General features: G+C 51.0%; 2 protein-coding genes across 2 annotated transcripts; one reads left to right on the plus strand and one right to left on the minus strand.

Moving 5' to 3' along the window:
• The first annotated feature begins 11362 nt into the window (after positions 1–11362).
• On the plus strand, positions 11363–45152 carry VCP (valosin containing protein). The gene is made up of 17 exons (XM_087715198.1): positions 11363–11520; positions 18299–18410; positions 20026–20198; positions 22868–23010; positions 25530–25660; positions 29679–29810; positions 30097–30199; positions 32237–32370; positions 34144–34279; positions 37480–37592; positions 39266–39430; positions 39538–39660; positions 40577–40789; positions 42234–42542; positions 43361–43516; positions 43620–43774; positions 44686–45152. The coding sequence occupies exons 1-17, from the start codon at positions 11504–11506 to the stop codon at positions 44789–44791; spliced, it is 2421 nt and encodes an 806-aa protein (XP_087571324.1). The 5' UTR covers positions 11363–11503; the 3' UTR covers positions 44792–45152.
• A 5592-nt stretch (positions 45153–50744) lies between these two features.
• Positions 50745–55943, minus strand: LOC148045245 (protein huluwa-like). Its single transcript, XM_087717055.1, has 3 exons — positions 55483–55943; positions 54822–55035; positions 50745–51140 (listed from the first exon to the last, which is right to left on the minus strand). Exons 1-3 carry the CDS (start codon positions 55918–55920, stop codon positions 50968–50970), a joined length of 825 nt encoding a protein of 274 aa, XP_087573181.1. The 5' UTR covers positions 55921–55943; the 3' UTR covers positions 50745–50967.
• Positions 55944–57000: the final 1057 nt, after the last annotated feature.

The raw sequence follows: 57000 nt of genomic DNA on the forward strand, positions 1-57000 counted from the left end.
CCAAGCAGAAATTAGGTGTACAATTCAGCCGTCCCACTCTATGGAGATGTCACACTATCAGCCCCATCTACTGCAAAGATCCCGCAGGAGAAGAGCAGTCTGAACAACCGTGGGATCTGGCAGGGTGAGAGCTGTGAACCATAAACACAAAGCTTTTGCTGTGACCCAGCATAACGGATATAGCGCCCTTGCTGACCTTAATGGGGACACTAAAGTGACAGGTCAAGGAAGTTGTGATAATGATGAATCAAATAAGCAGGGGATCGTGGTCCAAAATGAAGAACTTTCTTTGGAAAGGCGAAATGGGGACCCAGGTATCACACGTTGGTCGCCCAAGAAGATCAAGGTATGTAAAAAGAGAAGTCACCTTCTGGTTGGTGATTCAATCGTAAGGGATGTAAATTTAGGAAAGGATATGGAGGTTTTGAAAGAGGTCAGGTGTCTGCCAGGTGCTACTGCCAGCAGAGACAAGAGGCGTATTCTTAGGATAGTCAAGAATGCAAGTAAGGACTGTGACATTGATGCTATTATACATCTTGGCACAAATGATCTGTCCCGTGTATTTTCTGTGCAGAATGATTTCCAGAGCTTGGGGTATGAACTTAGTAGTATCAGTTGTAGGCTTACTTTTCAGAGGTTTTACCAGTATATAAGGAACAAAAAGGGAAGGGCCAGAGTGTAGCAGAGTTTAATGTGTAGCTAAAGGAGTGGTGTAAAAGGGAAGGCTTTGGTTTTATTAGTCATGATGCCTGCAGCTGGTCCAATGAAAAACTGTACAAAAGAGATGGTTTGCACCCATCCAAGAAAGGGACTGAGTTACTTGGCATTACATTCACAGATTTTCTGGATAAACATTTAAACTGAACAGCGGGGACAGAGAATTAATTGATACAGAACATTTCTGTCCCCAGCAATCTAAAACTCATAGAGTTATCAGTGCATGTAACAGATGTTTGTGCGGGTAAGATTATCACTCCTGCTGTCAAGCAAAACCAAGCATTTAATAGTGAGTGCCATTTCATGTGCATGAATCATACAAGTGGCAAGAAAACAGGGGCAGTCAGGCATAACACTGGTTATGTAGACAGTAAAAGAGGGTCAATCAAAATGGACTCAAATGTCTATACACCAATGCCCAGAGTATGGGGAATAAACAGGGTGAATTAGGGTAAATGAGGGCAGATATGATATTGTTGCCATTACAGAAACTTGTTGGGATGAAACCCACAAATGGAACATACAGCTAGAAGGATTTAAATTATTTAAAAGAAATAGACCAAATAAAAGAGGAGGTGGAATTGCACTATACAGGTGAAACTTGAAAAATTAGAATATCATGCAGAAAAGTTCATTTATTTCAGTAATGCAACTTAAAAGGTGAAATTAATATATGAGATAGACTCATTACATGCCAAGCAAGATAGTTCAGGCCGTGATTTGTCATAATTGTGATGATTATGGCTTACAGCTCATGAAAACTCCAAATCCACAATCTCAGAAAATCAGAATATTGTGAAAAGGTATTGTACCTTTTCTAGGCTCAAAATGTCCCACTCTAATCAGCTGATTAAGCCATAACACCTGCAAAGGGTTCCTGAGCCTTTAAATGGTCTCTCAGCCTGGTTCAGTAGGAGTCACAATAATAGGAAAGACTGCTGACCTGACAGTTGTGCAGGAAACCATCATTGACACCCTCCATAACGAGGGAAAGCCTCAAAAGGTAATTGCAAAAGAACGACCGTTGACTTACCTGAACGGTCCTTCTTTGTGTGCTGCGAGGGGAATCCAAGCATGGGTTAACTTTGTCCATTAGCCTAGAGACTGAGTTATGTAAATTGGTGACCACGCCTCCTCTGACTGGATGGGTCAGTTTTGTATGAAGTCAGCCGGTTAAAGAAGTATATCAATGTCAATGATGGCCGTAGCCCAAACAAGTTGAAGTAGTCGCGTCCAGAGCAAAGTCAAGTCAGTAAATCAAGACATTAAACATAAGAACCAGACATAAGTCAGAGTCACGAATAGCCCTGGCCAGCCGGAGCTGTGGGCGGGTTTGGATTCCCCTAGAAGGACCGTTCAGGTAAGTCAACGGTCGTTCTCCTGTGTGCTGCTTGGGGAATCCAAGCATGGGACATGCCAAAGCAATTAAGAGTCAGGGCGGGAGCTAGGCTGGCCAGGGTCCCCAGTAGAAGGGAGCACCCGTTGCAATACTCGCCGCCCAAAGGAAGCCTCGGCCGAGGCATACACGTCAACCTTGTAGTGTCGGATGAATGGTGATGGTGACGACCAGGTAGCCGCTCTGCAGATCTCTTCCACTGAGGCTCGTGTGGCCCAGGCCGCCGTGGTGGCCACACTCCTGGTAGGGGTGATGCGCCTGGGAACTGGTCGGATTGGCTGTCATAAGCAAGAGCAATGCACGCCTTCAACCATCGGCCGATGGGAGGACACCTTCTGCCCCATGGAGGATGGCTGAAAGGAAACAAAATGCTTTTGATCGCCTGAGGGACGCAGTGCACTTCACGTAGCGTTAAAGAGTCCTATGCACATCCAGGTGATGCCACTGGCATTCCTGCGGATGAGAAGGACTGGGGCAAAAGTCCGGAAGGATGAGCTCCTGAGCCCTGTGGAACAACGTGTTGATTTTTGGTAGGAAGGCCGGTTCCAAACGAAGGACGACTCTGTTGGAATGGAATATGCAGAGATCCGCTCGAACTGACAGCACTGCCAATTCGGACACCCTTCTGGCCAATGTAATCGCTACCAAAAACACAGTCTTAAGAGTCAGCAATCGAAGGCTGATAGATGTAATAGGCTCGAATGGAGAGGCCATAAGAGCCCTGAGCACTAACGTCAAGTCCCAGGTAGGGTAACGATGCACGGTCTGAGGTTAGCAGCCCCTTTTAAGAAGGATTTGACCCGTGAATGTTGAGACAATGAACGACCCTGGCCGCCCCCAATCACCGTGGCCAAGGCTGCGAGTTGTCTGCGAAGCGTGTTGGGCGCTAGACCCTTGTCAAGTCCCGTTTGCAAAAAGTCCAAAACTCGGGGCACCGAGGCTTGTGTGGGATCAGCCCCGGTGCAGCGGCACCACCTGCAGAAGGCTTGCCAGGTGGCCTCGTAAATACGAGTAGTGGATGGGCGACGATCCGCTTGGATAGTGTCAGTGACCTCACTAGAGTAGTGAAATCCGGTTAGAATAGCCCGCTCACGTGCCACACGGCTAACTGGAGCAGCTGGGGGTTCGGGTGGATGAGAGCCCCCTGATTGAGTTGGATCTGGTCGTCCGGAATCCTCCATGGACAGGAGATCGACAGGTGCACAAGCTCGGCATACCAGGGGCGCCGGGACCACATCGGGGCCACCAAGAGGACCTCTGCTTGCTCCGTCAGTATCTTCTGGATGACGGTCGGGAGTATCGGTAGCAGTGGAAAGGTGTAAAGGAGGCCGGCCGGCCACAGGCTGCTCAGGGCATCCACCCTCTCCACCCCAGGGGTCACGTACCTGGGGTAGAAACATGGTAGTTGCGCATTGTGAGGTTGCGCGAACAAGTCCACCTCGGGATAGCCGAACCGGCGAGAAGAGCTGTTGAGGTGGAGTTGCCACTCCGCTTGGTCCACTGTGGCTCTGCTCAGCCAATCTGCCTGGATGTTGGAATCGCCTAATATGTGCTCCGCCCGAAGGGACAGCAGTCTGGCCTCCACCCAATGGTGCAGCTTCTCCGCCTCCAGCATCAGGGCCCTGGAGTGTGTGCCCCCTTGGCGATTGACGTGCACCTTGGAGGCCACATTGTCGGTTAGAACCAATACGTGGTTGTGAGTTACAATGTCCTGGAATTCTCGCAGGGCCAGCCGGATGGCCCGGAGCTCCAACCAATTGATGCTGTTGGTCAGCTCCTGACTCGACCAGCGGCCCTGTGCAAAACGGTTCAGAGCATGGGCCCCGCATCCGAAGAGGCTGGCATCCATCGTAATTTGGATGCGCTCTGGCTCCTTGAACGGGCACCCTTGGAGGAGCTTGGATGATGTCCACCACCGAAGGGACCTGAGAGGTGGGCGGGAGCCGAACCTTGAGCTGAGAATGGCTGGTGTGGGCCCTCTGATAGGGAAGCAGGAACCATTGCAGCAGATGCGCGTGGAACCTGGCCCAGGGAAGGATGTTGATGCAGGAAATCATCTTTCCAAGTAGCTGGGACAGTATTGACAAGGGCACAAGCCTCAGAGATGACACCTGGGCCGCCAGTCGATGGATGCTCCGACGCCTCTCCAGGGACAGGGAGACCTCGCATGTGACGGAATTGATGATGGTCCCTAGGTGGAGCAATGCCGTGGTCGGCTGCAGATGACTCTTGGGGAGGTTTAGGACGAAGCCGTGGCTCCGCAGGGAGTCCATTGTTACTTGTAGATCCCATAGGGCCTGTTCCCGAGACGGCGACAGGACCAAGATGTCGTCTAAGTAACAATTCACTCTCACCGGGACTGAGCGAAGCGAAGCCGCCACAACCACACTCAATGTATAGTCCTCAATGGAACTGCGTCTATATGGAGGGAAATATGCAGTGGAGTACCCCAAGGCTCTGTTTTAGGCCCAGGACTCTTCAACATCTTCATCAATGATTTGGATGAGGGAATAAATGGGGAACTCATCAAATTTGCAGAGGACACCAAGCTGGCAGGAATAGCCAACACTCCAGAAGACAGGCTTAAGATACAGAAGGATCTGGACAAACTTGAACATTGGGCACTATCTAATAAAATGAAATTCAATGGTGAAAAGAGTCAGGTTCTACATTTAGGCAACAAAAACGAAATGCACAGGTATAGTATAGGTGGTACCTTGCTCAACAGTAGTAACTGTGAGAGGGATCTTGGAGTCCTAGTGGACAACCATTTAAATAGGAGCCAGCCGTGTGCAGCAGCTGCCAAAAAAGTCAACACAGTTCTAGGCTACATAGAATCAAGATCAGGTGAAGTGTTGATACCACTTTATAATGCCTTGGTAAGACCACACTTGGAATCCTGCATTCAGTTTTGGTCACCACGATGTAGAAAAGATGTGGAGACTCTAGAAAGAGTGCAGAGAAGAGCAACAAAGAGGATTAGGGGACTGGAGACTAAAACATATGCACAATGGTTGCAGGAACTGGGTATGTCTAGTTTAATGAAAAGAAGGACCAGGGGAGACGTGATAGTATCTTCCAGTATCTCAGGGGCTGCCACAAAGAAGAGGGAGTCAAACTCTTCTCCAAGGCACCTGAGGGTAGAACAAGAAGCAATGGGTGGAAACTAATCAAGGAGAGAAGCAATTTAGAACTGAAGAGAAGTTTCCTGACAGTTAGAACAATTAATCAGTGGAACGACTTGCCTCCAGAAGTTGTGAATGCCCCAACAAGAAGATGTTGGATAGCCATTTGTCTGAAACGGTATAGGGTTTCCTGCCTAGGCAGGGGGTTGGACTAGAAGACCTCCAAGGTCCCTTCCAACTATTGTATTGTATTAAAACGCAGAAAGTCCAGTTGCCTCTTGGAAAAAGCCCCTTTGAGACAACCAGGACCCAGGTGATGGAGAATCTCCCTAGATAGATACAACAGTTACAACAACTTGCAACACTTTGTATTTTGATCATTTGAAGTTAACAACAACACTGAAAAAAGTCACTACCGTTTTTCACACGACGGTTGCTGGATCCCCATGGTCACGTGATCAAAATTCTGAGGGTCGGCAACTGACTCATATTTATGACGGTTGCAGTATCCCGGGTCATGTGATAACTTTTTGTGACCTTCTGACAAGCAAAATCCATGGGGAAGCCAGATTCACTTGAGGACTGTCACTAACTTAACAACCGCAGTAATTCACTTAACTGGCAAGAAAAGTTGTAAAAAGGGGGCAAAATTAACTTAACAAATGCCTCACATAACACCAGAAATACTGGGCTCGATTGTGGTCGTAAGTCGAGGACTCCCTGTGTTTCTTTATTAAGCAACAATTTGCACCCATCCCCCTCTTGGAGTCCAGAGCTGGTTCTCAGTGCTGGTGTTCGTCATATTTGAAGGAGAGAAGATGGAGGCTGCTCAAGCCCCCTGTTGGTCTCTGCTGCTCTTAGGGAGTGGGGAGAAGAGAGGCACCAGGATCCATTAAACCCACAGCAGGCCAGGTGAGGGGCAGGCGTGGGGCAGACCCTTCCCTTCCTCTCTTTCTCACCATTGGCTGCCAGGCTGGTGAGGGCACAGAGGTGGGGCAGCTTCCCCTCTTTCAGGGAGAAAGGGCTGGCCGAAGCCACCTGGCCACTTTCATTTGGCAGTCTTTGAGCAAAAGCCCCACAGAAGGGAGAGGATAGAAACGGAGAGGGTTTGGCTGACATCCTGGCTGATGAAATGACTCGCAGGGGAATTCCAGGCAGTGGCAAAGCAAGAGAGGGAAAGCGGAAGGCATCCCCTTTCTTTGCCTACAGCCAGAGGCGGCTTCTCTTTCTGCCTTTCTCTTTAATCCTCTGTGACTTGGCATTTAAATTAGAGGCAACAGAGAGAGTTTAGAATGGAGGAGTCCAAACTTGTGGGTTTTGACTCTTCCAACACTTTTGCTGGCTGGAGAATTCTGGGAATTGGAAGTCCGTGGGTCTTAAAAGTTGCTGCGGTTAGACAACCCTGGTTAAAAAGACCCCTGTAGGTCCCCTTGGTGCTAACTAAAACAGCCAAAACCAAACAAGACAGTAGTTACAAAAAGATCGAGCCAGGGACATACAGAAGGGGAAACCTGAAGGACGTGTTTTGGAGTCCTTCCTATTCTTAATGTACTTCATGGAGTGGAGAGCAGGCTTTCTCAACTGCCAAATAATAATAGTGGAAATGCGAAGCCGGATACAAAGGTGACTCAGGGCCCTTGCCTGGCAACCGGCCTGTGAAGAGCAAAACAAAGTGGCCAGCTTAAACCGGACCCAGTAAAGGTGCTGGTTGGGAAATTGACATCCACGCCTCTTTAAATTGCTGGGGCTGAGAAACGCTGCAGTAGGTCAGGCACTCCGGCCAGGGGAAGGAAAAGAATATATTGGATGAAGGGCAACAGCACTATTATGGAATTGCATGTAGCAATTGAGGGTTCCACCACAAAACCGCGGTAGACTAAAGTGCGCTCGACGAAAGCGCGTACGTGACGTCATCACAGCGCGACGAAAACAGCACGCTGTGATCGGTAAACTTAAAATTAATGCGTAAATCTAAACCTAACCCCCCCAAACCTAACCCTAAACCTAACCCTTAACCTAACGCTAAACCTAATGCTAACCCTAAACCTAACCCTAAACCTAACCCTAACGCTTAACGTAACCCTAAACCTAACCCTTACCTTTATGTGAATCGGCTTGCTTTAAAAGCGCTTTTTAAAGCGCCCTTTTTTTTCCGCAGTTGTATTTGTCGCGCTGCTGATGACGTCAGGTACGCGCTTTAATCGGGCGCACTTTAGTGGACCACGGTTTTGACGGGTCACGCAATTGGGGGGATACTTTGGCATTAATCCAGGTAGTCCTTGACTTCATTTAGTCACCACTTGGAAGTTGCAACGCCATTGAAAAAGTGACTTATGACTCAGTGGTGGGTTTCAAAAATTGTTGGAACCTACTCTGTGGGTGTGGCCTCCTTTGTGGGAGTGGCTTGCCGCCCATGTGACTGGATGGGAGTGGCTTGCTGCCCATGTGACCGGATATGAAATTATGAATTAGTACTTAGGTCGGTCCAAGTAGCTGTTCAGAAACTCTGGCATTGAAGCATGCAAGTCTTAAAGCTATCAAGTTACAAGATCCTTGCCAGTGGTGGGTTTCAAAAATTTTTGGAACCTCTTCTGTAGGTGTGGCCTGCTTTCCGGGTCCACTGGTGGAACCTCTTCTAACCGGTTTGGTAGATTTGACGAACCGGTTCTACCGAATAGGTGCAAACTGGTAGGAACCCATCTCTGTTATGACCACTGAAGCCTTGTGATCAAAATTCAGACTCCTGACAGGCGGTGTGTATTTATGTTGCGGTCGCCATTTGTGACCTTTGACAAACAACGTCAGTGGAGAAGCCAGATTCACTTAACAACTGTTTTTACTAACTTAACCATTGCAGCAATTGAATTTGAATTTTGAATTGAATTGAATTTTAATAGATTTGTATGCCGCCCAATCCTGAAGGACTCTGGGCAGCTTACATAAAAGCAATCAAAAGATTAAAAACACAAAACAATACAATTTAAAACAGGAAAACACAACACACACTCAGTTATAATGGGGCTGGAGTTCAGTCAATCAACACTTAACTATGGCAAGAAAGGTTGTAAAATGGAGCAAAACTCAGTTAACAACTGTCTTGCTTAACAATAGAAATTTTGGACTCCATTGTGATTGTAAGTTGAGTACCTGCAAAAGGGGGTGGGGGAGGGTGGGGATCATTCTAGGCACCCAGGAAAGAGGACTGACAAATTACAGTAATTCCCCCAAATCCAAATTTGTTAGATGTTGTGTTGTTAGGCTGTCTTCTCTTTGTACAAAAATACTTTTGTAGAACAACATCCTTCTGGATGTACTTTACTTAACCACCAAGAACTGTTGATTAAGGCTCATAAAAGATGCTTCAGGCCTACATTTATTAAAGGGAAATAAAAAGAATTTGGAATGGTCTCAGGTCATCTGTGTCTCCCGGCTAAATGTTGCATAGGGACTCAAAAGAGCGATTCAGCAACAAAGGCAGGCTGAATGTTGCTCTTTCAGGAGAATGCAAATGGGCACAATAAGTTCACTGAATTATTTTAATACAAGAAGCAAATTTGGGAAGAAAACTACAGCTCAGTTCAGCATCTTTTATCAAACTGCCTCCCTTTCCACATTTCTCTTACTCATCACTGTTATTAGTGTCCAGATAGAGATGCTGAATTAGAGGAACCTTGTATCCATGAAAGTACTAAGTAGACCTAAAATGTTTCCCTTGGGATAGACACAATGGGAGCTTTCAAAAGCCACATATCAGCCATTATACTGAGCAAAATCAGAAAATACCTTTATTATTAAACAGGCTAAGCATGTGGCGCGAACACAGTGAAATTCTAGTCACTTGTCTGGTGATCTCACCTCTACCTATGGGAACAATTATATTTTTTTCCAGGCAGGAACCCTGGAGGAATTGCAGTCGTTTCACAAATGACACTCAGAAATGTTGGTAGGTGGAAAGAAGCTTTAGTTTCACTTGTCCTTTTGAAAAAGTTAATGGATGACTTAGGGCAGGAGTTCTTCCCCTCTTCTGTACCTTAAACCCTTTCCTGCTAAACACCAGAAGTTCTTGTTTTCTGAAAACATGTATACCTTTACAGGCATCCTATTCCAATTTCAAAGCACCTTAAAGATTATTATTTATTATTATTATTAAGATCAGGTTGATGCCCATTTTTTGTTATGCCCTCTGCCTCATTGTCCCTGTGCCTTCTGCTTAATTTTTTGCATTTTTTTTACTGTTTATAGCCATTGTAAATTGCCCAGAAACGTTGAGAGTTGGGGGGGGGCATATAAATTTAATAAATTATTACTGTATTATTGTTGATTATTACAGTCCAAATTCACTGGGGTTGAGTAGCCAATAAATTTAGTTATATTTGCCTAATCCAAGTCCTTTGGAAGGATTTCATACATGGGTTAAAAAGAATTTAGCTGACCGGGTGACCAGCCCTAGTAAATAGTAACAATAATAAAAGCAATCTTCTTCATTATTCGAAGAGTTTCAACATGTTCCTTCAACTGAATAGTTTGCAGGGAAAACATTCAGATTCAGCCTCAAGGGTGCTTGATGGCCTGTAAAGCAGTTCCAGCTGTTGTAAAATGTTGCCCACCTCCCTCTGGTCACATGACTGCATTTTGGCTGCTTGGTAATCAGATCACATTTACAACAGGTTGCCTTGTCCTGTGTGTCACCTGACCCTGATTTGTGACAGAATAGTTTCAGATTGTATAAAAATGGTAATAAAATCAGATCTGGCCATGTGCGTGCTTCAATTTACAACCCTCATCCCTCGCAACTTAAAATTCTGGTTGTGGTTGTTGTATGTCAAGGATACACAGCTCACCATCTCCCCTGCTGAGTTCCTGCAATGATATAAGAACACAGAATCCAGGTCTCTTCCTGGTGGCCAAGAGTCCCTTTATCTATTTCCAGTTAGCATAACTTTGTATCTAAAAACAGGCCTACATCCTTTGTGCTCCAGAACCCCCTTTCCTTACAAAAGAGAACAAATTCTCAACCACCTAAGGAGATGACAATGATTGTTTTTTTTAAAGAATAGAATACGTTGGAAGGGACCTTGGAGGTCTTCTAGTCCAGCCCCCTGCTCAAGCAGGAAAACCTATGCCTATACATCTAATCTTAGCCGTTCGAGGTCATAGGGAAGCCAGAATGCAGTGTTTCTCAGCGGGGCCATTGGAAGACGGGTGGACTTCAACTCCCAGCATTCTCCTAACCCTAAGGCTGGCTGGGGAATTCTGGGGGTTGAAGTTCACCCATCTTCCAATGGCCCAGGCGGAGAAATATTGACTGGGGGCCCATTAGCGCAGTGTTTCTCAACCTTGGCAACTTGAAGATGTCCGGACTTCAACTCCCAGAATTCCCCAGCCAGCATTCGCTGGCTGGGGAATTCTGGGAGTTGAAGTCCGGACATCTTCAAGTTGCCAAGGTTGAGAAACACTGCATTAGCGGCTCGTTGTCCTCACGAGGAAGTTCCATTCAGGTCAGGAAGCCACAACGTGGGCAGAAGGCGCCGAAAGACGCCGCCTGGCTCCAGGTGGGTGAAGGCCGCCGCCCTGCCAGCCTCCTCCCCTCGGCGCACCCGCGACGGCGATCCCCACGGCGGGCCCTCCCCGCGCAGCCCGGCCCTTCCGCCGCCCTCAGAGGCTGGCGACTACAAGGCCCATCCTCCCAGCGCCACATGCTCAGAAACAGGTCCTCAAATCCCCAACGTCATGCGGCCCAGGGCGGCCACGCCGGCAGACTACTTCCGGGGTCGTCTACGGCACAGCTCGGGCGCCGAGGCTTATTTCCATAGGACTACCGTCGTGCCAATCAATATCTCCGTTTTTCGATTCGCCGCGAGTTCTTTCGACGTAACCCCAATCACCGTTGCGTCGCTAGCCCGAAAGGGCCTTCGAATTGGCCTTTCGCCTGAATTCTCCCAAGCTCCGCCTCGGACGTCAGCCTATTTTTCCGATTGGCCCGCCCGGTCGCCGGGTGGTTCTGCCTTCCCGGAGGAGCTCGCTTCCTCATTAAGGGAGGGCGGGAAGCCGTTCCGGCTCGGGGCTGTGATTGGCCGCGCGCGGCCGCCTCTATTTTTCGGATTGGTCACCGCGCCACCTGTTGCTAGGCAGAGTGCGGCCTAGCGCGCCGGGCGGAGCGTCACCCCCGATGAGTCGGCGCTGATCGCTGAGGGGAAAAACCCAGCGCGGAGCAGGCAGAGCCGAAGCGACCCTCGCCGCCACCGCGCCAGCCCACATCGCCGCCATGGCCTCGGGACCCGAGTGAGTGCCTTGCCCCGACCCCCGTCTCGCCCGAACGGCTCCCTCCCTCGCTCCCTCCCTCAGGGAGAGCCGCGTCCGGCCGGGCGGCGACGTTGGCCCCGCGGCCCTGGTGCCCCCCTGGGGCCGCGCGGATCTCCCTGGCCGGCTTAGGGAACGAGAGGGGCGGCGGGGCCCGTCTGGGCGAGGCGCCGCGCCGCCTTTGTCTGCCGCCCGCGGGGCTCCTCCGAAACGGCTCGGCGGGGCCTGGCAGGCGGTGGCCGGGAGACCCGCCCCGCTGGGGGAGCCGGAGGGCCGCTGGTGCCCCCCTCCCGCGAAAGGCCCTTGGGGGCCCCGGGAGCTCGGGCGCGGCCTCCTTTCTCCCTCCCTCCCTCTCGGCCTGGCCGCCCGGCGTCCCTCCAGAGGCCTCGCTGGCCTGGCGGGCACCCGGCGTGGCCTCCGAACCCCGAAAGCGGCTCCATTGTGGAGCCGCCTGAAGGAAGCCGTGTGAAAGCCGTGTGAACGTGGGAGGCCGTTGGGTTGAATTGGACGGGGGCTCCCTTGTTGTTCTGCCCCCGGCATCCCTCGGGCGGAGGAGGCCGGGGATTTCTGGCTTCCTTCCCTTGGAGACGTTTCGCTTCTCCGCCAAGGGGCTTCTAGAACCGGGGGGGAGCGAAAGGTTTCCAGGGAAGCCCAGCTGCCTTTTGGAAAAGGCCCCTTCCTTCTCCCCCCCCCCACCGCCTCCCCCGGCCAGAGAAGGGACTTCAACTCCCAGAATCCCACGGGCTGCTCAATCACGGCGGGTGGGGGGGGGGTTGGGAGGATGGGCTCAGGGCAGCCGGTGATAAGACGAGCGAGGGAGACCCTCCTGGCTTCGCCTTCCCTGCCCCGTGGGCTGTATGGTTGCTTTGGGCCCTTAGAAAGAGAAGAGGCTCTGACCTCGGGGGGGGGGTCCTTTGGGGGAGCCCCTGGTGCTGCACTTTGGCCCCCACTCACTTACACCGAGCTTCCTCCAGAGCACCAGGACTCCCTCCTCCACACTTCAGCCCTGGGCTACCTGCATCCTCTTCCACTGAAGTGGGGTTCCTCGGCTTGAATTAGCAGAGGGTGGGACTTGAAGATGTGGGTGATTAGGGGAAGGTGGCCAGTGGCAAGCTGCTTGGACTCCTGTCCATCTTGGCTTGTGAAAGTTGCTAGAAAAGGACTAGCCAAGCATACAGTGGAAATTGTAAATGCCTCCTTTGAACAGGTTCTCTTCTATTTAAGGTAAGTGGCACAAGGGATTTGTTAAGAGAAGTTGTCTCGACACCAGAGTAAGCCGAGGTCCATTTTAGTTTTATTTCAGTTTTTAAACAGAAATTATTCCTAGTTGCTTAGGTAAATCACTGCAGTTAAAAAATAATAGGAGGAAGGTATCTTTCACCAACGTTGCTTTTTGATCTCTTGGTTGAATGACTCTCTCTCTCTCTCTCTCTCTCTCTCTCACACACACACACACACACACACACACACACACACACACACACACTTATTGTGAAAATTACTTTTTTAAAGTAGCTCCAGTCATCTGTGTCTGCATGAGATTAAGACCATTTCCCCCAACTTAGCAAAGGGTCTAGGCTTGGAAAGGGATTGAAGTGCATTTGTTGTGGTTCGGTTGGATGGCTCAGAAGGTTTGCATACCAATTGGCCATCATTCTTTGGAAAGGTTAGGTGGTTCCGGACTGTCCTGAAAACAAATCTCAGTAAATAGAACTAAGGGATGTCTAGCTAGCCCGTGGCCAGGAGAGCTTGCCAAAAGCTCCAGAATTCTGTTCTGCGACAGACACGGGCTTGTTCAGCTTTCTTTTGAAACTGCTGGGGAAGGTGATTCAATATCTGTGGAGTTTCATCAGTCAGCAGCTGCCACCCGTTTCTATAGCTCCCCTCAGTGGCATCTCATGGAAGCTGGTAAGGTTCGGAGCCATGGGCCAGAGCAGTGTTTCTCAAGCCCCCGGAGTTTTAAAATGCGGGGGCTTCATTTCCCACAATTTGGCAGCAAGCATGCTGGGGGAGGGGGGGCTCTTAAAGTTGTCAGAGTTGGAGAACAGTGAGAGGGGCACCAGCTAAGTGGAATCCTGACCCGGCTTGATCAGTAGAGCTGATGAGTCAGAAGTTGAGGCCTGACTGCTCTGGAGTGAGAGGCTTTCCCTCTGAAAGGCCTGGCGTGTCATTTAGGGCAGTGTTTCTCAACCTTGGCAACTTGAAGATGTCCGGACTTCAACCCCCAGAATTCCCCAGCCAGCATCCAGAATTCTGGAAGTTGAAGTCCGGACATCTTCAAGTTGCCAAGGTTGAGAAACACTGATTTAGGGGACTCTTCATAGAATCTTTGGTGGGCCAGCTCCACCTTGAGAAGTGGGCTAAAATGGCACATCGTGTCTCTCTCTGATGGCCATGAATTCTTCACTGAGCTGCTCTTGAAGATTATTCAGAAACTAATATGGAATAGGAAATTTGATAACAGAAGCTGGGCAGCGGAGAACAGAATACTGAGGGTGACTTTCAGAGCTCTAAATGGTTTGGAATCGGGACATGTGAAGGCCGTTGCCTCCTTCACACATCAGTCTAAATATGGAGACCTATTTCTTAAAAGATCACTTGCTTCAAAGGTCACTCTCGGGATCTTCAAAGCAGCCCCATGTAAAGTTGGCCATTAGGTGATGATTGGTTGAATGACTGGCTGCAAAGTTTTCTGAGCCACAGATGGCGCACAAGATGCGTTTGTGCAAAGACCATCCTGGCCATGACTTCCAACTGCACTATGTCAGGTGCAGCTCTCCTAAACTGCCAGCAAACTCCACGGGGTGCTGCGTGACCTCGTCAGTTAAATCAGGACTTGCTGTAGGATTTTGACTCTGCAACTTACTATGATTCAAGCTATGCCCATTTTCCCCATCCAGACACTGAATCGGGACTCCTGCGTCTTCGGTTCAGGCAGAGTCTATAACAAGTGTCACCTGTACATTAGTGATACCTTGTTGGATGCCCGCTAATATCTCCATAGCTCCATGAAGATATTAACGGGTGAGGATTGTGCAACTCCATATTGAAGTTCCCATAGACTTGGCTCTTTGCCCTCACGGCTTGAAACCCACCCAAAAGGAGGACCCTTGTAAAACGATGCCTCTCCAATCCCAGCCAACAGAGCCAGTCCAGAAGGACAGGCTGGTTAGTGGCATTGAAAGCCCCCAGGATGTCTAGAGAGGTTCTGGTTATCCCAGAGGTGCTTTTCCAAAAGGCAACTGGGCTTTCTTGGTGTTTTCTCCTTGAAAATGTTTGAACTTCAGAACTGAAGAAGCTTCTTAGATGAGAAACCAAACATTTTCAAGGGGGAAAAAACCAAAGGAAAAGCACCTTTGGGACAACTACCAAGATGCATTGCAAGACCAAGACACTCCTTACCCCATTCTCATCCCACCACAGGGAATTTGTCCAAAGCCCATGTCTTAAATCACAACTAGGTTAGATCAGATCTTTCAGGATTCTCCAGCTGCTGGCCAAGCATCTTGCAAACAAGCTTAGCTGAAAAGGGAAGACTCCCAGGAACCGTGCAGACCAGCTTCCTGTTGCCTCCCCTGCAAGCTTTCACTGGCCAGGTATCAGGTTCCTAGGTGGCTCCACTAATGGCTTGGACTACCCTGTCCAGTTCCTCAGGATCCCTTGGTTCCAACTGATCTCGGATAACTAGGCAAGATGGACGCCTCATCCTCTCAGCAGGGGCTGCTCAGCTGTCCTCCAGCTGTGAGCAGATGCAAGGGATTTGATCACCCAGATGCCCCACGGATGCTCCTAGCATCCATTATCGGTCTTGTCTTCAAAGCAGCCAGGTAGCCACCAGAGAATTGACTTGCTTCATCATGCTTACTTGCCATGATGCAAATTCAGCTTTGAGATCTTACCTATGGTTTGCATTCGTTCTTTGTTTTAGGCCAGGGGTCTCTAACCCTGCAATTTAAGATTGGTGGACTTCAACTCCCAGAATTCAATTGGCTGGCTGAGAGTTGAAGTCCACAAGTCTTAAAGCTGCCAAGGCTAAAGACTGTTATTTTATAGCAACAGCACTTAGATTTATATGTTGCTTCAGAGTCCTTTACAACCATCTCTAAGCAGTTTGCAGAGTCAGCATATGGCCTCCAACAATGCTGATTTTACCCGATGGAAGGCCGAGTCAACCTTGAGTCTGTCAGGATCAAACTCTAGATTGTGGACAGAATTTGCCTGCAATACTGCACTCTAAGCCCCAGGGCTCCTGGTGTCATCATCTCTCTGGGCATCTGGGCTGCTTCGTCTCCCAGAGCTCCCTGGGTTGGTGGGGAGGGACAGGCCACTTAATTCTATCAAGGGTTGTCCTTGGCTGCTTCTGTAGTCAGAAGACACTTTGAAATTGCAGTTGGAGCAGGTGCTGCAATGGGGGAGAGCCCAGGCAGGTGTTTCTCCTCTTAGTCTGGCAATTGAATTATTTGTCTGCCCTGACTGCCAGCGGGGAGCCAGCCTTAAGCTTTCCCAGCTGTGGGTGGAGATAGGAGGGGGGAAGTGAGCCTTTCACAAGGCCACTGTTATGCTGTATCACCTCTGAAAATCTGCTTCTGTCTTTCAGTTCTGATTTCCGTAGAAATCCTGCCTCTTTCTTTCTCTATGTCTCCCTGTGCCCCTGAAACTGCTTGGCTAATCCGTACTGTAAATGCCTCTGTGCTGCCAGGTGCTCCAGATGGTCATTTGGCAGCTGTAAGCTGGCAGATTGGCATCACATAAGAAGTCAGAGCCTGCTCAACAAGTTCCATTACTCTTTCAAAATGGAATAACTTGAAATTAGGGAGGGCAGATATGGATGGGAGAGGGTAGGATGGGAGAGGGTAGCTCAAGGTTCATCTGAAAGAGCACCAAGGATCTCGGAGGAGGAAGGTAGCTATCAGCAGGTATTTAACATCATTCTGAAGGGTGGGTGGGTGGCTCATCCTTGGAAAAAAGGAGCTCTTCACTCATAACCTGAGGTTTATGTTCTCAGAGCCTCAGTATAAATGCACAAAAGTGGTTTCTGCCCATGATTTAGTAGTCAGCAGGCAGCCCAAAGACTCTGCCTGTATCAGCTTCACCTGCCTTGGAGAAAAGCCCAGCTCCAGGAGGCAGCTTTCGTACCGTGTTAGCCCAGAAAGAAGGGCAGGTGCCCCCTTGAATCGGGCGTCTGCTGCCCCCTGGGCTTCTGCCTTCCCTTCAGGTGCCCTGGGGGCTCCAAGGGAAGCTTTCTGAGCAGCTTCAGGTCAACAAATGCCTCTGACCTGGCCGCTTAATGCTGCTGTCATCAGGGCTGGAACCAGGGAGCAGCTTCTCTGTTGCTTGCCAGAAGCCCTGAAAGGATGGTTGGGAAAGGAAAGTGGCCTCTGGGTCAGTCTGTATCGATTCTCAGGGTGCCCTTCCTGCATCGGCTTTATTTCCCTTTTATTGCCTCAATTTGGCTGATGTTTTGATGCAGTCAACATCTCATCCATGTGGCTCTAAGCACCCTCGTTTGGCTCAGCTGGCCGAATTGGGGGAATTCTGTCCTCAGCACTTCTGCTTTGTGGCAATGGAAGAGTTGCAAGAGAGCCTTTTAGGAAACGCCCCCACTCCCCCCCTTAATCTCCCTGGAGCAGCTGGTGAGGGAGGGGCTGCTCTTGGGACCTTCTTCCTGGGCTCCAGCTCGCCTTGGTCTGTAGTCTTTAACCTTCCTGGGATGGCCAAAGGGGACTTCACAGAAGCTGTTTGGAGTTCGGCATCCCGGAGTCTGCAGGTGGAGTAAATGTCTGTGGAGATTCTCTGCCATCCAAGCCCTGGTGGTTCCCAAAGTGCTTTTTCAAGAGGCCACTGGACCTTCTGGCTTGTCTTTGAAGACGTTTCACTTTTCATCCAAGAAGCTTCTAGGATAAGAAGTGAAACATTTTCAAAGTCTAAAAAGCACCTTTGGGAAATGCAGGTGGAATGGTGCTTGATGGGGCATGTGCCAGAGGAAGGCCCATCCTCCCCAAGGTGTCAGCCTCACGTGGTTTCTGGGAGCTTTTGTGTCTGCAGTGGGGAGAAGTGTCTCCTTTTGTGAGAGCAAAGGTGGTAGCTGTATGCAGACTCACGCTCAGGAGTTGACTTGCACACCAGAAGAGTTAGTTGCACTTTCACTTCCAGAGCAAAGGTTAGGCTCTTTATTAGTCACACCCTTTAAGGAGTTTGAAAAGTGCCCAGGTGGATAAATGAAACTCTCCTTCCTTGGCCTGGTGATCCCTGAGCGAAAGGCAAGCTAGGAGAGGCAGGAGGGACTCCACAGAGCTGGGACCTGAAGGGCCTTTGGGGAATTCTAGAAACCTTTTTCTTCTAATGAGGTCACTTCTTTCTTCCGACTTCCGTGCAGCGAGAGGTGTAAAGAAAAAGTTCTGTCCTTGTTTGAAATTGGCCAGAAATCCCCATATTGAGAATCAAATAAAAATTCACCACAAAAGGCAGCTACAAACCTTTTATTTTCATGGAGCAAAATTGCTAGTCATTTTTGCAGCGCATATTTCAGATCTCTTTTAAGTACTGTAGTCAGTGATTCGTGGACACTTCTGATCAATAACTGCTTAGCAGAAACCCAATTGAGGAACCTTTTAAAATACTTTTAGTCTTTGGGTTGCATTATGGGGCACGTGACATGCTGGTTTTTTCAAAGAAGGCCGGTGGGTGGGGGGGAAAAAAAGTCAGAATGGGGCGTGGTTCTGTTTCCAAAGCTACCAGCAACTCCTTTCTCTGATTACAGTTCCAAAGCTGATGACTTATCAACTGCAATTCTGAAGCAGAAGAACCGGCCCAATCGGTTAATTGTGGATGAAGCAATCAATGAGGACAACAGTGTGGTGTCACTGTCACAGGTGTGTGTGCTACATAAATTGTAGGGAGCGATTTAGCAGCCGAACGGAAATGTTTCCCAGAAGGAAGCAAGGCGGCTTCTCCAGGCTATTCATGGGGGAGTTTATTGGCAAGCTGCTCCGCTGTTGTCTGTTCCTTTTCTTTCTCAACAAAACTTTGGCTCCCCGCAATTGGTCCCCACAACAGTATTTTTTCCCCCCATCCCTATTTTATAGTGTGGCAGTTCTTCCCTGTTGCAGAGGAGGGCAGCGTGCATCCCTCAGGGATCGTTAAAAAGACTAAGAAGGCTGAATGATCCTTGAACAACTGCTAGTTTTTTTTCTCCCCAGCACGAAAACCCGAGAGATTTCCAGAAGCCTCTGTGTGGTTCGGCTCCTGGGGTTTTTCTTGGTCAAAATCCTGTTTTACCCAGGATGCAACATGGATGCATATTTGAAAAGCCTGCCATGAGCCCAAGGAGTCCCCCTCCTATAAAGGGGCTCGTCTTTCTTTGGGGGGCTTCTATCGAGCTAATGCAGCTATTCAACCTTGACTTACAATCGTTTGTTTAGCGACCAAAGTTACAACGGCACTGAAAATTTGTATTTTGTATTTGTATTTGGTTTATTTGTATGCCGCCCTTCTCCAGGAGGGACTCAGGGTGGCGAACAACTCAAAGGGGAAGGGGAACATAAACAACAGTACACATAATTAAAATACACGAGAATCACACAGCCATACCAGTCGAGAAGGGGGGGGAACTCATCACCCCCAGGCCTGCCGGCACAGCCAGGTTTTGACGGCTTTCCGGAAGGCCTGGAGAGAGGTGAGGGTCCGAATCTCCGCGGGGAGTTCATGCCAGAGGGCCGGAGCTGCTACAGAGAAGGCCCTCCCCCGGGTCGTAGCCAGATGGCATTGGCTGGTAGACGGAACCCGGAGGAGGCCGACCCTGTGAGATCTGACGGGTCTTTGGGAGGTAATTGGCAGCAAAAAAGTTACTTATAACCATTTTTCACATTTATGAGCAACTGGCCATACTTAAGATGATCCCCTTTTGCGACCACCTGACAAGCAGAAAAGTCAGCGGGGAAGCCAGATTCACTTAGCAACCAGGTTACTAACTTAACTGCAGTGATTGACTTCACAACTATGGCCAGAAAAGTCGTAAAATGGAGCAAAACTCACTTTAACAAATTAGTTACTTAGCAACGTACGTGTTGGGCTCAATCGTGGTTGTAACTTGAGGACTACCTGTACAGTTGAATAGTTGCATTAACCGAACCTGTTCAGGACTTCTTGGGAGCAGGTTCCCTAATCGGCAGCCAGAACACCCAAAGAAGGAGGGGGGGTGGGCGTAACCCCTGCCCCTCTAGAGCAGTGGTCTCCAACCTTGGCAACTTTAAGACCTGTGGACTTCAACTCCCAGAGTTCCTCAGCCAGCTTTGCTGGCTGAGGAACTCTGGGAGTTGAAGTCCACAGGTCTTAAAGTTGCCAAGGTTGGAGACCACTGCTCTAGAGGAACCCCCGGACCTCCTGCCTGCCGGATTGCCCTACTTAAGTTGAAGGGACAGCCAGTTCCAAGCCAGCGAAGCCCATTCCCCGGTTCCCCGGTTCCGAGTGCTTGTCTTTCTCTGCCAGGCCAAGATGGATGAACTGCAGCTCTTCCGGGGAGACACAGTGCTGCTCAAAGGCAAGAAGAGGCGAGAGGCCGTCTGCATCGTGCTCTCCGATGACTCCTGCTCGGATGAGAAGATCCGCATGAACCGGGTGGTCCGCAACAACCTGCGGGTGCGACTTGGAGACGTCATCAGGTGAGGCCGCAAGGCAGACTCGGATATTGGGAGCATTTAAAGGAGGGGTGTAAAACTCAAGGCCCACGGGTTGAATCTGGCCTGCGGGGCTGCCCTGGAAACAGCCAAGGACTGGCCCGTATTTCCTCTGCCAGTGAAAACGACGGAGTCTGTTTTCGGCCATGACGGCCTCCTGCAACCCTCTGCCACAGAAAACAGAGCCCGGGGGGAAGTCCAGGAGGCCCTTGCAGCCAGAAATTATGCCTGGGGGGGGCGGTGGGGGAGTCGCATGCAGCTCCCCTGGGCTCTGTTTTTGCTGGCAGAGGGCATGCAAGAAGGGACAGGAAAGGAGAAAGGAAAAGGGGAAAGACAAAGAAAAAGAAGGAAAGATGGAAAGAGAGCAAGGAAGGAAAAATAAGGAAAGGGGGGAAGGAAGGAAGACTATAATGAGATGGAAGGAAGTCCTGCCTAAGCACTTGGCCACCACAAGTGCCCATGACACGCGTGATCATGAGCTGGCCACGCCTACCCCAGCCACGGCCCCCTCCCCCCTGAGTTCAAACACAACCCTCAATGAAACCGAGTTTAACACCCCTGGTTTCAAGGGTTTATGAAGCTGACGGACACAAAGGCGTCTGGTGGAGCTTTAATTTTTGTGGAAACTACTGATGTAGCCGGACGGACTTTGCCAAATGCCCCTCTTGCTTGTAAATCAATCTGCACTTAATGGCTCTGCTCTAATGGGACCTTCAAAGAACTCCCACCCCTCCCTCTGGCGGTGGCCACTCCATTTCCAGGCTGTTTTCAGGAAAAGTACATCAAGATGCACCATGAAGTTGCCAGGAATTGATAGTTTTGCTTACCCTGCAGAGTTATTGGACTGATGAGTAGCTGGAAACTAATATTCTGTTCACAGACAAAGACCTTCTTTCCAATGGCAGAATCCCCCCCCTCCCCCCGTATCTCACGCATAGCCTCAAAATCTGCTGTGGAAAAACTTAGTGCAATGCTTCTCTGTGCTTCTCAAAGCTTCTCAACCATAGCCACGTTACACGATGTGGATGTCAACACTTGGGAATTCTGGGAGTTGAAGTCCACATCACTTCAAGTGGCCAAGAAACACTGGCTTGGTGGATTATGAACTGGGCAGAGGGTGAGGTTGTGCCCCTAGGATGACACGCTCATCTCTGTTCCAAGAGCTGCATTGGCTGCCGGTGTGTTCCAGGGTGCAACTCCAGAGGTTGGTTTAACCTTTAAAGCACCCCAAACATATGAAGTAGCCTGCCTGAGGGAGCCCCTCCTCCCAGTCACAGCCCCCCATCCCCTCAGGCTTCCCCCTTAGCAGTAGACTTATATACCGCTTCATAGGCCTTTCAGCCCTCTCTAAGCGGTTTACAGAGAGTCAGCATATTGCCCCCAACAATCTGGGTCCTCATTTTACCCACCTCAGAAGGATGGAAGGCTGAGTCAATCCTGAGCCGGTGAGATTTGAACCGCTGAACTGCTGATCTAGCAGTAGCCTGCAGTGCTGCATTTAACCACTGCGCCACCTTGGCTCTTCCCGTCCCTTTGCCTTTGTGTGAATTAGGGAAGGTTTTTCTGAAACGGGTGATATTACGTTCCTGACCTTTGTCTTGGCTCTCTTCATCCTGTTCCTCTATCCTCTACAAGAGCCGAGGTGGCGCAGTGGTTAAATGCAGCACTGCAGGCCACTTCAGCTGACTGCAGTTCTGCAGTTCGGCTGTTCAAATCTCACCGGCTCAGGGTTGACTCAGCCTTCCATCCTTCCAAGGTGGGTGAAATGAGGACCCAGATTGTTGTTGGGGGCAATAGGCTGACTCTGTAAACCGCTTAGAGAGGGCTGAAAGCCCTATGAAGCGGTATATAAGTCTAACTGCTATTGCTATTGCTACAATGATTTCCAAAGATCAAAACATGCATTACTGAATCACATACTACATTACAATTGATCCATTCAAATTTTGTTCATTTACTTTACTGTAAGTATTAGAAACACTATGCCGAGATGGGAGGAAGCTTAATTTTTTTCCTTTAGATCCACTTCATTTTGACCTGTCCCCTCTACACACATCGAAATAAGGTAACTTGGTAAGAGGAAGAATTTTTAAAGCCGCATCTGGCAACTTCATGTGATGTTCCATTTCTTGTTGGAATCTGCAGATGTAGTATAAAGAAAAGAAAGGTGAAACTCACCTCAACAACTCACTAGTCACGTGGGATTAGGCTGCTGGCAGCTAATTATAGACAGACTATTTGATTGCACCCAGTTGAATTTGTTGAAATCTTCCCTAGATCATAAGGAGAGAAAGTATTTGGAAATGGAGCCTGTGTTTCCTAGGGCTTAAAGAATACAGTTGTTTTGCAGAATTCATTCTCCCAACACAGAACCATGCCGGAACAATCACTAAACAAACTGCTTTATGTTGAGGACTACCTGAATTTGTAGATTTTTAAAAAAAACATCTGTGACATTGTTTGAAGTGCTGGTTGTGGGCTACCTCCAGTCCCATTCAAGGAGGTGGGTGGCCCCTCTGTTTAGGAAAAGGAGGCCACTGAAGGGAGGAGAGAAATGGCTCCCCTCTTGGGCTCCTCAGCAGCGGCAAAGGTGGCCCACCAGTAGAAGAGTTTCCCCACCTGAGAATAACCGGGTGGGGCTTGTCCCTTTTCAGCATCCAGCCTTGTCCGGATGTGAAGTACGGAAAGCGCATCCATGTGCTGCCCATCGATGACACCGTGGAAGGGATCACAGGGAACCTCTTCGAGGTCTACCTCAAGCCATACTTCCTGGAGGCCTACAGGCCCATCAGAAAAGGTAAGCGCCTGAGCCGGCTGCGGTGGAACAAGCCCTTCCGTCGGGACGAGGCTCCCTAAAGGGAGGGGCTGAAAAGGTGCCTGCAGAGGAGGGCTAGGGAGCCCTGGACCTTCCTGTGGTGGTTGAGCCCCCAAATCCCGCCTCTTTGGCTGCGGCTGGCTCTCCCCATTGGGTGTTGTTGGGAGTGTCAGTAGGTTGCTTTGTTTTGCCGGTGAGTTTCTGTAAGGTTGCAGCGGCCGAGTCCCTCTGTGATTCCTTCCACTGGTAGCAGCCACTGGTCTCTTTCCAACCGCCAAGGGGAGCTGAAAGGTGCAGGCATATTTTCTGTTACGCCTCCAAATCACAGCATCTCAATTATAGGAGGAAGAGGCCCCTTTATTCAGTATCCTGACACCATAACATGCCAACTCAGCCGTTCAAAAGCAGGCAAATGCAAGTGGGTAATAAATAGGGGCCACTCGGGTGGGAAGGTAACAGTGTTCTGTGTACCTTGGGATAGAGCCATGCTGGCCACGTGACCATAATACTGGCTCCCTTGACTAAAAAACAGAGATGGCGACCGTCTCCTAGAGTTGAGCACGACCAGAGAGCTCCAGGCAGGGCGTCCAGGCAGCAGGCCCTGGGGAAGCCAGCTGCCTTCTCGGCCTCGCAGGTTTAAGAGGTGGAGGAGCCACTTCCTAGCAGAGCACACTTCTCGGCCACGCGTGTGTGTTTCCCTTGCTTGAGAGCTTCTGGGAGCCGGCCATGATCGCCCAGAGGGACAGTCTCTCCATAACATTTTAAAAATCTCAACCATTTGCAAAATGAGGGGACTTTTGTCACATTATCCCCAATTTGGGAAACTCCACTGTAAAAGAAAAGGGTTGGATAGATTGTGGTTATGTGCACGGAGTTCTGTTTGCTTTTATCTCTGAAGGAAATGCAGGCTCTTCCTGCCTCCCTATTTGCGGTTTTGGTTAATGGCTCTGGTTCCATTCCAGGGTTTTCTTGCTCGGTGATTGTATTTGAATGGCTTTGACTACTTAACAAAGTGCCAGCAAGTGTCCAGGCGCTTTTGCTTCCTCAGTGAGGCCAGTCTGATATTTTATGTGCCTCTTGGATTGGGAGTTCATAGTGGGATATCTCTGAGCTTCCTCAGGGAGAGCAACGGCTATGATAAGCACCGAGAACGCTTCTTTTTAAAATATTCTCATTGGTTTTTTTTCCCCATTAGCTGCAAAAGAAGATAAAAAATAACAAAATTTGTGAATACGATTTAATACACTTCAAGCAAGATTATATGTAAAAAGATTAAATAAAGCAGGCTAATGATTAAAATAAATGTGAAAAAGTGAACTGGAAAGAAAAAGAAAACAAAAATAGAATTAGTTTACTTTTCCATAATGCAGGAAACACAGTTATACCTTTATGCAAATTACTACACCTCAAATTGTAAGCACCAAATTTAATCTCAATCTGATGGCCTGGTGTGCAAGGCTCCCCCCCCCAGGGAATCCATTATAATCTTTTTGCAGCAATCTACGCATGGTATATCTAAAGCTCTTTATACAGACTCCAGCTTTGAGGAAATAATTTCATAGTATATTAACATCCTTCAAGAACCTGATTCCCCATAGTACTGATGTCCCCTAAAAAAGAACAGAGAGAAGCTTTTTTTCAACTTCCATTGGACAGTTCGGTAAACCTACTTATCACCTACAAAGCCCTTCATGGTATTGGACCTGGGTACTTGAGAGACCGCCTGCTGCCAATTACTTCCACTAGACCGATACGATCGCATAGATTAGGCCTCCTCCGAATTCCATCATCTAGCCAGTGTAGACTGGCAACTACCCGGAGGAGAGCCTTCTCGGTGGCTGCTCCGACCCTCTAGAACGAACTCCCCGTGGAGATTCGGACCCTCACCACCCTCCAGTCCTTCCGCGCCGCCTTGAAGATCTGGCTGTCCCAGCTGGCCTGGGGTTAAGACTCTAACCCCACTTGAAATTGTGTGGCTGTTGTGTTTTGTTTTTTTAAAAAAATATGTTGTATTGTCTGTTGGAAATTGTTTGCCCCCCCCCCTTTTTTTTTGAACTGTGAGCCGCCCTGAGTCCCCCCAGGGAAAAGGGCGGCATACAAATAAAGGGAAAATGGAAATGGAAATGGAAACCTGAAAAAGAGATATATTTGGCGTTGCCTAAATCTTTTATAATATATGGTACTCGTCATTCCTAACCTTGCTTATTTTCCACACTTACTTTTATGAAACCTAATTGTTATTATTAATGCTGGCTTGTTTTGCCTCTATAAAAACCTTTCCCGGTGCTTTCTGAGCCATCACAATTTGAGAGGCTGCTATGGTAACCAGACTAAACAAAGAACGTAATGGATGGTGTTATTATATGTTTCAGGTAAATTATATTGCCAGATCTTGCAAAAGTCTAAACATGTCAATACTAATTAATGGATGGGTGACAAGTTTACCTGTTTCAGAAGCGGCTATAGTGTGAGGCCTCTCATGAATGTGGTAATGCTTTCAGGGGACATTTTCCTGGTGCGTGGAGGAATGCGCGCAGTGGAATTCAAGGTGGTGGAGACAGACCCCAGCCCCTACTGCATAGTCGCTCCGGATACGGTGATTCACTGTGAGGGAGAACCTATCAAGCGAGAGGTGAGTTCAGCAGGGAGACCCTGCAGGACTGCCGGTGTGTGTGTGTGTGTGTGTGTAGCCAAAAGCACCGCCTGATATTGAGAGATAAGAGGGATCTTCTTGGATATCAACAACCCCCCCCCCCCCAGCCTTTCTGGAAGTGGCATTGTTCAGTTGTTCCTATGAAGAATGAGGAAACCAATCTAGAACTAAGACATTTCCTCTGAGTGAGAACAATCAGTGGGATGACTTGCCACCAGAGGTTGTGGGTGCTCCATCACTTAAAAAAGGACAGCCTCTTGTCTGAAAGTTTCCTGCTTGAGCAGTGGGGTGGACTAGAAGACCTCCAAGGTCGCTCCCATCTCTGGTATTCTGTTAATATGAATACATACTGAGAAGGCTACTTTGGTGGGTGCTGTCGAAACAGCTGCGGCATCAGAAGTATAGTTACAAACAAGCCTGCGGGAACTTTGGTATTAAGCATAATAAAGATGATTTAGATTTGGCTTAGTGCGAATCCAGTCATTCTTAATTTGTAAACCATGTTTTTTTAACATAAAACAATACAATACAATAGCAGAGTTGGAAGGGACCTTGGAGGTCTTCTAGTCCAACCCCCTGCCTAGGCAGGAAACCCTATATCGTTTCAGACAAATGGTTATTCAATGTCTTCTTAAAGACTTCCAATGTTGGGGCATTCACAACTTCTGGAGGCAACTTCTGTTCCACTGATTAATTGTTCTAACTGTCAGGAAATTTCTCCTCAGTTCTAAGTTGCTTCTCTCCTTGATTAGTTTCCACCCATTGCTTCTTGTTCTACCCTCAGGTGCCTTGGAGAATAGTTTGACTCCCTCTTCTTTGTGGCAACCCCTGAGATATTGGAACACTGCTAACATATCTCCCCTAGTCCTTCTTTTCATTAAACTAGCCATGCCCAGTTCCTGCAACCGTTCTTCATATATTTTAGCCTCCAGTCCCCTCATCATCTTTGTTGCTCTTCTCTGCACTCTTTCTAGAGTCTCCACATCTTTTCTACATCGTGGTGACCAAAACTGGATGCAGGATTCCAAGTGTGGCCTTACCAAGGCATTATAAAGTGCTATTAACACTTCACGTGATCTTGATTCTCTCCCTCTGTTGATGCAGCCTAGAACTGTGTTGGCTTTTTTGGCAGCTGCTGCGCACGGCTGGCTCCTATTTAAATAGTTGTCCACTAGGACTCCAAGATCCCTCTCACAGTTACTACTATTGAGCAAGGCACCACCTATACTGTACCTGAGCATTTCGTTTTTCTTGCCTTACTCTTTCCACCACTGAATTTCATTTTATTAGATAGTGCCCAATGTTCAAGTTTGTCAAGATCCTTCTGTATCTTAAGCCTGTCTTCTGGAGTGTTGGCTACTCCTGCCAGCTTGGTGCCATCTGCAAATTTGATGAGTTCCCCATTTATTCCCTCATCCAAATCATTGATGAAGATGTTGAAGAGTATTGGGCCTAAAACAGAGCCTTGGGGTACTGCATATCTCCCTCCATGAAGATGCAGTTCCATTGAGGACAACACATTGAGTGCAGTTGGTCAGCCAGTTACAAATCCATCTGGTGGTGATGCTGTCCAACCCACATTCTTCTACTTTATCTAGTAATAGATTATGCTCTATCTTATCAAATGCCTTACTGAAGTCCAAGTAAACTATATCGACGGCATTCTTCTGGTCCACTAATTTTGTCACTTTGTCAAAGAATGCAATAAGATCAGCCTGGCATGATCTGTTTTTGACAAACCCATGTTGGCTTTTGGCTATTACTTTGTTTACTTCTAGGTGTTCGCAGATTCGTTGCTTGATTATCTTTTCCAGAATCTTTCTTGGTATTGAGGTCAGGCTGATAGGTCTGTAGTTTCCTGGATCTATTTTTCCCCTTTTTTGAAGATGGGAACCACATCAGCTCTTTTCCAGTCCTCTGGCAGTTCCCTGGTGCTCCAGGATCTCTGAAAGATATAGTTCAGTGGTTCTGAGATCTCGTCTGCCAGTTCCTTTGGAACCCTGAGTGTAATCCATCCGGTCCTGGTGATTTGAACTCGTCTAGAGTAAATGAAAACAGCCCTGCTAGGTTCAGCAAAGATAATTCAGCATTTATTTTTCCTGTTGGACCATTGGAGGCCTCAGAGGTGCCCACAAGGAGGACACAGAGATGCATTCACCTTGCATTGTTGCTCCCTAGTGGTTGGCGTTCGGAAACGGGTTCCCCAACCTGGAGATGATGCTGAGTCTTCAAAATTGAAAGCCCTGAACAGAACCATCAGTTTATGACGGGCCCTGGTGGGGCAGTGGCTAGAGTGCAGTATTGCACGATTACACTGCCACAGCCAGATGTTCGATTCTGGAGGGGGCTCAAAGTTGACTCAGCCTTCCCAGGTCCGTAAAATGAGGACCCAGATTGCTGGCTCTCTACACCGCATAGAGGGCTCTAAAGCATGGTGAAGCGGTGTATAAATCTTAAGTGCTGTTGTTCTAGTAGTACTATTAACTTCCTTTTAAAGCCATTGCCCCATCTTGTAATAACAGATTTCACAGGTTAATGACGCACAGTCTGAAGGGATGTTGTCTTTTGGCCTTTCCATCAGCTCCATTGGCTGGCTGAGAGAGAATTAGAGAGTGTGAGATAGCATGAGAGAGAGAGAGGCACTGACCTGGCAAACAGCGAATGGTAGCGAATCTCGGAAGAGTTAACACTGGGTACTGCCTAGCAATCTCTCCATCTCTCTCCATCTCTCTTTGTCTCTCTCTCTTTCTCTCTCTCCCTCTCTCTCGCCACTGTCCTCTTGGAACCAAGATTTGCTGTCTGGCTGCCCAGAAGCTGGAAGTAACAGGGAGCTTCCGAGACTAATAGCCATGGATAGATGGCTCTTCCATGAATGCATCCAACCTTTTAAAAAACGGTTAAGCTGAATGCCCAGCCCCTCATCCTGTCTTTATTCCTGGGTGAAGACTCCGTCACACGCTATGTGACATGTTCAATACATCCCAGCGCCTGGAATCGTACTGCGTTTTCCATTGGACTATTGACCCAATTTAAAGAGGCGCGTTCGATTCCCTTCACAATCACGTTCAGTTTTGACACCCTGAACGGGTTAGCAAATGGCCTTTTCTGGTGAGGCTTCTATGTTTTTAAGCAGACGGCCCATAAAACCCAGTCACGCCTAATCCCAGGATTGTTCAGATTTCCCACCGATGCTTGATGGGGGACTTTGCCAAAGCTGTTGTAGAAAGATGTGCCCTTAAATTAGGAACCAAACAATTGGCATTAACACAACAAAGGACTTTTTATTGGCGTAAACAACTGCAGGCAGTCTATGACGTATGACAACGATTTGTAACGGAACCCATGGTGCTTGTTATGACAGTCATTAAGCGAATCATACAACTCATTAAGCAAATCCAGCTTCCCCAATGGGCATTTTTTTGCCATAAAAGGGCAGAAAAGATTGCAGTTCACATGACTGCAGGGCTTGTACAGCAGTCATAAGTGTGAGTATAGGTCACAAGTCATTTTTTCCCAAGGCTGTCTTAACTTTGACCTATTAAACAGATGGCCATAAATCAAGGACTAATTGTACAGGGATCAGTCGATTCCTTATCAAAGAAACACAGGAAATGCTCAAGACTCTCCGGTTTACAAGATGGGATTCATTCAAACCAATGAAAATTAGAACCCAGAAATGTGGGATGTGATCATCTGACCAGGAGCTTCCTGGGCATTCTGTTGTTCTAGAGGGATTCCCAGCTCACCCTTTCCACCCATAACTAGCCTCTCCTAGGGCGAGGGGGGGGGGGCGATAATGGCCCCTTTGTGACCTGTGGGCTTCGGCATGGCCCCTGGCTCAGGGGTTCTGGGAATTGAAGTCCAGAGGTCACCCTGTTCGAGGAGGACTCTCTGTACCCAAAGCAGCAACGACTCGATTCCTTCCAGCCGATGAGATGCAACGTGAAGGTCAGCTTGTTTTTCCTGACATTTCTTTGCCTCTGTTTGTTGCCGCCAGGATGAAGAGGAATCCCTGAACGAAGTGGGCTATGACGACATCGGAGGCTGCCGGAAGCAGCTGGCTCAGATCAAGGAGATGGTGGAGCTCCCACTTCGACACCCGGCTCTCTTCAAGGCGATCGGGGTGAAGGTGAGGCTCTTCTCTGGCCCTGGAGCCTGAGCTGTGCACTGACGAGAGGAAGACCCTTCCCCCTCCTTCGGTTGGAGAATTCGGGATCCACGGGGTAGGGGTGGAGGGGGAACTGCGTGAGCCCCCCCCCCCTCACCTCGTGTGTGTGTGCAATATCTGTGCCGGTGCTTAAACTTGAAGTCGGGTGTCCAACCTTGGCTACTTGAAAGAGCTGTGGACTTCAACTCCCAGGATTCTAGGAGACTTTAACTCTTTGACCGTAATGTGTGTCTCTCTCTCTCTGCAGCCTCCCCGTGGAATCCTCCTGTACGGTCCTCCTGGTACTGGGAAGACCTTGATTGCCAGAGCCGTGGCTAATGAGACCGGAGCATTTTTCTTCCTAATCAATGGTGAGTAGCTTTGCCTCGAGCCTCTCAACGGCAGCCCTCGGGTGGCTGAACCAAAAGGCTGCATTGCCACCCCCGCCAGGCAGGTACGGGGACTTCAACATGCAGTTCCTTCATTCCCCTGATTGCGATTACAAAGATTCTCTCGTTCGTTAATATCCCAAAGCAGAATTAAAGCTGATAATGCGATAGAGACAAGCGCGGTGCGGGTTTAGCAACACAACAGGAAACCCAGCACAGTCGCCATATAAAACACAATTGTCTTTGTAGGGACGAGATTGAAGTTGTTCTGAGAGCGTCTTTGTGCTCCTGGGCATTTCATACCGGAGTTTGAAAGATGCTCTCTCGTGCAGGTGTCCTTGGAAACCTCAAGGTGCCTGAAGGAAACTGTCAGCACCTCTTCATTGAGTAGTTAGGAAAGAAGGCCACGAGACTCCATAGATAGAAATCAAGTGTACTTTTACTAATTATAAATGATCAGAAGCGTAGCAAAGCGAAGACTGATTATTTAGGCGCGAAAGCAAATGATATATAGAATAGCCCATTCCCCACCCCTTGGCATCCCAGTTACAGTCCAATCAAATTCTCCCAAGTGTCAGGTGTGAGATAACTTTGAAAGGCATCACCCAGATGGAATGTCGGTGCCGTTGGCCTTGGCGGGAACCTCCTCCGCATGCGTAGTCCGACAGGCAGCAGAAACTCCAGAATCTTCCTCCAGCACAATTAGTAACCCCTCCCAAATACCATGCCCCCCCTCCCCGTTTCAATGGCAGCCGAAGCAGCAGCAAAGCAGAGGCTGACAGAAACTGAAGGTAGTGCCTAGACCTCACAGCCGCAGCCAGAAAGAAGCAGACACTTTTATTTGGGGGGCAGGGACCGGGGGGAGGGGGGGAAAGAGGGGAGAGGGTCTTAAGCTACATCTCTATCCAGACTTAACTGGAGCAGTGCTGAAGAGCTGGGGAGGCTTCTTTGTGTCTGGAAGCCCTGCCTGTTGGCTGGAGTAGGTCACCCTTGACCATTCAGAGTTTTAGAACACCCCTGAAAAAAGTATCTTAGGATCGTTTGTTCACACTTAGAAACGTTGCAGCATTCACTTGATCAAAATCCAGACAGTTGGCAACTGGTTTCATACTTACGACAGTCGTCGCCTCTCAGGGTCACGTGATCGCCTTTCGCGACTTTCTGACTGACAAAGTCGTGGAGCAGCCATTGGAGCAGCCGTGTTCTAACCCAGTGTTTCTCAACCTTGGCAACTTGAAGATGCCCGGACTTCAACTCCCAGAATTCCCCAGCAGTGGTTAGGACAGTGTTTCTCAACCTTGGCAACTTGAAGATGCCCGGACTTCAACTCCCAGAATTCCCCAGCAGTGGTTAGGACAGTGTTTCTCAACCTTGGCAACTTGAAGATGCCCGGACTTCAACTCCCAGAATTCCCCAGCAGTGGTTAGGACAGTGTTTCTCAACCTTGGCAACTTGAAGATGCCCGGACTTCAACTCCCAGAATTCCCCAGCAGTGGTTAGGACAGTGTTTCTCAACCTTGGCAACTTGAAGATGCCCGGACTTCAACTCCCAGAATTCCCCAGCCAGCATTCGCTGGCTGGGGAATTCTGAGAGTTGAAGTCCGGACATCTTCAAGTTGCCAAGGTTGAGAAACACTGTTCTAACCTAACTAGTGCGGTGATTCACTAAACTGTAACGAGGAATGGTGTAAAATGGGGAAAACTCACTTAACAACTGTCTCGCCTAGTAGCAGACATTTGGGGCTCTATTGTGGTCATAAGTTGAGGACAATCTGTAGTGGTGGTGAGGACTTGAACCAAAACAGAACCAGATTTCATTTGGTGTCTATTGAATCCGCATGAGAGGTGCCTGGGACGGGATGGGCGGCCAGCCTTCCACTTCCCAGTTTCCAATTCCGGCCACGGGTCCTCTGGGACCTCTGGCTGTGGCCCTCTGGATGTAGAGGGGAGGGGCCCTGCGTGTCCTTCTGGGCTGCCGCCCTCTGAAGAGGCGAACGCCCTCTCCCTGCTTCTCCACAGGTCCCGAGATCATGAGCAAGCTGGCAGGAGAGTCGGAGAGCAACCTGCGGAAGGCCTTCGAGGAAGCCGAGAAGAACGCGCCTGCCATCATCTTCATTGACGAACTGGATGCCATTGCGCCAAAGAGGGAGAAGGTGGGGGCCTTGCAGCCTTGCGTGCAGAGGGGGAGGGGACAGCACCGTTAGGGGGAATAGACCCTCACACACACCCCCAGGGGAAGGCAAGGAGGAGACTCGGCCTTAAGTATAGGCCCAGCTGAAGGATTGCTTTGGGGGGCTTCCCAGACCCTCCCGGGTAACTCAGTGGCCGATCATGCCAGAAGTCCCAAGAGGCTTCTGTTTTCCCGGGTTTCCTTGAGCTTCAGTCTGGAAAACCTCTCCAAAAACTCAAACCAGCTCATCTTCTACCTGGGGTTGTAATGGGATCCCTCACACTTCCAGCTGCCCCCCACCCCCGGGGTCTGGCCCTTGACCATCAGCTCACACAACGGTTCCAGGAGTCACACAATCGGCCCTTGTAATAGCAATAGCCCTTAGATAGCGTCTATCCTGCTTCACGGCGCTTGCGGCCCTCTCTGAGCACTTCACAGGGGCAGCCTGTTGCCCCCAACAATCCGGGTCCTCGTTTTAGCAACCTCAGAAGGCTGAGTCAACCTCCAGCCCCGTCAGGAACAATCTCCTGGCAGTGGGCAGAGGCAAACTTGCAAGGCTGCATTCTGAGCCCGGTGGCCCCACAGCTGAGCAGGGGCCAGTAGCCTGGTCTGGGGGCTCCTGCCAGCAAAGGCATTGGGGAGGCTGGCCCAGAAGTTTGCAAGTGCCCCTTCCCCTGCCTGCTTGAGAGCTGCCTGGGAATCCTTTTAATGACCCATGATCCTCCTTTAACGGCAGCAATGGGGACTGCCGTTGTTAAGCGAGACCGTCACATACCCTTGTGCTTTACAACTTGATCTCTTAGCAACGGATGTTCCAGGCTCAGTTACTGTCATTAAGTGAGGAATTTCCTGTACCTGTGTTTTCCAGTGAGCCACATTTTTGGCTTGATTCACTCCAGTGCACCCTATGTCTCCAGGGAGCAAATCAAGTGAAGCCCAGGGTGTTTGTTCATTCACTTACTTCCGTGTTTTGCCTTCTGTGCCTCCATGGACTCGGAAGCTCGGCAGCATAACGAGCAAACCCAAACCAGATCTAAGAAAAGGACAACGCTGACAAAAGTTAGAACGGCTAGGAAGCTAGTGCCCTGGGACAGGTGGGCTTGGGGCGGGTGGGGCTCTTGGTGCCACGGAGGGCCGGGCAAGCTGAACCTGGAGGTGTGGGGGAGAGGGGCAAAAGCAACGGTCAGGCTTTCCGGGCCAGAAGGAATAAGGAAGAGGGGAAGCTCACCCTATCTCCATGAAGGAAAGGGGGAAGCCAGCCAGGGTTTTCTCTCCCGAGATTGCCTGGAAGGGAGAGTTTCCTTTGAAAGTGGGACTTTCCTGGAATTCTTGCCTTGACCAATATTGGCATTCAGGCTGTTTAGAGCAGTGTTTCTCAACCTTGGCAACTTGAAGATGTCCGGACTTCAACTCCCAGAATTCCCCAGCCAGCGAATGCTGGCTGGGGAATTCTGGGAGTTGAAGTCCGGACATCTTCAAGTTGCCAAGGTTGAGAAACACTGGTTTAGAGGTTTGTTCTCTGGATTAACCATTTCCAGTCTAGGCTGCCAAAAGAGGAAGCCTCTTATTTGATCCCGTGTCTCTCTCACTGTAATCTTAGGGGCTGGTTTCTTGGTTTTTATTCATTATGTCTCCATGTTACTTTATTTTAAAGTATTTAAATCTGCTTTTAAGCTGTCCTTCCTTCAGGGTCCCTTCCTTGGGGCTAAGTTCTTTCCTTCCCAACCTCACCCTCCTGGCGGGTTTCTCCCCCTAGACCCACGGGGAAGTCGAACGGCGCATCGTGTCCCAGTTGCTGACCCTCATGGATGGCCTCAAGCAGCGAGCCCACGTCATTGTCATGGCTGCCACCAACAGACCGAACAGCATCGACCCAGCCCTCCGGCGGTTCGGTAACGAAGCTTGCTCCATTCAAGGGGTGGGGGGGAGGGTAGGCGACACGGGTGCAGTGGCTGATAGTCAGCGGACTCTCCTTTTGCAACACTTGGGCTGGCAAGGTGCGCCACAGAGAGCCAGGCCTTAATTTGTACCTGAAGCCCAGTTCACAAATGCAGAAGGAATAAGTAGCAAACTTCGACCTGGATTGCAGGCTTCAAGCCATAATTGATAATGTGCAGGGAGGAGTCGCATTCTGGAGAAAGAGAACCCTACTTTGGTTCATGTAGTTTGGTTAATCACAAATGACTCTACTTACTGGGGCTTAGTATAATCGAAGTGGTTCCACCACAAAACCGTGTTCAACTAAAGCGCGCTCGATGAAACCACGTAGCTGACATCATCACAGCGCGACGAAAAAAGCACGCTGCGAACGCTAAAGCTAAAATTAACACCTAAACCTAACCTCCCTAAACCTAATCCTAAACCTAACCCTAACGCTTAACCTAAACCTAAACCTAACCCTTAACCTAACCCTAAACCTAACCCTAAACCTAACCCTAAACCTAACCCTAAACCTAACCCTTAACCTAACCCTTAACCTAGCCCTTACCTGAACGTGAATCAGCTTGCTTTCAAAGCGCTGTTTAAAGCGCCCTTTTTTCTCCGCGCTGGCTGTTGTCGCCCTGTTGATGACGTCAGCGACACGGTTTAATCGGACGCGGCTTAGTCGAGCGCGGTTTTGTCGTGCCACGAATCGAAGTAAGTAGGCATTTCTTCCAGTAAAGGTGAGCGTTCCAAGGCCTGGGTCTCATCTGATTTTAAACCTGGGTGGTTCTCCCTGGGAAAGGCAGGGCTTAAGGAGGAAGAGCGGCTGAGAAGTCAAACCTGCTTGCTTGAATAAGCACAGTTGAATCAGGATCCTCGTATTATATAGAAGGAAAATTGTGGTGTTGAACACTTTGTGTGTCCTTGAAATTCTTGTTTCAACTGCACACACACACACTCCAGGAGGCTTTCTGGTTGCCAGCGGTGCTTGAGAAAACAGCTGCACACGCACTCACACCTCCTTGCATTTCAGAGGGAACCATGGTTCATACTAGGTGGCTCTTCTGAGCTGGAAGGAGAGAAGTTGGAAGCCTCCCAGAGGGGCCCCTTTCCGTGGGTTCCTTGGGGAAAGACGGCTGTCTTGGGTCAGTTGGGGTTTTTTTTAACTCTTCCCCCAGGAGGCCTCCCTTCAGCCCAGCCCTGGAGGGTAAAAACAGGGGGCGGCTAGGGGCTGGCCTGCTGGAGGCCCAGAAATGCAAGATGTGACTCGTCTTGCTTAAGATTAGAAGGAGAAACCCCCTTATGAAACCAGGGAAGCCGGATAGCTGGGTATAAAAAGAAATGTATTCCAAAGGAGGATGCGAAGGGGGAAAACAGGGCAACAGCTGCACATAAGGAGAATTCTAATTTAGTTTAGCTAAACTAATTTTTATTACCTCCTTGAACGGGTGTCCGTTGGAGAGGGAGAAAGCAACCCTGCTCCAGGCTCCATAGGCAGCCCTTGTTGTTGTTGTTGTCCCTCTTCAAGTTTCTAGCCCCTATTGGGGAGGTTGCACCTAAAGAGCCTCTCCACCGGAGGTCCAGGTCTCAGGCGCTTCATGGTCCCAGTTGTCCCACACCAATTTTGTGTGGGTGCGTGTGCCATTGATTTGTTGGCAAATACTAATTTGCTAACTCTTTACTTTTAATTTCAATTTCTTTTATTCAAAATATTAAAATACAAATCCCCCCCCCAAAAAAAGATATTTATGATCTCAATTAAGCCCGAAGTTTCCACTGCTGAGCAAGACTGTTATTAAGTGAGTTTTGCCTTATCTTGCAACCTTTCTTGCCACAATTGTTAAACAAATCACAGGTCATTAAGTGAATCATGCACATCTGGGTTTCCCTATTGAGACTCCTTGCCGGAAGCCGTCTGGGGAGGCTACAGACAGGGCAGCCCTCACGCATGGAGGCCATTTGCCAAGCGGACACGTTTTGATCATGTGACCAATGGTCGTAAGCGTGGAAAACGGCCATAGGTCCCTTTTCCCGGTGCCATTGTAACTTTGAGCTGTTGTAAGTCCGAGACTGCTTGTGGTCTAAAGTCCCATTTTCATTGGATGCAGGGAACTACCCGGCTTGCTGGTCACACAAAGCGAAGCGGGGGAACCCCTGGCCAAGGGAGCAGCTGGAGGGTTGCTTTGCCAGGGAACCAAAAGCTCTGATGCCCCCCCCCTTCTTCTTCTTCTTTCTTCTTTCATCCTTCCTCCTTCTTCTTTCTTCTTTCATCCTTCTTCCTCCTTCTCCTCCTCCTCCTTCTTCTTCTTCTTCCTTCTTTCATCCTTCTTCCTCCTTCTCCTTCTCCTTCTTCTTTTTCTTCTTCTTTCATCCTTCTTCCTCCTCCTTCTTCTTCTTTTAACCGGCTTCTTCTGGCTAATGCAGCGGCGCAGGGCCTGGGCTCTGGAAAGGTTTCTTCCATTTCTGATCCCTTCAGTCCCAACCACGCTGTCTTTTGCCACCAGCACCTTCATCGCATGGCATTGATAAGCTCCCCTCATTCCTCGCAGAGTCTGGGCAGGCGGAGAGCAGATTAAATTTAAAAGAATAGGAAAATGACAAGGGAGGTCAACCATACGTTGCAGTGGCCCCCGGTCGCCACAAGCTGCATTTTGACAAGCGATCTGGTCAAGGCAAAGGGGCTAATGTCCAGACCACGCCTCATCTCCACTCAGAAGGGAAGGCCAGATCATTTGCCCCCCTCCCCCATACCCATTGTCCAGGGCACCTGTTTGGGAGGGGGGGGGCACAAACTTGCCAACTGCAGAGTGAGTGTCCTGCAGGGCAGGGGGGCCCCAAGGGGCATCAGACTCTCAGTGGTCCCACCAGCAGCAAACCTAAATTGCCAATGGCAGCAAATGGGCAGAGGGGGCTCCTTGGAAGCTGTTTGCCACAGCGGGCACAAAATGAGGATGATAGCCTGCCATTGTCCAGCATGGGGGTGCTCCGTTGGGCGCTCCTGAGTGGGGGGGGGGTGGAGCTCCCCCCCCAAAAAAAGGCTGTAAAGCTTTAGTGCTCCCACTTGCTTGCCTCAGCCGAGCCCTGCTGGCCGGTGGGCGCTCGGACGCTGCAGAGGGTTTGGCTCTCTCTAGGGAGACCGGAGGTGACGGTTGCTCTTGGTCCACTGCAGGCCGCTTTGACCGGGAGGTGGACATCGGCATCCCTGACGCTACTGGCCGCCTGGAGATCTTGCAGATCCACACCAAGAACATGAAGTTGGCCGATGATGTTGATCTGGAGCAGGTGGGTTTGGCTTGTTGTTTTTTTTAAATTAGAATTAAATTTAATATAAACTTAGTTAGCAGGTCACGATGACAGCGATAAAAGAATCATTCCAAAATGTGAGGTGGGTCCATTTAAAGTCATTATTATTTTCCTCCCTCTTGTTCTCTTTCTTTCTCTCTCTCCTCCCTCCCTTCCTCCTCAAGGCAGCAATCACCTTCCTGCCACTTATCTAATACTCCTCCCTCCTCCTATTTTCTCCACAACAACGACCCTGTGAGGTGGGTTGTGCTGATGAGAACGGCCGGCCAAGTCACCCAGGCAGCTATAGCTGCTCAGGCTCAGCTGCTCTTAGAAGGACAAAGGGAGGAGGACACCGCCCCATGCATGTCAATTGCTAATTACGCCAAAAGCCATCATTGCTTACGTTGATGTTTATTATACTTGTATGCAGCCCTATTCCCGAGGGACTCAGGGCGGCTAACAAACAAGTGGGGAAGGGGGAGATATAAAAAACAAACAAGACAGAAACAAGATACACAAAACAGATTAAAAACAACACAACAGTCACAGCAATTCAAGTGGGGCTGGGAACTCATCTGCCCCAGGCCTGCCGGAATAGTCAGGTCTTGACAGCTTTGCGGAAAGCCAGAAGGGTGGTGAGGGTCCGAATCTCCACAGGGAGCTCATTCCAGAGGGCCGGAGCAGCCACAGAGAAGGCTCTCCCGAGGTGTGTACAGTCGACATTGGCTAGCTGATGGTATTCGGAGGAGGCCTAATCTGTGGGATCTGATTGGTCGAAGGGAGGTGATTGGCAGGCGGTCTCTCAAGTACCCAGGTCCGATACCATGTAGGGCTTTAAAAGTAACGACTAGCACCATGAAGCGCGTCCGGAGTCCAACAGGCAACACCTCCCCCACCCCCTTCCTTGAGAGCCCTGATCCTGTGCTGGAACCATTGCTGTGTGTTAGCTGTGAACTTCCTCAGGGCTATTAGGACGAAGAGAGTCTGTTGTTTAGGATAGTCTTTTTTGTCATTGTACAAAATAAATACAATGAAATTGGTTGGCAACAGTTGAAATTCAGCCTGGGAATAGTTTTGGGCTGTGCGTTGTGGCTCTTAAAGGCGCTAGAGAGAGCGTTCCACAGCGCAATTGAGACCACCGGCCAGTTTCCCAGCCTGATGAGCCCCTGTTAGCCACCCAGAGTCCCAAGGGAGTGGGCGGCATACAAATGTCAATAAACTCAAAACTGTTTTTCTAAGTTGCATTCAGCTCCCTTTCTCTCTCCTGCCCCAAGACCCACCAGCTAGCCTCTTACCTAGATCCAGGGGTGGGAAAGTGGGGGTTAAGGATGTGGCAGGCAAGAGACAGTTGAGCAGGAACTGACTTAGAAGGAAACAGCCAGAAGAGGGAGCACCAGACCAGTCAAATCATTGAGCATTCTCAAACTGGGTCAAGCCTGACATTTTATACAGCGGATTTCTGTGCTAAGTTTTCTCAAAAACACTTGGTCAAATGGGGCTAAATCTGGAGGGGGTTGCATTGTCCAAAACCAGATGCCTGTTCAAGCCGCCTGTCTGGTTACCTGGGTGTCAGTGAGGGCCGAGGGGGCCTGGGCATTGCTGTGGCAGAGGCCAGACTCCCCTTTGCCCACGCAGGGACAGATCTTTACTTCATCCCTCCTCTGCTCCAGGTGGCCAATGAGACCCACGGCCATGTGGGGGCTGACCTGGCTGCGCTGTGCTCAGAGGCGGCTCTGCAGGCCATCCGGAAGAAGATGGACCTGATTGACCTTGAAGATGAGACCATCGATGCCGAAGTGATGAACTCCTTGGCCGTCACCATGGACGACTTCCGGGTAAGGCATCTGCGGCTGCGTCTCCCCTTCCTCCACCTGGGGAAATGGCCTCCACCAGAAGAGGCAGCAACCCCTCCTCTCCCTTCTCGTCCCTTTGCAATCCCCAGTGGGCGCTAAGCCAGAGCAATCCCTCGGCCCTGCGTGAGACCGTAGTGGAAGTCCCACAGGTGACCTGGCAAGACATCGGGGGCCTGGAAGACGTCAAGCGGGAACTCCAGGAGCTGGTTCAGGTGAGGCTGCGGGGGTCTTTTCCTCGTGGGCCTGCCAGCTGCAAGGTGGCAGCCGATAGCACGAGGGCAGGCCCTGATGTCCTCTCCTGGCTGTTAAAAGCAGCATCTGTTCTTGAAAATTAGTCTCCGTTTAAAAATGGTTGGTAAGTCTTACGTTTTGAACGGTTCTGTTTCCTGAGCCTATGAAACCTTTATATAAATTTAAGATTCCCCTGTTTGGTGATTTATGTTGACCTTCTAAGGCCACCCAACTCGATAACAAGACTTGGTGATAGACATAGAGAAGCAGTTAGGAACCCACATGTCTTGAAGAAAAGCAAAAAATAAGAGACAGTCACACACACACACACACACACACACACACACACACACACACACTCTGGCCCAAAGCCTGGAGGAAGGCCAGAGGCTTTTGGAACACAGCCAGGCCCTGTGAGGTGAGCTTTGCGGTGGGCTTACTCCCACTTTGCCCCAAAAGCAGCCATCCAGCTGTTTGGAAAGCATTTGTCAAAGTCAGGTTGGGGGCTGTCCTATTCCAGAACTCCAGGAGAGTAAATGAGTGGGTTCAGCTGCAGAATTGCTTTGAGGCTTGTTACCTTCCTCGTAAGATGGTTCCCTTCTGCTTCCTCTTTCGATTTCCTACCTCCAGTGTGTGTGTGTGTTGTAAACATGAGCTGGAGACCAAAGCAAGCGATTTTGGCTGAAGTGAGATCTGCACACTTGATGGGAGGGGGGAGGAGACAGGTACATTGGATGCTGAAACAAATCGTAGTTTGGAGGTGGTTCCCAGCCCGCCTGCTGCTCTTGGTTTGTTCTGGTTTATCCCCTCTGGAGTGGTGGGGGGAACGGGGGCAGGTGTTGTGCTTTCCTCCGCCGTCTCCCCTGGGAGCTGACGTTGAGTCCCTTCCTTCTCCAGTACCCGGTGGAGCATCCTGACAAATTCCTCAAGTTTGGCATGACCCCGTCTAAAGGGGTCCTGTTTTATGGCCCCCCTGGCTGTGGAAAGACCCTGCTAGCCAAAGCCATTGCCAACGAATGCCAGGCCAACTTCATCTCCATCAAGGGCCCAGAGCTGCTCACCATGTGGTTTGGAGAGTCGGAGGCCAACGTGCGCGAGATCTTCGACAAGGTGAGTCTCCGCTTTCCCTCCTCCACCTCCCCCCCCCCGGCTCACCTGGAGGTCTCGGCGGGAGGCTCGGTGTTACGTCCCAGGTTGCCCAGGTCCTTTATTGCCCTGTTAGCCACCCCAAAGGGCAGCCCTACAACGCCAGGTGAGGCTCTGCCCCCTCCCTTCCCTGAAGGCAGCCCCCTCAGTCCCACAGAGACAAGCCAGGAAGCAACCGAAGCCAGCCTGCAAAGGCGGGGGGGGGTCCAAAGGGAAGGGGCTTCACCTTCATGGGGGGAGGCCCAGGGCCAGGAAAGTCCATCAGGTAAAGACAAAGGCAGGAACAAGACTGGGTCTTTCTTAAGCCCGGGGGGGGGGAGTTGTTCCTGACAAAGGCAGACTCCCCCCCCCCTTCTCCTGAAGTCAACCCACGCCAGGTGTTCCTTGTGAAGGAGGGGTGGGGCGGCCTCCTCCCGAGTAGCCTCACAGCCTCCGCTCTATTCTCGTTGCCCTTGGATCCAGTGGGGGAGGCAGCTGTTCTTCATCAGAGGGGATCAGATGCCTATCAGCACCACTGCCTGTCTGCAGCCCATCCTCCTCCTCCTCCTTGTCGGTGAGGGCAGGCAGCTCTGCTTCCCTCGGGTCAACCATCTCCCGCAATGCCTGGGGGGGGCCTGGGGCAGCGTCAGCCCCCCGGGGAGACCGTCCCAGTTCCTCCTCCTGAACCAGGATTCGTTGCCTCCTCGCTCAGATTCAGAGCTTTCACATCCTGGGGAACATTCAGTCACGCAGCGTTTGCTTTAAGCCAAAAGGCAGCGAGGCTTCATTCCCCAGGGGCCGAACGAGGGACTTGGGGTGGGTGAGGCGATGATGATGGTGATGACAATCTTCGTTCAGTCTGGTTGGGCCCTTAGTGATTCTCTGGGCCTCTCCGCGTCTTCCGATCTTGCACAGCTTCTTCCAGTTGTTTTGTGCTGGGGGGGGGGGGGGGGAACACACCCGAGGCAAATTGAAAGGATTTTTAAATGAATTAATTAATCCCCTCCCCCCTCCAAATCCTTGGGAGTTCTGCGGAGTATTTAAATCGTTGTAAAGGGTTCTAGCTTTGTTTTGGGGAACCACCTTTGTCCCTGCAGGGCTGCCTGCCTGGGGCCTCTTAGGGGCACCACAGTTGCTCTGATGAATGAAGGGGCGTATCGGATATTTCCCGGATGGAATCTGGCTATTCTGAAACTGGCCAGCGGTTCCCAAGTCCCGGAAGCTTTAGGGATAAGAGTGGGAGAACTAACAGAGGAGCAGGGCTTCTGGGGCAGGGGCCGGTTCCAGGGCCTTGAGGTTGTAGCCCCCGAACACTTAACCGTCCGTGATGACAGTTGCCAGGAGCCTTTCGGTGCCCTGGGCAATAGGCAGCCGGGCCAGGATGGCCACTGGCGCCTTGGCGACTGACGCGGCTTCCTTCCCTCGGCAGGCCCGCCAAGCAGCTCCCTGCGTGCTGTTCTTCGATGAGCTGGATTCCATTGCCAAGGCCCGTGGGGGGAACATTGGCGACGGCGGTGGTGCCGCCGACCGAGTGATCAACCAGATCCTGACGGAGATGGATGGCATGTCGACCAAGAAGAACGTCTTCATCATTGGCGCCACCAACCGGCCAGACATCATTGACCCGGCTATCCTGCGCCCTGGACGCCTGGACCAGCTCATCTACATTCCTCTGCCTGACGAGAAGTCTCGTGTGGCCATCCTCAAGGCCAACCTGCGGAAATCCCCCGTCGCCAAGGCACGTTTGTATATAAGAGTGTGAGTGTGGGTGTGAGAGAGAAGGCTGCCATTCCTGTCTGTGTTGCTTAGTTTTGGGCCCTGGTTGGATTTATAAGAGCCGAGGTGGCGCAGTGGTTAGGGTGCAGCACTGCAGGCCACTTCAGCTGACTGTTATCTGCAGTTCAGCGGTTCAAATCTCACCGGCTCAGGGTTGACTCAGCCTTCCATCCTTCCGAGGTGGGTGAAATGAGGACCCGGATTGTTGGGGGCAATATGCTGACTCCCTGTAAACCGCTTAGAGAGGGCTGAAAGCCCTATGAAGCGGTATATAAGTCTAACTGCTATTGCTATTGCTATTTAATACCTACTTTGGGGGGAGGGGGAATAGGACAGTCCTTTGGGAATTGAGAAGGGAGGCGTTCCTGTTTTTTTCTTCCCCTGAGCCTTAAGCCCAACATGGACCTTGGTTGTAGCTGGATCTTGGGAGCAGCCAGCAAGTAGGAATCCCTTTTAAAGGCAAAATCTTTGGAGAGACTCCTGAGCTGCAGCCAGCTGGCCAGAGAGAGTTCGGGGAAAGAGAGGCCCTGGTAGCTCTCTCCGCTCTCTTCCCCCCTCGGTAGAATCAGAGAGTCGAGCCAGGCCCAGCCCTGCTGGAAGAGTTTCATCCCCCTGTTGCTCCCTGAAAAGAGAATGTTAAAATGGGTCTCCTGCCGATGCACCTATTATAGCTTTAATTTTCCTATTCCCCCCCCCCCCCCCCCGGAATTGTGTTTCTTGCTCGTGAAGTGGGGGACCTGATGGGCACATGCGATACGTAGAATTTTCCTTGCTTCTCAGGACGTGGATCTGGACTTCCTGGCTAAAATGACCAACGGCTTCTCGGGAGCTGACCTGACGGAGATTTGCCAGCGGGCTTGCAAGCTGGCCATCCGCGAGTCGATCGAGAGCGAGATCAGGCGGGAACGGGAGAGGCAGACCAACCCCTCGGCCATGGTCAGCAGCTGGCGCTTGGGGGAGGGGGGTGGGCACTCCGAGGGTTGGCCTTCACCGGTCCCCGATGCTGACAGCCACACCCCCCCCCCTTGCTCCGCTTTAGGAAGTCGAGGAGGACGACCCGGTCCCGGAGATCCGTCGGGATCACTTTGAGGAAGCCATGCGTTTTGCCCGCCGGTCAGTCAGCGACAATGACATCCGCAAATACGAGATGTTTGCACAGACTCTGCAGCAGAGCCGTGGCTTCGGCAGCTTCAGGTACGCCCAGGGGTGTTTGGGGAAGCTGCTCTGGTGCCCCTTCCCCCCCCCCCCGGCCCCTCCTTTTCAACGCCCTCGGCCAGCAGGTGGAGGGATCGGTTTGGTGGATGCCGGGAGTCTCTGCTTCCTTATCTGGGCATCCATGACTTCCACAAACAGTCAGGGGAGGGTCTCCTGTGGGAAGGGGCCTGCAGAGCCAAGAGGAGTCCGGCCGTCTGCTTCTCCATATTTCTCTCTTGCATATTCTCCGGGTACCTGCTGCTCCCTCTCCCAGCTTTTACTAAGAGTTGAGTGAAGTAAGCGGAGTTCCTGCCCCAAACCCTCCTGATGACCCCCATAACCGAGGGGGTCCCTGAGCTCTCAATCTGACTGCTTAGTCAACAGCCCAGCTGGTTCTCTCGGCCTCTCCCCATCTCCCAGTTCAATGCTCCCAGCTTCTGCCCGTATCTCTAATTGCATCTGGAGAATGAGGGGGTTGTATGGAAACAAGCAGGAACAGCTAAACTGGAAGGGAGGGAGGGAGGGAAGGAAGGAAAGGAAAGGAAAGGAAAGGAAAGGAAAGAAGGAAGAAAGGAAAGGAAAGAAGGAAAGGAAAGGAAGGAAGGAAAGGAAAGAAGGAAAGGAAAGGAAAGAAGGAAAGGAAGAAGGAAGGAAGGAAGGAAGGAAGCTGTTTAATAAATAAATACCAGGAAGGCCGTTCCTGCATTGGCTCCCCCCCCCCTGTGTGGGGCTCTCTGAAGCTCTCCTGAGGCAGGAGGTTCTGCCCCGTAGTGCAGGGGGGTGGCGGTGTTCCCTTTTGGCTTTCCAGATGTTGGCATCCAGCTTCCGTTAACTCCAAGCCCCCCCAGCTCAGGAGTCGTGGCTCTTCCGGCTCCTCACCTGCGTTTCCCCCCCTGTGTTTCTCCTGGCAGATTCCCATCAGGCAACCAAGGTGGGGCTGGGCCCAGCCAGGGCACCGGAGGCACCGGCGGAGGCAACGTTTACAGCGAGGACAACGACGACGATCTCTATGGTTAAGCTGCGGCCAGAGTGGACCAAACTCCAAGCAGGCCACGTTGTACAGGGCAGTCCTCACGGCCAGTGGACTCCTGGCTTCTTCATTCCTCGGTCAGACTCATGTAGCTGCTGCGTCTCAGGCTCTCTCCACTGAGCCTGCTGTCCATGCAAGGCGGTGGGTGGCCTGGTTTGCTTGGGAGGTAGGTAGGCAAGCAGTGGAGGAGGAGGAGGAAGAGGAGGAGGAGGAGGGGGATTGACTTCTGGGAAATTTTCTGTTCTAGTTTTATGGCAGAATCAGCAGCTTTAGCAACGGGTACAACAATAGCCTGTAAAAAAAAAAATTAATAAAAACCCACAAAAATAAAAAAGTCCCATAACTTCATGCTGGCCTGCCTGCGCCTTTGTTCCCGACTAAAGTCCTCCGGCGTTTCTCGTCTCCCTGGGAGGGAAGGTGGAAATAGGCTCCTCCGGTGCCCTTCCTCAGGGGCCACCCCGTTCCTCCGTGGTGCCTTCAGCGGAGGGGACGGGGGGCCCTTTTCCGTGGGCAGGACGTGTCTGTGCAGCTTCTTCTAGAGGAGAACCTCCCCTGGCGGCTTTCCTCCCGCCCGCATTGGGTCCTTGCTGCTGTCCTGTGGAGGGTCTTGGCTCCCCAGCTCAGGGTTGCCCCAGAGGACCTTTTCCAAAGGACGTTTCGCTCCCCAACCAGAGTTAAGAACTGGGGGAACTTCTTGGATGAGGAGCAAAACGTCTTCAAAGAACAAAACCCAGCTGCCTTTTGGGAAAAGCCCCCGGGGGTCTCCCTGCTGCTTAGTGTTTACGTGAAGCTCCCTGGCCTCAGCTAGTCTCCTCCTCTTGCTTTGGACCAGGAGGCCAGCGGAGCTCTGGGTTCTCCCTGCGGAGGCCACCGAGCCATCAAACTAACTTCCGTTAACCTTCATCCCAATGCTGGCTTGTTCCTGACTTGAAGCGTGATTCAGAAGGCGGCTTGTGGATAAATTAAATGGGTGGTTCTGGGAGAGCTGGAACAGAAGACGCTCCCAGGGGTGGTGTACCCTCCGCAGCACAGAATCACAGAACGTTCAATGGAGGAGGTGACTAAGTGAGCTTAATAGTCTTCGCACAAAACCCTTCTCCGTGCTGGAGTACTTGGAAAAGGCTGGAGCTTCACAGAACGCAGCTCGGGAGCAGGAGACCCGTGCAATTAGTCCCATGGCGGAGGGGCTGCCCCGCTCATTATCTCCTGATTGGCATTCTTCTCTTTGTGTTCACCCTTTTGTCAGTCCGTGGATGCATTCCACCCACAGGCCAATTATCCTAATTTCAGTAACTCTGCTAACGGCACTCCGTGTTTTTATTTGTATTTATAATTTATTTTTCTGAAGAAATCCAAAGTTGATGTGAGCCCCTTTTCCTTCGCCTTCGGAGCCTCCTCGTACTGACTATACGGAGGAAGAAAGCCGCAGGGCGGAACGTTTGCGCTCAGCTTCCAAGGACTGAAGAAGGACTGAAGCCGGCCTGGCTTTCCCCCCTTTTCTAACCAACCCAGACAACTGCAATGCGCTCTACATGGGGCAGCCCTTGAAGAGTATTCGGAGACTTCAACTCGTCCAGAATGCAGCCGCGCGAGCGATTGTGGGTGCACCTCGGTACACCCACGTTACACCTATCCTCCGCGAGCTGCACTGGCTTCCAATCGGTCTCCAGATACGCTTCAAGGTGCTAGTTGTAACTTATAAAGCCCTTCATGGTATTGGATCTGGGTACTTGAGAGACCTCCTGCTGCCAATTACCTCCCAAAGACCCATTAGATCACACAGATTAGGCCTCCTCCGGGTGCCGTCTACCAGCCAATGCCATCTGGCTATTACCCGGGGGAGGGCCTTCTCTGTGGCAGCTCCGGCCCTTTGGAACGAACTCCCTGCAGAGATTCGGACCCTCACCTCTCTCCAGGCCTTCCGGAAAGCCGTCAAAACCTGGCTTTGCCGGCAGGCCTGGGGGTGATGAGTTCCCCTCCCCTCTCGACATGTATGGTTGTGCGACTGTTGACTACTTTTATTATTTGTATTTCGTTTTTTTATGTTCCCCTTTTTTTCCCCCTTGAATTGTTCGCTGCCCTGAGTCCTCCCAGAGAAGGGCGGCATACAAATAATAAAATACAATACAATACAAAGCCTGGAAACGGAAGGGCAGCCTTCTAATCCCCTCACACAGACGGCCTCCCTACACCAGGCTTCTCCTTGGCTCAGCCATAGCTGGAACCATGAGTTCATCGGAAAGGAGAAGCAGGAAACACCGGTTTTCAAGCCCCTTGGTGGGAGTTGGCTTCATTGTTTTATGTCTCTTCAGCAAAACCCTGGATGTCTTGAATAAACGGCCTCCCTGGCTATCCGTTGGCTAAGCATCTTCAGTCAGTGCGAGTCAGACACTGATCCGATTTAACGTTTGATGTCTAGATTGAGATCAGTTCAGGGATAGGGACCCTAGTTCCCATCATTCCCCCCCCCCCTTCCTCCCAGTGCTGATTGGCTGCCTGCGTCTCTGGGAAAGAGGATCTTTTGCAGACCTCTTGATCGAAAGGCTCCGGTCGTCTCCGTGAGCCAGTTGCTGTTTTAACTTCTGATTTACGTGGTGGAAACCCCCTCTGGGAAAACCCAGGTAGGAAATGTGTTTGGGGGACAAGGGAGTTCTAGGCATGGCCCAGTGGGACTCTGTTGTCTATAACCAATTTCCTTGAATTCAAGTACAGTGACAATAAAGATTATACTTATATACCAGACACACTAAAACTAAGCCATCCATGATTTAAGGTGGGTGAACCCCTGTGTCTTTCCAAGCAATAGCAATAGCAGTTAGACTTATATACCGCTTCATAGGGCTTTCAGCCCTCTCTAAGCGGCTTACAGAGTCAGCATATCGCCCCCAACAACAATCCGGGTCCTCATTTCACCCACCTCGGAAGGATGGAAGGCTGAGTCAACCCTGAGCTGGTGAGATTTGAACCGCCGAACTGCAGAACTGCAGTCAGCTGAAGTAGCCTGCAGTGCTGCATTTAACCACTGCACCACCTCAGGTCTTTTTAATATAGATATATATATATAGAGAGAGAGGGAGAGATAGGTATAGGTATATATGTGTGTGTGTGTGTGTGTGTGTGTGTGTATATATATATATATATATATATATATATATATATAGAGAGAGAGAGAGAGAGAGAGAGAGAGAGAGAGAGAGAGAGAGAGAGAGAGAGAGAGAAATAGCAATAGCAATAGCAATAGCAATAGCAATAGCAGTTAGACTTATTTACCGCTTCATAGGGCTTTCAGCCCTCTCTAAGCGGTTTACAGAGTCAGCATATTGCCCCCAACAACAATCCGGGTCCTCATTTCACCCACCTCGGAAGGATGGAAGGCTGAGTCAACCCTGAGCCGGTGAGATTTGAACAGCCGAACTGCAGTCAGCTGAAGTAGCCTGCAGTGCTGCATTTAACCACTGCGCTACCTTGGCTCAACCTAGTGATGGGAGATCCAAATTGCCAAAACAAAAGAGTAATAGAGAGGGTGCATCCCCTGCCTTAAAGGAACCGGGATGGTTAAGGAGCTCAGGACTCTTCCCGAAGCAAGGAATTGCTCTTCCCACAAGCTTTCCAGCTATGGGTGTCTTATGGACACAGGAGGTTTGGCAGATAAGTTACGGCTCAGTTCACACATGCTAGGATATCCTATGGCTTGTTCCAGGCTTGGCCCACCGTAACTTGTATTTTTGCTGTACTGTCCATGGATAAACAATAGCTGGTGAGTGGAAAAAGCCAGCTCTTCCCTCTGGAGAAAATGTGGGATGGGATGGGGGGGCTGGGACCCTTCAGAGTGAAAGGTCATCGAATGCCCTGATTTGTGCAATTTGGACAACATGAGCATTTTGGATAGCAGCTCCATTTACTGCACCGGCTTCCCTCACTTTGCCAAAGCTGTGTATGTTTGCTCCTTGTGCGGTGTTTTTGCTCGCAGGATCTGTGTGTGTATGCTTCCAGGAATAGGAGCCCTTTTTTTTTGAGACGACAAAGCTTGCCAAAATTTAAATGAAGTGCAAAGATTTTGCCGAAATGCTGTCAGTGTTTCCTGGGTTTTTAATCCAGTTGACTTGGAAAATATTTATAGTGCAAAGGGACATCGAAGTAACACTCTCTGCAGACGTTCAGGTGTTCGGCTGCAGTTCAGCTTTCAGAGCGCGTTTGAACCACCTGCCTTGTACGTGTTCAGCACTTTCAACATTATTATTTGATGGCCTGCTTTTAAAGGTCAGGCTCCTTCCCTTCGAACCTCAAATTGACAGCCTTAGCATGTTTTTCTCCTTTTACACAAGAGTTTGCTAGGAGGGGAAAAGCTACACCAGATCAAGAACGGTGGTACTGATTTAGCCAACCTATTGGGAGAAACTAAACACACACTAAAACATACACATTTAATTTGACAAGATCGTTCAAGAAATTAGGAGGTCCCTCTCTCCTATCTTCTGAACGATCCACTGGATTCTCCTATTGCAACTTTCATCCTTGCATCCACCTTAATGCATCCACGACTTAACACGGCTATTTTGGGGATAGGTGCCTTATGTACACCTCAGAAGACCAGGCCCAGAGGTTACATCAGCCCAGCCTCCGCTTTCATACACACTTGAGAGACCGCCTGCTGCCAATTAGCAATAGCAGTTAGACTTATATACCGCTTCATAGGGCTTTCAGCCCTCTCTAAGCGGTTTACAGAGTCAGCATATCGCCCCCAACAACAATCCGGGTCCTCATTTTACCCACCTCGGAAGGGTGGAAGGCTGAGTCAACCTTGAGCCGGTGAGATTTGAACTGCTGAACTGCAGATAGCAGTCAGCTGAAGTGGCCTGCAGTACTGCACTCTAACCACTGTGCCACCTCCAACAGACCAATTAGATCCCACAGACTAGGCCTCCTCCGAATTCCATCCGCCGGCCAGTGTCGACTGGCGACTACCCGGAGGAGGGCCTTCTCTGTGGCTGCTCCGGCCCTCTGGAACGAGCTCCCCGTGGAGATTCAGACCCTCACCACCCTCCAGGCCTTCCGCAAAGCCCTTAAAACCTGGCTGTTCCGACAGGCCTGGGGCTGATGAGTTCCCGTCCCCGCTCAAATTGTGTGGTTGTTGATTGTTTTTAAATTGTGGTGTTGTTTGTCCGTTGTCTTTTTTTTTTCCTGTTTGTATCCCCCCCCCTTACTTGGCTTGTGAGCCGCCCTGAGTCCCTCTGGGAATAGGGCGGCATAGAAATACAATAAAATCAAATCATTTAAAAAGGAACGAAGAGAAAAAGTTCAGTATCTTTAATAAACACTATATAAAATCAGGCACCACAGGCTGCCCTCAAGGTTTGTATCCCACCAGGTCTCTCTCCTTGTACCCCGTGCTTAGGAGGGTTGTGCTGATGTGCAGAATGAGCACCTGTGAGGTTGACCCTTATGTCTCTCTCTCTCTCTCCACATGCCTCCGTCCCTGGTCAGGTGTTAAAATCATTTGGGGTTCTTGAGATCAGATGAGATTAGTTCTAAGTTTTCTGTTCAGGGCTAACTAGAGCGCAGTGTCCGTTGTGGGTCTTGTGCTTGAAAGCTCTGCGGAAACGGACTGTGATGAGCGTAGTGGAGGTGTGGGGTGCTGAAAAGGTTCATATTTTGGGCACAGAAGTATTCTATAAAGTGGGGGGGGGCAATTGTGGTGACTTTTAAGACTTGTGGACTCCCAGGGCTGGGGAATTCTGGGGGTTGAAGTCCACAAGTCTTGAAGTCACCACAATTGCCCCCACTCCTGTATACGAGGTGCAGATCAGTGTAAGTCAGTGGTTCCCAAACTTGGCAACTTTAAGACTTGTGGACTTCAACTCCCAGAATTCTCCAGCCAGCTCTGCAGAGCTGGCTGGAGAATTCTGGGTGTTGAAGTCCGCAAGTCTTAAAGTTGCCAAGTTTGGGAACCACTGGTGTAAGTGAAGCTTTTTTGTGGGTGTGGAAATGTTCCAGTGGGAGAGACATTCAGCCGAAACGGGAATTCTCTCCCACTAAACAGAGTGCAAGCCACAGAGAAAGACCACGACTAAAATCATTCCTCGCAACGAAGGCCAATAAGCACGTCTCTCTTTCGCACACACACCCCGCAAAGTGCGGCCCAGAGAACCTTCCGCCTCCTGGGTTACAGCCAGTACTGCTTGCTGCAGATGGGAGGCAGGGAACGATGGAGCCGCGCTTTCCTCTTGTACCCGGGGTCGTAGTAGTCCCACTCAAAGTGCTCGGCTTGCTGGAGATGCACGGCGGGCGTGTTGGGGCTGCCTTCGCTGTCGCTTGACAAGATCCGAACAGAAACGCCTGCAGTGGGGGGAGAGAAGCCGCCACGTTATCAAGAGATCCCACCAGGAGTCGCGTTATAGATCAACCTACGCGATTCTACGACGACGTTCTCCCCTAAATAGGAAACCTTTATGTGGGCGAAACGTGCTAGCGATGCGCGGGGGAGCCGTGCAGAACTACAACGAGGAGGGAAAGCAATGTAGAAACGAGCCCAAGGGAGACTTCAGCCAGAGACGGGCATTAAGTGGGAGGAGGAAAGAAGGGGGCAAAATGTGGCTGGTTGCCCCCCCCACCTCCCACCCAGTCTGCCTTGTTTTAGCTCTCACTTTTCCACTCAGCTGGCGCTCTGGAAGAATCCAAGGGTGCCCAAGGAGTCTTTTCCATACTCGTATCCCGATTACGTATTTGTTGGCAGAGTTGAGTACTACAGAGATGTTTAAAAAAACAACATCCCACCTCCTTATGTCTCATCTTTCTTCATTAATCACCCCTCCCTCCCTCCCTCTCTCTAGCGGAAGAGGATCGGTTGAGTGTTGGTAGATCTGTCAGGAGCTTAAGGAGGTTCGGTGTCAGAAGCAATCACGTCCTTCAGCTGAAGACGAGGAAGACGGCCGCCTTCGAAATGTCAGAAGAATTACTGGCTCAGAAGACCAGGTCGTGGTCATCGCAGCTCAAACAGCCTTGGGGGAAGCCATCTCAGGGAAGAAAGTGAAGGAGATCCTTCCAACCAACGGCAGTTGAGTTGGGTTGGTAGCCCCATCAAGACCCATCAGCCAACCTTCTAAGCCAGTATTTCTCAACCTCATCAACTTTTAAGGCGTGTGAACAACTATTCTGGGAGTTGTTGTCCACACATCTTAAAAGTTGACAAGATGGAGACGTCGACTTGGTCTTCACAATGTGCCCAAAAAGGGTTGTGGGTGTAGAATATCTAAACCTACTGCAACGTGCTCTACATGGGGCAGCCCTTGAAGAGCATTCGGAGACTTCAGCTTGTCCAGAATGCAGCCGCTTGAGCGATCGTGGGTGCACCTCGGTACACCCACGTTACACCTATCCTCCGTGAGCTGCACTGGTTACCGATTGGTCTCCGGATACGCTTCAAGGTGCTAGTCGTCACTTATAAAGCCCTTCATGGTATTGGACCTGGGTACTTGAGAGACCTCCTGCTGCCAATTACCTCCAACAGACCGATTAGATCCCACAGATTAGGCCTCCTCCGAATTCCATCCGCCGGCCAATGCCGATTGGCGACCACCCGGAGGAGGGCCTTCTCTGTGGCTGCTCTGGCCCTCTGGAACGAGTTCCCCCATGGAGATTCGAACCCTCACCACCCTCCAGGCCTTCCGCAAAGCCCTTAAAACCTGGCTGTTCCAACAGGCCTGGGGCTAATGAGCTTTTGTCCCCTCTCGAATGGTATGATTGTTGTGTGCTTTTAAATTGTGGTACTGTTTTGTTTTGTGCTTTTTTCTTTCCCTTATTTGTACCCCCCCCCCTTGACTTGGATTGTAAGCCGCCCTGAGTCCCCTCCGGGGAAAAGGGCAGCATAGAAATATAATCAATCAATCAATCAAACCTACCCGTGGGCCTATTTTGCTTTTGCAGTAACCCAATAGACCACCCATGGCCAACCCCAACAGCTCAGGAGCCCTTTCCAAACAATGATGGCATGATCAACCACCTCTGTCCTGCCTCTTGATGCCTCTCTGGCCTGGCAGAGCCCTTTGAGGTCGGGGTGCCTTGTGGGTCTTCCCCAGAGGATGAGCTGGGAGAAGGTCCTCGGTCTCTTTTGGACCCCTGGAGACTCCGACCTTAAGAATTCTCCCTTCAAACATGGTGGCAATTTAGTCGGGGGGGGGGGGGTCACGTGACGTCTTAGGCCATAGTTACACACGGGGACTCTCATGCACGCTGGCCACTCCGCTGACCCCAGGAGCACAAGGATGAAGACCCATCTACGTGACCCAGGATGGTTCCACCACAAATGTGCGAACAACAAAAGCGCGCCTGACTAAACCGCAGTGACAAAACCGTGCCAACAAAACCGCGCAACGAATGAGCCCGGAAGCGCGCTGACAACAGCGCGCCGACAGAAGCGCGCTGTAACCTAACCCTAACCCTAAACCTAACCCTAAACCTTACCTTAACTTAAATCGCACTTCTGTCGGCGCGCTGTTGTCGACGCGGTTTTGACATCGCGGTTTTAGTGCCGCGGTTTTGTCGGCGCGCTTATGACGTTCGCGCTTTTGTCGGGTCATGCCCCAGGATAATGTTGCAGGGCCCAATCTGGGTCGCTCACCGAGACCGGAGGTTTTGTCTTCCGAGCTTTGGGACTCATTCTGGAGCCCATCCCCAGGGACCGTCTCTCTAGCAGAGTGCGAGCTATCTGTGTGTGGTACTTATAGTGCCGGTTGTAAAACGCCTATTGCTTTTGAGATGTTGATTAGGGTCTGTTGAATGGCTGGCTTTTAAGCCATTAGCTGTCATTTGTGCTGTAAGTGATAAGACTGGGGCCGTTTTTTCCAGGCTTCACTCCCCTCCCTGGCTGTTTTTGTGCCTGCTCGTCCAACAATGTTAGTAGCTGCAAGATCGAATGCGTCTCCTTGTTCTTTCGGGCCACCAGACCCAGCTGGGGAAAGACCCAGCATGCCAAGCTCAGCTGCTAATTCAGGAGCCAGAGTGTTGTGCAAACACAGGCATTGTGTACCTGTAAGGGGCTGCCTGTCTGGACATCTCCGGGGATCAGCACACGATCCAAGGGATGGTTGAAGCAGGAAAAAATAACTCAGGAAGAGGCAAGTGGAGAAACCGGTTCCTTCCCCTCCTGAGTGAACTGCAGGGGCCACGTTTGCAGGAAGGAAGCTTGGTTGGTCTCCAGAAAGGACCACCTGACCCTTCCCACCCACCCCCAGCCCAGAATGTAGACTGAGCAGGGCCCCAGGTTGCTCAGCCACCAGCTGTTGAAGCCCTACCAATATATAGGCCAGTGTTTCTCAACCTTGGCAACTTGAAGATGTCCGGACTTCAACTCTCAGAATTCCCCAGCCAGCATTCGCTGGCTGGGGAATTCTGGGAGTTGAAGTCCGGACATCTTCAAGTTGCCAAGGTTGAGAAACACTGATATAGGCTATTATTCCTGGGCCCAGAAGACTAATGCTGGGGAGAGGGGGGGCTCCTGCCTCTGCAGAGCCCTTGGGACAGCCTGCCCCACGGCTGGGTTGCTCAGAGCCAAGGTGGCGCAGTGGTTAAATGCAGCACTGCAGGCTACTGCTAGATCAGCAGTTCAGCGGTTCAAATCTCACCGGCTCAGGGTTGACTCAGCCTTCCATCCTTCCGAGGTGGGTAAAATGAGGACCCAGATTGTTGGGGGCAATATGCTGACTCTCTGTAAACCGCTTAGAGAGGGCTGAAAGCCCTATGAAGCGGTATATAAGTCTACTGCTATTGCTATTGCTCTGGAGCTCAGAAAGTTCCCTCGTTTCCCTCTGCCCGTCCCTCCTGGAAAAGGGAACACGGTCACCCTGGGCTCAACACAGCCATATCCTTGGGGGGGCTCCTCTGTCCATGACCCCTGACATTGCAGCCGCCCCCCCAATTCCTTTCCAACTCCCCCGCTGCCATTTGAGGCACTCGGATGCCAGGGACTCCAACCCACCAGGAGCCGCTCATCATTTCGGCCCCTCCTTGGCCCCCACTCACCAGCACTGGCGCCGAAGTCCGAGTCGAGGCCGGGCCCTTGCGAGGCCGTGAAGTTGGCAGAGTTGAGCTGGGCCCTCCTGTCGCCTGGCCGGATGCTGCTGCCAAACTCAAAAGGCCCCGTGCTGGAATGGGTGCCCGGTGCCAGCCTGCTAGAGGTAGGGGGCTTCCTCTGGGTGCTGGTGTGGCAGCTGGAGAAGACCTTCTCCAGGACGCCCTACAAGGAGGGGAGGGAGTTTGCCAGAGTTCCCCCTCTCACCAAAGCCCCTGTGCCCGCCTTCTTTTGGCCAGGAACAACCTGGAGAACTTCACCAAGTCCACCCAAGGGACACTTCCAGCCCTTTTCCTCCTCTGGGCCACCCAGAGCCTGCCTGTCCCTCTTTGAAGGAGGGGGAAGTGGAGCAGCATTTGGGGAGGGGGGGCTCAATGCTTCCAGCTGGACTAGCTTATTGCCCCTAAGTGGGGGGGTCCCATCAGTGACTTCGGCCCCTGAAGTTGGAGGGGAAGCAAAGCCCACATTTAAGCGGGAGCTTTGAGACCCCCCCACCCCACCCCCAGCATGGCAGGCCGAAGCCTGGCTGGGAAGTCGCTGCCCATTAAACCCGAAAGGCTCCAGCTGACCAGGAAGAGGCAAGCGGGTCCCCAGGCTACGCCCCCTACTCACCCCAGTGCCGGAGGAGGTGACGAGAGAGTTGGGGGGCACCAAGACGGGATGCTTTCCCAAGTCGGTGCAGGAGGAAGCGGCTGCGGGCGGCGCCCGTCTCTCCGGCCGGAGCAACCGAGGGCTGGACGCGGGCAGGTCGGACGCCGCCGCCGCCCTCCTCCCGCAACAGGGCGCCCGCGGGCCCGTAGCCCAGGTCTGGGCGAGCTGCCGCCGAGCCCTCCCGCCGCCCGGCTCGTACTTGGGGGTCCCCGGGAGGAAGCGGGGGGGCGTGGAGGGGCCCCGGGCGGCCCCCACCCTCCGGCAGAGGCGCCAGCGCAGGAGGAGCAACGTGCTGAGCAGGAGCAGCAGGAGGAGGCAGGGCACCAGCAGCCCCACCAGCAGCCGCAGGGACCGCCGCAGCGCCCACACCTGGCCCGCCAGACCCCGCAGGGGCTCCATCGCGGCGCAGGCGGAATGGGGACGGCCCGGCAGGCTGACATTAAGGAGCCCCAGCTGTGGGATTCGGGCGCTCGGGGCGGCTTAAAGGCGGAGCGCTTCGCTCCCGGGAGCGCTTGACCGGCCCTGCCTGGGGGCGGCAGCCGCGGACCCCCCCAGGCTGGCAGGCAGCCTTCGCCCGAAACTCCCGCTCGTTTGTCCCAGCGGCTCCCTTGCAGCTGATGGAAGCCCCTAAGCCGGGCGCAGCGGCCGGGGTGGGGGAGAAGGGGGGACAAGCAGCCCCTCACCGGCTGCCTGCGAAAGACCCGGCGCTGCCCAGACCGAGCAAATCCCTCGCAGGGCCTGCAAAGCGAGGTTCCTCCTTCAGCCCCCCAGGGGCCACTGGGGAAGGGGCCGGAGGGGGAGGCCCCTGAGCCTTGCGCTTGGCCCGGCTGCTAATTGGGGAGGGGTCCTTTGGACTCCTTCCCATGGGGGCAGGGAAGAGCCAGGCAGCCGATCCTGTTGTCCAGGGCGGAGGGCAAGCGGGGAGCCCATGAACCAGGAAGAGCCCAGACCTCTAACCAGGATGAAGCCACGTGAATGGGAAGATGCTCTGGAGATTCTCAACCAGGCAGGTCATGGTTTGGCCCAAAAGGGCTTTTCCAAAATGCCCAGCTGGACTTTCTTGAGTTTTTCCTCTGGAAATGTTTAGGTTCACATCCAAGAAGAGAACTGAAGAAGCTCCTGGGATGAGAAGGGAAATGTTTTCAAAGGAAAAAGCCCAGTTGCCTTTTGGAAAAAGCACCTTCAGGTGTCACGTGAAGTGGAGCATTTGAGGCCTTTAAAAGCCACAAAGTTCATCAGGGAACAAAGTGTTAGGGCACCTGCAGTGAAGGCTGAACCCCAGGATTTCACAAGACAATGTAACATCACCCCACACACACAAAAAACCCCAGAGCCCTCTCCAGATCCCCCTGGGCACAAGCAGCCCTGCGATTGCACCAGCTGGAAGACGGTTTGAAGCCATAATCCAGCACCCCAGAATGGCCCTCTCATTGGGGGGGGGGTGGCCACACCTGCCCCATGGCCAACCCAGGTGCCTTC

Source organism: Thamnophis sirtalis, unplaced genomic scaffold (genome assembly GCF_051295495.1).
Source record: "Thamnophis sirtalis isolate CommonGarterSnake01/CBP01778 unplaced genomic scaffold, rThaSir2_p1.2 scaffold_5, whole genome shotgun sequence".
Classification (NCBI taxonomy): Eukaryota; Metazoa; Chordata; class Lepidosauria; order Squamata; family Natricidae; genus Thamnophis; species Thamnophis sirtalis.

Excerpts from the sequence above, each read along its gene's own strand:
- LOC148045245 (XM_087717055.1), bottom strand. The coding sequence starts at position 55,920 with ATGGAGCCCCTGCGGGGTCTGGCGGGCCAGGTGTGGGCGCTGCGGCGG. Across the intron at positions 55,036-55,482 it reads TCACCTCCTCCGGCACTGGG|GGCGTCCTGGAGAAGGTCTT; the intron begins GTGAGTAGGGGG and ends CCCTCCTTGTAG. Across the intron at positions 51,141-54,821 it reads GGACTTCGGCGCCAGTGCTG|GCGTTTCTGTTCGGATCTTG; the intron begins GTGAGTGGGGGC and ends CCCCCACTGCAG.
- VCP (XM_087715198.1), top strand. Across the intron at positions 42,543-43,360 it reads GGAAATCCCCCGTCGCCAAG|GACGTGGATCTGGACTTCCT; the intron begins GCACGTTTGTAT and ends CTTGCTTCTCAG. Across the intron at positions 43,775-44,685 it reads CGTGGCTTCGGCAGCTTCAG|ATTCCCATCAGGCAACCAAG; the intron begins GTACGCCCAGGG and ends TTCTCCTGGCAG.